This window comes from Dasypus novemcinctus, chromosome 10 (assembly GCF_030445035.2).
Source record: "Dasypus novemcinctus isolate mDasNov1 chromosome 10, mDasNov1.1.hap2, whole genome shotgun sequence".
Classification (NCBI taxonomy): Eukaryota; Metazoa; Chordata; class Mammalia; order Cingulata; family Dasypodidae; genus Dasypus; species Dasypus novemcinctus.
Genome location: NC_080682.1, coordinates 12,443,378 through 12,514,848, shown reverse-complemented (window position 1 = coordinate 12,514,848; position 71,471 = coordinate 12,443,378). Strand labels below are relative to the sequence as shown.

Below are 71,471 nucleotides of genomic sequence, written 5' to 3'. Positions count from 1 at the left end.
ATGGATGAGTGATTTTGTGTGGAGGATGGATCAAAGTCAAGTCAAGAAGGCTGGATACTAGTTGGGAGGCAACAGCCTTAATTCTCGGTGAGCAGAGACAGAAAGCAGATTTGAGAAACATGAGAAAACATGGACAGGATGAGGTGACTGATTGGACAACGTGGAGAGGGGCAAGAGAGGCTCCCGGAAACTGGGAGCACAGCAGGAAAGGCAGCTTTGGTGCAAGGCCGTTGGAGGTGGCCAGCTTTGTTTGGGGTTTGAGAACTTCCAGGCCATCCAGAGGGAGACAGGCAGCCTGAGGTTGGACTCCCAGGAGACAAGTCCTCCAGAAGCAGGATTCACAATTCAGTATTGGCTCCACGCTTGATTAAACACACAAGCCGCTACAGGGAGCCTCAGAGCAAAACGGGGGGGTGGGATGACTGTTTGTACTGTAGAAGGTCGCAAGAGAAGGCTGGGCTGGGAAGGATGGAAGGTAAGTCTTGTGTGTGTGTAGGCGCCCGTGCGGTCACTTGAACCTATTTGTCACCTGGAATGTGGACTTGGGGGAGGGGTGTCAGCATTGCCATCTCCAAGTCTCTAGATCCTTCCAAAGCTGAGCCTGGTCTTTGGACCTTTGTGGACTGGGAGCACACACCCCCGCCCCTCGGCTCCGCAGGACTTGGAGGAGGCGGGAGTTTGGCTGGCCTCCCAGCAGAGCCGCCTCGCAGGGCCAGGAGCGGGAGGGGCCGCGGGGGAGGAGAGAGGAGAACCAGCGGGTGGATTTCAGAGGAAGCGGGGCCCATCCAGGAACTGGAGGGGGCAGTGGTGGGGGTTTTGGTGGAAATTTGCTGCCCCACCATGACTCAGCACTCTACGGGTCCTGAGACTTGGGCTCCAAAAGTGCTTTGTCACCGAGGGGAGGGCAGAGGCCTGGGGGGCTGTGACTTCTCTCTGGTGAGAGGGAGGAAGAGCACCCTGCCGTTTCCTGCTGGGGCACTCTGGAGGCTGGGCGGGGGAGGAAAGGGATCGGGATGATCCAGCAGACCTCGGGCCATGCTTTGGGGGAAGGGAGATGTCTCTTTTCCCACCTCTTTCTTCCTTGGGGCCTTCCCCTCTTTCCTTCCTGGGATTGTTGCTTTGGGGCTCCAGTTTAGGCCTCCGGCTGGGAAATTCTAGCCACTCCTGGAGGTAACGGAGTAGGAGGAAGCCGAGGCCCACCGAAGGTAAACAAAGAACGTTACCGACAGAAACGAAAGCTGAAAACAAAAGGGACGTGGAAAATGGCGTGGTGGTTAAAAATGATGCCTTTGTTGCTGGAATGCCTATATGAAATCATGTCACATGAAAAAGCCAAGATAGGCCACGCAAGCTGATTACAGCAAGAAGAATCACAAGGCTGGAAATGTAAATAAGGATTGGGAAAGAATGGAGAGTGAAGCTTAAACTTAATAGCCAATATTTTAACTCTATGGGATTCCCCCTGAAGTTCAGTGTGCAGGAAAAATGCAGAAATTGGATTTGGGTACATTTCTGAATGATGCAATCATGATTTTGGAGAACTTGTCCTTGATGCATTTCTTTTCTGCTCTGTGTCTCCTTTTGTTGTGTCATCTTGCTGTGCCAGCTCTCTGCATGGGCCAGCACTCCTGCATGGGGCTGTACTCTGCATAGGCCAGCACTCCTTACAGGCCAGCACTCTGTGTGGGCCAGCTTGCCACACGGGCCCTGGGCATCAAACACTGGACCTCCTATGTAGTAAACGTGAGCCCAGTTGCTTGAGCCACATCTGCTTCTCTTGAAGTATTTCTTGAAAGCCCATGAGGCATTGTAGATGCAAAGGTTAGGCACCCAGGAGCCCTGACTTTCAGGTCAAGGTGTAGAGATAACCATGCCCTGGAATGTTGGCTGGTATACCCACTTCTGTAGGATAACTACGGCCACACTGCCTCTAGGAAGCCTTCCTAGATTCCCACAGAGCCCTGTACTCCCTGCCTCTACTGGAGACCACAATTCATGGCACCCTGACTGTTTGCTCTTCTGCCTTCCCACTGGGCTTTGAGCTCCCTTTGAACCACTGGGCTTTGAGCTCCCTGTGTCTCAAGACCCAAGCACAGCCTAGGGACATTTCCGTTCTAAGAGTTTGCAGCTCTGTAGCTCTCCTCTGGAATCATGCTCAGTGCAAGCTCTGGTTACTGCCTTCAGACTATGAGCCCCTGGAGGTCAAGGATCAGGTCTTCGATGGTCCCCTATTGGGTCTTTCCAGCAGAGTCTAGACCAATGTTCTGTACACATCAGATGCTCAGTTAAAGTACCCCAAGGGAACCGCTGGGTATCTGCCCACAACCTAGAAGTTTCCAAGAGTTCATCTGGCCTTTCTGAACGTTGGTAGCTGTATTTATTTACAGTACCTGGCAGAGCCAGTCTTCCCTATACCTCCATGGGTGCCCTGCCTTTGGATGCCCTCTTCACCGCAGTTCATGTTGCACCCATCACCTGGCATGCAGCCACCTGGCATGCCGACGTCCTCCAGTCCAGGCTCAGCAAAGGTGTGGGTAGGCAACAGCAGCCTGAGGGGTAAGGGGAGGAGAAGACTTGTGCTTTGTCAGGAGCTTCAAAGCCAGGGCCTTGGGCATCCTGGGACTGGCAGTGCTTCCTCAAGGGAATGAGGACTTGTGGTTTAGACAGTCACTTACTTTGGCTACCCCTGGGGAGGCCGTGCAAGCACTGTCCCTTATCTGCTTGGTGAAGGTTGAGGAGTTGAGGGAGAACACTTGAGCTAGGGTTCACGCTGCACTGGATCTGGGAGTGGAATCCCAGACTACCTTCCAGGGTCAAGCCAGAAGCTCTGTTAGTAATCTGAGATGGGGAGGTTGCCGGCAGGCAGGTGTGAAGGACAGCCTCAGGGACTGGCCAAGCAGGGAGTCAACACAACGAAGCAGCTGGAAGGAGCAACTAAATGACTATCCTGCTACCAATTAAGCCTGGGCCAAGACAGTTTGTCTGACTGGGCCACCAGACAGAGCATAAAGGTCAGCAAAGGAGAGTCCCGAGTGTCTTCTGAGAGGGCCCCAGCACTGGCGTGAAAGGGGCCTCTGCCAACCCCTGGCTGCTGCAGCGTCCCGCGCACCTTGGCTTCTGCCTGCACCACCACGGCAGCCTGGCCCCTCCCTAACTTTGCTCCCTCTCTGCCTGTCGCAGCTTCCTGCAGTTCTCTCCCAACTGCCTGGGGAGTAAAGAGGTTCCTAATGGATGCTGGTGAAGGTGGCACAGTGTTTATTGTGAATGTAATTAACATTCTGAGTTGTATACCTGAAAATGGTTGAAAGGGGGAATTTTAGGTTCTATATGTGCTGCCAAAATACAAAAAAAAAATTGTAACTTCTATGTGGCCCCCAAACCCTTCCCATCTGTTTGCCGCTCCCTCAGGTCCCGGGGCCTTCTCTCCAGCTCTTCCCATCACACCACGGGGCTGGGCACCGCTGGCCCCCTGCCCGATGCCTTCCCCTGGCCTTTTTGCCGGGAAGACTGCCCATCCTTCACCTCTCAGCTCAGATGTCCTCCCTGTGGCTTCCCTCGCTCCCCCACAGAGTTGGGAATTTCCATTCTGTGCCCTCCGCCTCTGGCTTTGACTTTCTCCAGCACCGAATGCTGTAATTACCTGGGGGTACCTGCCCTCCCGCTGGAAGGGAAGCTTCTGCCTTTCCCTTCCCCACCTCAGCAACCCCCAAGCGCCAGACTCTCAGGCTACCAGGTTTCACGTGGACCTAGCTCCTAGCCCACTCTGACTCACTTCTCCTGCTGTCAAGGGACAGCTCTCCCCACACCCCTTGTCGCCTCCTAGGTTTGTATTTTCCATCTCCCCTTGAGGAAGTCTAGCTCTTCCCACCTCCCGCATGGAGGGGTGCAGCGGATAAGCGAAGTCTTTCTGGGGTTTGAAGACTGATGAGAACTCAGCAAGGCGGTGGGGTCTGTGGGCAGTTGGGCCATGGGGATGGAGACGCCACGGTCGCGTGCCCCCTGCTCTGCAGACATGCCCTTGGCCTGCGTTTGTGGTCATGGAGTTTGTACAACTTTCATGGCTGTCACAAGGGGCCAGGGGAGGAAGTGTGGTGCAAGACTGTCTCGCCACCGAAATCACTGTGCTTCCTCATGACGAGACTAGAATATTCTGGACGTCGTCATCATTCCATAAACATAACTTGCCAGGCAGGATGCCAGAGGGGGGTTGTGGCTGGAGCTGAACACACCTCTGGGAAGTAGATAAGGCTGGCCACCTGAGCTGTAAGTGGAGCCTCCCTCTTACCAATGAGGAAACTAAAGGCCCAAGAGGTTAAGTGACTGCCCTGTCTAAAGTGACAGAACTGGTCAAAGGCAGGGCAGTCTGATTGTGGGGTGAATCTCAACACCTGGTGCCCTGATGCAACCGCTGCAATTCTGAAAATCAGCAGGTCTGATAGTAGATGACCGTTGACCACAAGGTGAAGAGGAAGACAATCCTGGCAACACCGATTGCCTGGGGACTTCTGAAACGTCCCTGGATGTGGGTGGACAGTTCCTGCAGACCCAAATCCCAAGTGGTGGCAAGTCCATACCCACCATTAACCAGCTTCAGGGTAGCTGACTTGGCAGCTGGCACTTTCAAAGTAGATCCTGTGATTCTACCTGCAGTGGTAACAGGTGAATTTCAAAATAAAGAAGTTGATTTCATCAGTGACTGGGGTCAGTTTGCTCGGTGAGGGCTTTGGGGTTCTTTGGAAGGCACTGTTGGGGACCGTGTGGCCAGGCTCAGGTATGGACGTGGTCCTCTCTCCCAAGCTTGGTGCTAGTGGCTGGTGGGCCTAGGTGATGGCCGGGAGGCAGAGCCCCTTGGCTGGTCAGTGGCATCCCTGAGCCAGGCGGGTCCAGGCCCATCTTGAGAACCAGGGGTACTTCTGGAGCACATTACTTACAGGGACCAAGGCTGGCTCCTCAGAGCTGCAGAGCGCCCATGGCCTGGAGGCCTCTCCTTAGACACAGATGGATGCTGTCTGGTTAGGAGCTGCAGGTCATGCCTCCCCTGAGGTTCAGTGCCCCGCATTTCCTGGGTGGGATCTGAGAGCCCTGCACAATCCCCAAAGGAGCTTCTGGGTCCCTGATGCGGAAGCTGACAACGCAGCAGGGAGCAGAGCATGACTTATCTCCCCAATGGGACAATACCAGCTCCTGGGCAAGCAAAGCCCACCCTTAGCTCTCTTAGCTGAAGACTCGCCCACCTTTCTGACAGCTTGTGGTCTTAGATAAATGCAGTGAGGCCTGCACCTGGAGTCAGAGCCTCGAGAGCTGTCCAAGGAAAGGGTGATTTATTTGCTATTTCCATTCCCATCTTTCTGGTTCTTTCTGCATGGTGAATTCTAACCCTCCAACCCCCCTTTCCAACATCCCTGCCTCTTATAATTCTCTGGAATCAGAATTAAGGACTTCTAATTGTGTGTGTGTATGTTTGCTCATTTGCCCAGCTATCCTTTCAATATTTTGCGTGTATATGTGGAGGTGGCGGAGGTGGGGGCAGGAAAACAAATATTTTGCTTTGTTCTGCAGTTGGGTATTACTCTGAGATCCACACCTATTGCCCAACATCTACCCTGCTTCTGGGTACTGGGTTACTGCATGCAGATTTTCTTCTGGGGAAGCTCTCCCCCTACCTCTTCCATGTGCTTTGGTTGGAGCTGCCCCCAACCCCAGGTCCAGGGATAAGCATGTCTTCTGTTACTTGCAACAAAATTTTCAACCAACTTACCTTTCAAATCATCTAAATGGCAACTGGTTGCTCCATAGGTCATAGAATTTTCAAGCGAGGAAGGAACCTTTGAAACTATCTAATCTGATACTTTCTCTCAGTCATTCAACTAACATTTTGAAATGCCAGCTCTCTACCAGGCCCTGGGCTAGACGAGGAAGGTGAGGCCCCGGGGGATGTGGCTGAGCTAAGGACCAGCACCCATTTTTTTCCTCTGCTTCGTGAGATTAAATTCTTCAGGGAGTGTAACATAGAGTTGTGTGAGCATGAAAAAGCATTAGAGACTACATGCCACACAGTTAACGTTGGTTTCCTGGGCAAGGCAGAACTGGTGAAGGTTGCAGAGAAAGGGAGAGAGGAAGAGAAAGGAAGGGCGAGCAAAAATAGTGCCAACAATGCGTGGAACTTTTCATGTGAAAATTAGATATATGTGATATTTGCCCAACTTCCTTTGCATGTGGAGAGAATGCCTTAGAAGGGAACACTTTACCAAACTATTCATTTAGCAAATATCTATCAAGTGACGACGGTGCTGAGCGCCAGGCCAGCCACAGTGGTGAGTAAGACAGTGTTCACCCTCAGGCGCGCAAAGCGTGTTGGAATGCACGTTCCCCGTAAATGTCAGTAATAACCATCTTGCCTGCCACGCCTGCCCCCTCCAAGAGTACTTTGGGTACTTCTGGCCCAGACATCCACCTTGCCTCATAGAGCCCAGAGTGGGCAAGCAGCAGGGTGGGCCTGCCTGAACACTGTCCCTAACTGATGGGAACACATGACAAAGGCCCTGCGGCTCTAACCAGGAGTCAGACCAAGGGAAAAGAGAGTTGGAAAGCCTCTCATTAGGGAACGCTCTTGGTGCTGCAAGCCTCACGGCTCAGCTCACCTCGGCTTTCAGGGCAGTTGCTACTCAGCAGCCGCTCCTGGGTGCCAGGCACCTTTGCCTGACAGGTGGCAAAGCAGGCCTGTGCTGCGTGCTCCCCCGTTCCTGGCGTCCCCCCCTCCCAGCTGGCCCCATTAGCCTCTGTTTCATCCACACCAGTCTCTGTAGTGTCCCACGGGTCCTCTGTGGTCTCACCTCTGTCCCTCTGCTTAATCTTCTGTCCCCAAAGCTGTCCCCCTTCTGTCTACTAGAGACATACCCACTCTCCAAACTGTAGTTGGAATGCTGCCTCTGCCACGGAGGCTTCCCTGATGGGGCATTAGCTTTCCTTGCATCAACAGTAGGTGCTTGTGCCATTGCATCATCCTCTCCCATGGCCACGAGGAGTTGGGGGCTCTGAGGACACCGGGACTTGTCTTCATCTCAGCTCCTAGTTCACAGGCCTTGGGCCCTGGCATGCAGCACGGCCTCTTTCAGACTCTGACTAAGTGTGACAGCTGTGGTGAAAGGAGGCGTCCTGGCCCAGAAGGGACCTTCGGTCCCTGAGCTACGTTGTTCTTTGCACTTACCCAAGGGTGAGGGGGGCCCCTCCTGTGGTTTCCTCTTAGGAGCTCTGAATGGGAACCTTGGGTCTCCAGTGTTTGTCTCAAAGGACTGCCAGCTCGGTCAGGCCTTTAACTGAAAACACCTGTATTTCTGGGTAAGTGGCTCATGGACCGAAGCTCTACCCAGCTGGATGGGTTACACTCAGTGCCTTTTCTTAAAATGAACACAATAATAATAATAACGTACTTATAAGAATGACTAATTCTTTTTTTTTTAATTAATTAATTTATTTCTCTCCCCCCCATCCACCCCGGTTGTCTGTTCTCTGTGTCTATTTTCTACATCTTCTTTGTCCGCTTCTGTTGTTGTCAGTGGCACAGGAATCTGTGTTTCTTTTTGTTGTGTCATCTTGTTGTGTCAGCTCTCCATGTGTGCGGCACCATTCCTGGACAGGCTGCACTTTCTTTGGCGCCGGGCGGCTCTCCTTACGGTGTGCACTCCTTGCGCGTGGGGCTTCCCTACGCGGGGGGCACCCCCGCGTGGCAGGGCACTCCTTGTGAGCATCAGCACTGTGCATGGGCCAGCTCCACATGGGTCAAGGAGGCCCAGGGTTTGAACTGCGGACCTCCCAAGTGGTAGACGGATGCCCTAACCACTGCGCCAAGTCTGCTTCCCACTAATTCTTAATAATAACAGCTAATACCTATTGAATCCTTACTATACATGCCAAAGATACTTACTATAGATGTCAAAGATGTGGAAACTGAGGCATGGATTTACAAAGTATCCAGGCCAAGGACACCAAGCTAGTAAGTGTCAGTGGCTGGTTCAGAATCCAGAGGGAGATACAGAGATGTTCTTCTACTACAAGGAATTAAAACGTATGGTGATACATGGGGGAAATACAGCTAATGTAGCTTATAGACTATAGTTAACAATATTGTAATATTTTTGTAACAAAAGCAAAGAAAGAAATAATGCTAAAGGTAAAAAAAAGAATAGGGGTTTAGTTTTATGATAGATGAATATGACTAAGCATTTTTTTTGCTTCCCCATTTTCTTCATTAACAAGGAGACCTTGATTATGTCATTTAACTAATCTGCATTCATCTGTGCATCTTTCACTGGAGGAACAATTGAGTTTGGTTTGAGGATTAGATGAGATAAAAATGCCTGGACAGAACTGTGTTGAAATAATGCTTCCATAATTTGTTAAGTTGCCTTTTGTCTGTTACTTCATTTTTTGAATTTGAAATAAAGTTTGAATAATAACAAAAAAAACTCAAGCCCACACTCTTAACCATTTTTCATCCCCACCGACAACCACCCATGTGGTGGGAAACTGGCTTACCTAGTCCCTATTTGTTGCACTTGTCCCCAGTTATTGTAAACGTTGCTGTGCTGATGAGGAACAGGTGCTTTGGAGTTCCTAATAAATACGATGTGGAAACTAGGGTTGAGGCTGTCAGTTCCAGAAGCTGTGAGTGCCCTGGTCCCATCTTTATTTCCTCTCTTGTGTCTCTCTCTCTGTCCTTTATTTTTGTAAGTTCTATGTTGCCTTCCTTTGAGCCAACCTTTCGCTGATCTGATCTCAGCAGCCGGCACCCACCGTGTAGCATGAAGGGAAGAAGGATCGCCTTGAGTGAAACTAAAGCAGAGTTCCGAGTGGTGTGCAAAGCCTTCAAAGACCCCGAGGGTTTGCTTGTATTTCCCCAGGAGACAGAAAATGTCCTGTGTGGGTATCAGCTCTTTGGATAAAGTCATACCACGAATGCCAAGAGACGACAAAAGTTCCTGTGGAACTCAGAACCTCTGGTCATGCAGATGGAGAAACGTGCAGCTGGAAACTGCACGGCTGGGTCTCATTCCAAAGCCTACAGTGGCTTTACTTCAAAGTGTCTAAACTACAGAGCTCGTTCAAGCATGGCATCATAAAGCAAGTATGACTTGGGGACAGAAAGAGATTAAGAAGGAAATTGAGAGGAGGAAAACTGGAAAAGAAATGTTGAATTATAAAAGGAAGCAATGAAGAAATTCTAGATTAGTAGATTTTGAACTGCTCTTGTGTTTGTTCAATGTCAGTGCATGTGAAAAAGAAAGAGAAAAGGGAGGAAAAAAAGAAAAAGGAAGGAAAAAAGAAAAAGAGGGACAGAAAAAGGAAGGAAAAAAGAAAAAGAGAGACAGATAAAGGAAGAAAGGAAGGAAAAAGAGAAGAAGGAAGGATAAAATAAAAGATGTAAAAGTTAAGTGAATATCGAAAAAGGTAAAAAGTTAGTGGGAATGCTAACTGAAATGTTATAAGGTGTATTTTTAAAATGGTTAATATGGAGATGTGCAGGATAGAACTAGTATGCATATAGCAAGTTGTAAAAGTATTGTGATAATATTCAGTAAGATAATGTGTTTTATATAAGTAAAACAAGCCTGAATGAATACAAAAAGTGCAAAAACTGTGAAAAGTTCAGCAATGGACTCTTGAGTTCTTCAAGGCTTTCTGCCCTGGCCTCATGGCAATGAATCTGGCTGCATAGAAGAAACCAGTGGCAGTGACCCTGCTAAGAAACATCAGAGACAATGGTATTTTAAGGGCCTGGAAAAGGCAAACAATTGGGGACAAGTGCAACAAATAGGGAATAGGTAAGCCAGTTTCCCAAAACACACCCAGACCAGAGGACCCTCTGCTCTAGCCTGTCCTTGGTGGATCACTCCATCGTTTGCCCAGGACCAGGCGTGGGGTCTCCCAAGCAGCGGGATGCGGGAATGGAGTTGGGGGATTCTGTCCAGGTTACTCCTAGGAGGGCACGGAAGGAATGAGAGGAAGAAACAAAACGCTGCATGCAGCGGCACTGTCTGGCTGGGGAATCGGTCCTCGGCAACTGCCCCCCCTTCCCAAGCTCAGCGTCCTACACACCCGCACTGCTCTTTGACACAGCCGAGGAGGGGGATGTTTTAGAAAAGTTCCCAGATTCCAGATCAGCTCTCATCACTGTCACCAGAAGATCAGGGAGCAGAGTGCAATGACCTCTAGGCCAGCCTCTATGAAGGTACTCTGGAGAAAAAGCCACGGTTTCAGAAGCTGGGCCCTGAGAATGAGGGATGGATGTGAGAGCTGGGAGGTCTCACACAGCCAGGATGACTTTGGCTTCAAGCACCAAAAAACAACTCACACTAGCTTAAGTAACAAAGGGGGTGTACTGGCCCGTGTAACTGAAAAGTCCAGAGCATGCAGCCTTCAGGCATGGTTCCATCAGGGCTCTGGCCCCATTTCTATAGGATTTTCTTTCTTCCCCCTCCACGGCTTCATCCTCAGACTATCTTCCATCGGCATGCAGGGTTGCGGCCTCCTCCTGCTTCCGGGGGTAGAGTTGAAGCCCCGCTCCCCACCCACCCCCACTCTCATCTCACAAGCATTGCCCAAAGGTTCTGAGCTTTGTCTAACTGGATCTCACTTGCACCATTGCTGCTCCTTTGGCTTCTCAGATTCTAAATGGCTGTTTGAGGAAACCAAGGAGGTAGAGTGGGTGAGCACTTCTAAATGGCATTTGAGCCCCAGGGCTCACTAGAGACAGTGAAACTTTCTGCCGGGTGCTCTCTGCTCTGACTTGCAGGTATGGGATTTTACTGAATAATCCAATTATCTCAGGGGCCAGGACACAGGAGCTGGGACACCAGCCCCGTGCCCTTCAGAGTTCAGTACTGCTTGTCAAGCACATCAAAACATGCCCACATCCCACATCCTATATAATCAGAAAAAACTGAGTTGAATAGGTGAGGAGGTCGGTTTGTGAACTTTCACTTTCATTGATTTTGCTGTTTTCTTTTCATACTTAGGAGTCAACACATTTCTTGGGCCCATGCAAAGCTCAGGGGCCCTGGGCCTGGGCCTGTCATACCTAAGGGAGTGACCAGCCTGTTTGAGGTCAGTGATAGAGATTAGTGCCTGTGCTCCCAATCCCAGCCCTTGAACTAGCCGAGTGACCTTGGGCAAGTTGCCAGCCTCTCTGGACCCTTGTCACCTGGAGGTAAGGATACCTGCTCTTCTTCCCAGCAGGCTAACTTCCCCGAAGGAGCATTCCTTCTGGCTGCTGAGAGTCTTGCTGTAGCTGAGTTTTGCTGGGGAGCCAAGTAAACCTGATTCCCTTGGGAGTCTGTTCAGCAGCGGTTTGTTGACCACCCACAAGCTGGAGGCAAGTTCTGAAGAGGCGGAGCTCGCTGAGACCCGGCTTCGGTATTCACAGTGGTCCAGGCCGAGGAACGTGTCATCCGCAGAGACGTGTGATCAGAGCCACAGTAGGCTTCAGGCGAGTGGGCTGAGGGCGCGAGAGGGCCTGGGAAGAGCTGCCCTTCCTTGGCGACGGAAGAGGAAATACCCACCCCCTTGTCAATTCAGCAGTGATTCGGGAAGAGGCCTGGGATGCAGAGGTGATGTAGGACCCTCTCTTAGTCCCAGTGAGGCAGGCCAATAAGGTAGGGAATTAATAGACGGATCTGGAACCTGACAGTCTGTGTGGACATCAGAAACCCCAAGATGGCTGCTGGAGACCCCCACCTCTGGGATTCTGCGATCCAGACCAAAGACGTCTTCCTGGGAACAAGGAAAAGCCCGGATGTTCTCTAGAAACTTGATCATTGGGTCCTCACCAAGGAATTGAGGGGTGGGGTAATCAATCCAAACAGCAAACTGCTGAAACCCCCTCCCCTGCCATTGACAAAGGTGTGGGCTAATTAGCAATTTAAAAGCAAACCCCAAGGTTTGAGTATGCTCTTCTCTCACCCTGCGTTCTCATCTCTGGACTGGTCCTCCCCTCTGCGCAATGCTGTTGCCATTTTTCCTCTGCCACGTAGTCACGCAAGTAACCCTGGGACTTAAAATCTATAATGGGGAATTGTAGCTTGTAAATTAGCCCTCCTCACCCCTTTTTTATCCCCTTCCTCAGTACCTGGGACCCCTGCTCTGTTCTTTTCTGTTCTTTTCTTCCATTTCTCTTCCCTCCCTACCTGAATAAATTACTGGCCTAACTCACCCAGCGTGCTCTTGAAATTCATTTCTGCAGCATAGCCAAGAACCTAGATAGAATCCGGTAACACCAGTGCGGGGACCTCCTGCTTTCTTGGCTTTGCCCATCACGGCTCTTCTGGTCCATCCAGGCGCCCAGTGTCTGGGCCTGGCCAGGGGCAGCACAGCACGGCTCTGCTGCTGCCAGAGGCTGGGTCCTTGTTGGAGCTAAATGAGCCCGGCTTCTTCCTCTCCAGCTGGTTAGCATGGGGGCAGTTGCTGTAAGATGCCCAAGGTTAGAGATCGGCCTCTCCAGAGCAAAACACCAGTGAAAATAACAAAACAAAACAAAAAATAACAAGCAACCTTTATTAGTGAAAATTTCCAATACTCGCCCCCAAAAAATAGTCTATTGAACTTCCATGTACCTGTCAGCCAGCTTGAACAAGGATCAACCCATGACTAACCTTCCTTCATCTGGATCCCCCATCCACTTCCCACCACCTTTGAAGCAAATCCCAGACATTATTTTATCATTTCATCTGTTAACATTTCAGTATGCATTTCTGAGAATCAGAGTCCCCTTTTAAAACTCAACCACAGAAAAATAATTCCTAGTATCACCAACTCTTTAGTCAATATTCATATTTCCCTATTGTCTTGCAAATGTCTTAGAAAAAACAAACAAAAATTTTTTTTTTTTGGTTTGAGTCAGGGTCCAAACAAGTTCTGCAATTATTTCATCTGTGCCTTTAGACTCTGTGTAGATTTTGCCTCCATCTCTGCATCTGTGTGGTATTATTCTATTCCTTACTATATTTGCAGGTCTCCTATTTTTTTTGGCAAAACCCCATTACATGTTGTGATGTGTTCTTGCCTCACAGGCACATCATGTCTCGTTGGCTTTCTGTTAGCAGCTGTTGATGATCTAAGGATTCATTAGGGTTTGCAAAATGTGATTTCATGTCTATTGTTCCTTTGTCAGTTCTCACGTGGAACATTTCTACAGAGAAACTTCCCCATACCAGCGATTTGGTTTCCCTAGGGAGGCAGGTTAGTAGAGGAGACAGGCAAGGAGGCGGGTCAGAACAGAGCCATCACTAGTCAAAGCTGAGACACAGCAAAGACCTTGGCCTTGAAACCAGGTCCAGCCCTGCCCCCAGGGAAGGCCACTGCTTGAAAATGAAGCTGCAACCCTCACAGCGGAAAAGCCTGCCAAAGCCTGGTCACGAGGTCCCGATCGAAACTCCCCAGCTCAAAAGAAGTCCCCGAGAACTCCAAACAGAAAGGCCTCCCTAGTGGGTCCCTGAAAGCTGGCAGGTGAAGGTAGAAAGAACAGTAAATAGTCGAATGCCTCCTCACTGTGGGGAGGGGGGAGGAGGAAAAGGCCGGCCTTAAAAGGGCCCCCAGCCCCAGCGCATCTCCCCCTGCAGCACGCCCACGCTCCAGTCTTGAGAGTGGACTTTTCCTTTTTCTCATTTCTCAATAAATCCTTTTACTTGCCTCATTAAACTGGCACAACTCTGAATTCTTTCTTGCGACATCGCCAAGAACTTAAGAAACTCCAGCCTCTGGCAACACTAGAGTACAGTTCTTAAGCAAAAGGCTGGGGAAAAAACTGCTTGTTTTTTTCCCCCCACCTTTATTTACCAGTTTGCCAAGTAATGAGTTTGTTCTATAGTATCCCCCGAAGAAGATTAATAAGAATTTGTGGGGGTTTTAAAACTCAGTATGAACTCGTAGATGTAAACATTGTAAACATATATGACGTGTTTCAATTCATTGTAATTGAGGGCTGGAAAATGTGCTTGTTAAAAATTTCTTAAACGGCTCTGAAAAACTCAAATACCTCCTCCAGATCTAGTTGCCCTGGTTTTATATTAACCTAATCTTGTTTATTTACTCTTTGTCCTTAGTCCCTAGAAGGAGAGTAACCAGACCTTCCCAATTCAATGCCCAGGAAAGTCAGGAATAAGGTAATGCGGCTGGGGCGGCTTGCACCCCGACGCTGACGGGGGGGTTTGGAGGGGTCAGCTGGCCGCAAAGGCGTCTGAGGCTGCGGCAGACAGCCTCAGAGGGGCTCTCAGGCGTGGAGGACGCGCGGCGAGGGGAGAAAGAATGCCGCGGAGACCAGGTCTGGTACGCAAGTCCGGTTTATTAAGGAAGTGCAGTGGGTTATATAGAGAATGAGGAGGGCGGGGTAGAGCAGGAGGAGTGAGGGCTACGGGGCGGCTGGGGATTGGCAGAAACTTGTGGGCGGACTTGTGGTTTTGTGCTGTTAGCTGTTGCTAGGGAAGTGGGCAGATTTCAGGTTATGATGCAACAAGGTAACATCTCAGCAAAATCACAGAATGGTGCCAGGAGCACCTTACAGCCCAGGAAACTGGCAACTTCCTTCAGGGACAAGAGGCCGTGAACTGGGACATCAAGCAGGAGTTTTGCGTTCAGGATATAGCACAGGATTAAGACATTTGCCCACATGCCCAGAGTCATCACCCCCATGGCAGGAATGCATCACGCAGTCACTTGCTCTTCAATCCCTATTTCCCCTATAAAAACCCAGCCCTGCTTCTCACTTTGAACTGGCTTTGGGAAGATTCCCCCCGTTCCTTGTGTACTTGCAATAAATCACCTTCTCACTGAGAGACATGTTTCTCCCTTGTAGCATTGGATTGGGTGGGACTTACTATTGGAACTAGTTCAATAGCCATGCTTATGGTAATGTAATTATTATCCTTACTGATTTTTTTTTAAGGAGGTACTGGGGGTTTGAACCCAGGACCTTGTATATAGGAAGCAGGTTCTCAACCATTGAGCTACATCTGCTCCCCAGTAAGAACTGTTTTTGTTTCCTAGGACCTAGTACATTGGAAGTTGGTGCTCAACCATTTGAGCTATAGCTGTTCCCACGACTGATTTTTTTAAAGATTTATTTATTTATTTCTCCCTACCTCGTTGTTGCATCATCTTGCTGTGTCAGCTTGCCATACCTGCCAATCATGCCAGCTTTCTGTCTTCTTTAGGAGGCACCAGGTTCCAAACCAGCGACCTCCCATGTGGTAGGTGGGTGCCCAGTCACCTGAGCCACATCTGCTTCCCCTGACTGATTTTTTTTTTAATTTACATTTTATGTTACAGGTTTTTTTTTTACAATTTTTATTGTCTTTTTTTAAAAAGATACATAGATGACAAATGTTTCATTAAACAATATAAGAGGTTCCCACATACCAATTGATTTTTAAATTGTCTCATTTGAGGGCCAAGAGAGCCTGTTCCCATTGGCTCCTGAGTCCTTTTTTTTTTTTTAAAGATTTATTTATTTCTCTCTCCTCCCCTGTTGTCTGCTCTCTGCATCCATTCACCGCACGTTCCTCTGTGTCTGCTTGCACTATCCAGCATTAGTGGGAAACTGCATCTCCTATCCGTTGTGCCTTCTTGCTGTATCACCGGGCTGCACTTTTTTCATACAGGGTGGCTCTCCTTACGGGGCATGCTCCTTGCACATCAGGCACACCTATGCAGGGGTGCCCCTGCGTGGCACAGCACTCCTTGCGCAGGGCAGCACTGCACGTGGACCAGCCCACCACACAGGTCAGGAGGCCCTGGGGAGCAAACCCTGGATCTCCTACATGGTAGGTGGATGCACTATCAATTGAGCCATGTCTGCTTCCCTTGAGTCCTTTCGATACAACCTTCCTTTTTTTTTTTCTTTAATATTTTATTTATTTATTTATTTCTCTCCCCTTCCCCACCCCCCACCACCCCAGTTGTCTGTTCTCTGTGTGTATTTGCTGCATATTCTTTGTCCGCTTCTGTTGTTGTCAGTGGCGTGGGAAGTTGTATTTCTTTTTGTTGTGTCATCTTGTTGTGTCAGCTCTCCATGTGTGTGGTGCCATTCCTGGGCAGGCTGCACTTTCTTTCATGCTGCGTGGCTCTTCTTACGGGGCGCACTCCTTGCACGTGGGGCTCCCCTATGCAGGGACACCCCTGCGTGGCAGGGCACTCCTTGGGCGCATCAGCACTGCGCATGGGCCAGCTCCACACGGGTCAAGGAGGCCCGGGGTTTGAACCGCAGACCTCCCATGTGGTAGACGGACGCCCTAACCACTGGGCCAAGTCTGCTTCCTGATACAACCTTCCTAATAGTAGTTCTGGATCTGTTCTTTGCTTCCTGGTACCACAAGCTATTCCAAACTCAGGTTCTCCTTGTGCTGTCGCTCCCCTAGCCTTGAACTCAGCCATTTCTCTGAGGACCCTTGGTTTCTTCGTTTGGACAATGGTATTTGGAGACACAATCTGGGTACTAGATATGTTCATTGTTCTGTTGGCCTTTTCAGAAAACAGATGGGAATTTTTTCTTTTAAAGAAGAAACTTGAGTTCAAACTGATACTTTCAATTCAAAGTCAGAACTCTGGGGTTTTTACCTCATTTTATTGATTTTACGTCTGAATTGCCTTTTTCCCATGTCCCAAATCCCAGTTCTCAAGGGCACCTCCGTAATAATTTAGTTGCATTTTTCTCTATCAAGTACACAACAGCTTTAGAATAACAATACCAATCCTACTAGCAAAAAAATCATTATTGAAAATAGTTTAATTTTTTGTTTTTGTAGTTGTTTCTCTTCTTAGGGTAAATCCCACTAGGAATGTATGGTCAAATGACTGTGTTTTTTAAAAAATTTTTAACCTCTGCCCCCCCCAGGATGTCCCCTTGTTTCTTTGCTTGTTGGATTTTTTTTGCTCATTATTTTGTTGTTGTTGTTTTTTACTGTAGGAGGCACAGGAAACTGAACCCAGGACTTCCCATGTGGGAGGCAGGCACTTAACTGCTTGAACCACATCCACTCCCCAAGTGCCTGTGTTTTAAAGTCACTTGGAATAGTTCCTTCTTTTGCGTCTATGCCACTACTCAATACAGTTAGGCACATTTGCTTAATTCTGCTTTCAATTTTTAGGACTTGTTTTTTAAAGATTTAATTTGAACCCAGGACCTCATATATAGGAAGCAAGTGCCAAACCACTGCAAGTTTCAAACCTCCTGTTGCAGAGAGATGACAAGTTTCATTTTATCTTGGGTAGGGGCAGATAGCACACATAGTGGTCACCCCAATTACCAGGTGAATTTAGGGTAAACTCTATCTGGCAAATGGTGCTGCCAAGTCCTTATGTAATAATGGGTCGTATCAGCTAGATCTAGGCTGTATGAAAGGACGAGCTTTCTTTCTGTCTTTAAGATCTCTTTCGCAGATTGCCTGTGATGCATCATATTCTGGTTTCATGCTTATTTGATAATAAAATTGTTTTTCTTTCTCTTGTACTTTTGTGGAGGGGTTTTCTGGGTTGGAAGATTTTGTTTTAATTATGTTTCCCCAGCACTTCAGGATAGATTTCTAAACGTGGGATTGCAAATGTAGGAAATGTAGGGAAAAGGCAAATGTAGGAAGAGGAGGTGGCTCAAGTGATTGAGTAGCTCTCTCCCATATGGGAGGTCCCGGATTTGTTTCCTGGTGTCTCCTAAAGAGCAGATGAGCAGACACAGCACACAGCAAATGGACACAGAGAGCAGAAATTGAGCACAAACAACTGGGGCAGGGGAAGGGGAGGGAATAAATAAATAAAAAATATATTTTTAAAAAGGCAAATGCATTGTATGGTATGTGAAAATCTCTCAATAAAATTGCTTTAAGAAAAAAAGGCAAATGCACATCGTTTTGTTGGATATTGCCAAATTCCCTTCCATGGTGCTGGTATTTCACATTCTCTCCAGCCATGTGTGAGAATGTGTTTGCTTGCAGCCTGGACAAGAGAGTATTTTGTTAAACTTTTGGATTTTGGCCAATTTGATCAGTCATAAATTGTTCCTCAGGGCAATTTGCATTTCTCTTGTTATCAATGAGGTTGAATGTCTTTTCATATAGCTTTGAGACATTTGCCTTTTTCTGTAAACTGCTCATATTTTCCATGCATTTTTCTATCAGAGTTTTGGCCCTTTTAATCGGTATTTCCAGAAGCTCTTTCTATACTGATACTGAGCAAAATTGGGGTTCTTTTCTGCCTGATGCACTTCAAAAACCAATTCCTGAGATCCTGGGGTTTCAAAGAGAGAAAGAGTTTTATTTGCTAGTGCATAGTTAAGGAGCTCAGAAGGCCAGCCGAATGGCCTAAAGTCTGTCCTCCCAAACTGCAGCAATTCTGATAGTTGTATAGTCTACAGGTTTAGCAGGTGTATGCTAATGAGTAACTGAGGTGGGGCTGGCTCAGGTTCCTTCATTAATAAACATTAAGGGGCTGTCTAGTGATCAAAGGACTTAAAGTTGCAAAACAGGATGGGGGCGAATACCAAACGGGTCAGTCGCGAGGTCTTTACAAGCACAAGATAGAAAGTTATATAGTTTGCAATTCTACGAACATTACCCCTTTGTCTGTAATGTAGGTTGTGATTTTTTTTTTCTTTTCACCAATCTGTCAGTTGCCTTTTTAATTTTGCTTATTGAGTGATAGATTGATTTTATTCTTGGCCATGCAATAAACTTAGTAATCTTTTCCCTTATTGCTTCTGGATTTGAGTAAGAGTTAGGAAAAATTTCTCCACTGCCAAATTATAGGAGAATTTATCTGTGTTTTCTTTTAATACTTGTATGGGTTCAAGTATTAAGTTTAAATCTCCAATCCCTTTGGACTGGAGGAGTGCTTCCAGTGTTTCCATTTCTACTCTCCGGTTATCCTGACACTAACCACTAAATCACACTTTCTTTCCCCACAATTCCTGATGTTGCCTTATCATATACCAGGTTTCTATAAGCAGCAGGGGCTATTTCTGGATTTTCTCCTCTGTTCCCTAAAGGAATCACTTCTTTTCAGTTAGTGAAAAGCCCAGCTCTCAGGCTCAGGGCCCGTCTGGCTAAGGTGATCCCTCTGGGATAATCTGGCCTCGGGCAGAGCATCGGTTGGAAGAGGTGAAGGGCTGGTTTCGGGGCTGGGGAAAGCTCCTACCTTTCTGCAAGGCCCTTTATTCCAGGTGCAGAGCAAAAGCTTTGGAGGTGAATGCTCTTGAGAGCGAGAGCTGCAGGATCCAGATTCCACTGATCCACCCTGGGCAGGTAGACAGGTGTTTCCGAGTGTCACCTTGGCAGGTGGAGGCCTCCATTCTGTCCCGGGAATGGGAATGGGTGCGACTGAACAGTCTATGTTCACAACCGGTGTGAGTGCAGGGGTGTGGCTGTGGGTGGAAGTAATCGTGCCCGGCCCTTGAAGGATCATTGCTTCCTAAGAAAGAGAACAACCATCCACCCACCCCCCACCTACCTCCAGTCTACCCACCCATCCAAACGTCTATCTTGTAAATGTTTACTGAACATCTACCCCATGGCAGACACCACGCTCCGTGCGGGGGGAGACGACTCCAGGCACCCACTGCCTGGCTCAGGTGTGTGCTGAAGGCATCGCAAAAGGGGGGCGTGGGGCTTGTTTTCTGAGCAAGGGTCCACGAATCTACTAGTAAATGAAAAGTCTCATGGTTAAATGCCACTGGCTTCAAAACACAAGTTGAGGGAGGAGGCCAGGACCAGTAGGATAAAATGACTGGGAAAAACCTTAATGGTTTGCTGAATTATTTTATTTTTTTAAGATTTATTATTTATTCCCCACCCCCCCATCTTCTCTCTGTGCCCATTCGCTGTGTGTTCTTCTGTGTCTTCTTGCATTCTCTGTGGCACCAGGAGCCTGTGTCTCTTGTTGCGTCATCTTGCTGCATCAGTTCTCTGTGTGTGCGGCACCACTCTGGGTGGGCTGCGCTTCTTTTTGTGTGGGCGGCTCAGTGTGGGGCGCACTTGTGTGTTGGGCTCCCCTACGTGGAGGACACCCCTGCATGGCATGGCACTCCTTGTGCGCGGCAATGCCGGGCGTGGGCCAGCTCCCCAGACGGGCCAGGAGGCCCTGGGTTGGAACCCTGGACCTCCCATATGGTAGGCGGATGTTCAATCAGTTGAGCCATGTCTGCTTCCCAATATTCTTATTTTTAAAATAAATATATTTTATAGGAGAATTTATCTGTGTTATAAAATAAAAATATTCTTATTTTTAAAATAAACAAAGAAACAAAAACTGCTTTCCAGAAGACAGGCTTGCGGGCTAGAGAGGAAGAAGTAATTTACAGCCCGGTGGCACTAGGGTGAATTGGTTGAATTGATTAGCAGCAAATCAATTTGGGGTGGGTTGGCTTTTGTCAGGTGGCTTTTCAATGAATTGGTCTGTCCCCAGCATCCTAAAGGCAGGCCCTTAGGGCCACAGGAAGCAGAGGCCTGCCTTGCTCGTCTCCCTGGAGGGTGTTGATAGCTTGGAATCCTTCCTCTCCAGCCCCTCAGGATCCCAGGTGAAGACCTGAAGACACTAACCTGTCAAGAGCCCCCCCAGTATTAACATGACTCATTTGGCCTAGATTTTACAGCCATCCCTAGCACAGTGGCTCTGAGCCCTTCACCTCCCTCCGGCCTCCCTCAGGATCTCTGAGCTCCATTTCATGGAATCCAACATGGTTTAAGAGTTAAAGTGACCTTGGAAGTCATCGTGTCTCACGATCCTCAGGGTGGGGTGGAGACTCACATTCAGAGGAAGCAGGGGATGCTAAGAGAGCGCGTCCTGCCCATCAGGTGTAAGTGGAGGGAAGCGTCACTGAGGTTACCTGGTCTAGTCCAGCCTGCCATCAAGGGCAGGTCTCACCCACATCCAGTGCCAGTTACAGAGCTCTCAGACCCGGAGAACCGGGGGCAGGGGACTGAGTGGGGCCAGGTGGGGCTGGGTGGGTCTCTGCCACCTGAGGTGGCCCCTGCCTGCTCCTCTGACTCACTGCTCCTAGTTCTGTCCTTGGGAGCCACACCCACGTCACCTGGGCACCCTCCCACTGACATCCCAGCTTCAGGTGAGCACACCTTCCGCTTCACCTTGGCCCGCCTTTCCAGTCTCCTCCCTGTCCTGGTCTTTCTCACCAGCTTCACTCTCCTGCCTGTCAGGGAGGTCCCCGGTGTGGAGAACAGATGCGGGCAGCAGGGTCTGAGCCTCTCTGTCACCTGCCTTGGCTGGCCAAGAAGGGCCATCCCAACAGATTCTTTTTAACAAATCAATTTCATTAATACATATTAATAAAGCATACAGTTCATCCAAAGTGTACACTCAATGGTTGTAGCAGTTAGATGTGGTTATGAATTCCAAAAATAGATATTGGATTATGCTTGTAATCTCACCTGTACCTGGGCATGATTGAGTTATGAGTAGGGCGTTGAGTCCCCACCCTTGGTGGGTAGGGCTCACAGATAAACGGCATGGCAAAGGACAGAGTTGAGGGCTTTCAATGTTGGAATTTTGATGTTGGCGTTTGATGCTGAAGACTTAAGCTGGAACCCCGGGAAGTCAGCACACAGAGAAAAGAGAAGCAGGCCCCAGGAAGAAAGGAACCCTGAACCCAGAGAAAAGCAAGTCCCAGGAACATAGGAACCCAGGAAGCCTGAACCCTCACAGACGTCAGCAGCCATCTTGCTCCAAATAGACTTTGGTGAGGGAAGTAACTTGTGCTTTATGGCCTGGTATCTGTAAGCTCCTACCCCAAATAAATACCCTTTATAAAAACCAACCAATTTCTGGTATTTTGCATCAGCACCCCTTTGGCTGCCTAATACAATGGTATTTGATACAATCACATAGTTGTACATTCATCACTTCAATCATTGCCCAGCAGATTTTGAAGGACCCTCAAGAGCAACGATCACAAAAATCCACAAACCGATGAAACCAAATTGGTACATTCAGGGCAGAGATGCCCAGCCTGGGGCCTGGGAGGTTGAGGCTATGTTTGAATGATTCTCCTCCCCGCTTCATGCAATTATCATAATTCTGCTAGAGAATGCCAAGCCTGTTGGAGCGAATCTCACAGCCCCAGTGTCTGGAGTTAACTCAGGGAGGTCAGCTGGAGGAATGAGAGGGGTGACACGGGGCTCAGAGTTCCTAAGCTCATCTTTACCTGCCATCAGATCCCTGAGCAGCTTTTTGATGAATTAAGTGAAATAAGCTGTGCTGAGCTAGGCAGCCTCATGTGGATCAGAGACCAGTGGTAGAAGGAAGCCTGGCTCTGGGGCTGCTCCGAGCATTAAGGAAAGAGGTTCGGGGGGAGGCCTTGGCGTGGAAGCCAGCGGGGAGGTTAGCCCCTACCTCGTGGGCTCCGGTCTGCTAGATCAAGGCCACTGTCCCCTCTGCTCTAAGTGGTGCTTTGGGCCTCCCCTGCGCAAAAGGACTGTTTTGATTAGCAAGTTTTCAATATACCTGTGTGTTCAAAGAGAAGTAAATTGAAACAATTTCACACAGCAAGGAAGTTTTCATCATCCTCATCCTTGGCCCCCAGGGTCAGGCAGCCTGTACAACCAGCAACGAGGACATTTGGCTCCATAAGGCATTGAATAAAATACAGAGGGCTGGTCTCCGCCCTTCCAGGAGCTTTGGGTGTCTGTTGAAAACCTAGTTCGCCATCTGGAAGAGGAGACTGAACCCCTAGCAAAGAGCTCTGCTTCGTCAAAATGACACCCAACATAAATGTGCATAAACTTCATGCAAATATGTGCGATTCCATGCACAAATCGTCAGGAACCAGATAAAAGGGAAAATGAACCCAAGAGATTCCCCTGGGACCTCCTAGAGCTCCTGGTTCTGGCATATAGGGGACCTCCGTATTTTCTGTTCCCTCTGTCTGGATGTTCCTGCCCCAAATCTCTGGTGAACTGGCCCTTTTGTAACTGGATTTTGTCTAGGTTCTTGTCTATACCACGGAAATGAATTTTAAGAGCATGTCAGGTTAGTTAGGCCAGTAATTTTTTAAGGTAGGGAGGGAAGAGAAATGGGAGAAAATAACAGATCATGGGTCCCAGGTAGAGAGGAAAGGGCTGAAAAGTGATAAAGCAGGCTGATTTACAGACTACAATTTCCCATTATAGATCTAAATCCCCAGGTTTGCTTGTGTGTTGATCCACTTGGAACACAGCAAAGAAGGCAAGAACAGGTCAAAAGATGAGAGAGAGTTCAGGCTTTGCACTTGCCTTTTAAACCATTAATTATTCCACCCCTTTGCTAATGGCAGGGGAGGAGTCCCAACTGTTTGCTGTTTTGATTGATTACCCCCACCCACCAATCCCTCATGAAGGCCCAATAATAAGGCCCCTGGAGAATATCCGGGGCTTCTCCTGGCTTCTGGAGGAAATCTTGTTCTGAACTGGATTTCTCGCGAGAGTCTTCCAGCAGCCATCTTGGGGTCGTTGATGTCCACATGGACTTCTTGCCAGGTTCTAGAGCCATCTATTGATTTCCCATTTTACCAGCCTGCTTCACTTCCTCAACCTTTAGATTTAGCTCAAGTGTCAGCTCCTTAGAGCATTCCCCGACCTATAACCATAGTGGTCCCTCACCCCAAGTCTTTGTCTAAACCATGACTCTTTAAAATCTATACTGAAGACAGAGAAGGGTTGGATTCCTCTAGGTGTTTGGCTATGTTGTCTAAAAGAATTTAAGAACACGCCAGTTTAGTTAGGCTGTTGTGGCATCAGAGAGAAGTTGGTCATGTATTGAAGGCTAGGATGCAGAAATTCTCCGAGAAGGTAGATTTAACTGGCCGGGCCCAACAGACTCCTGTCCAAAAAGCCCAGGCTCGAGTAGGGCCTTTAGGTTCTTTTTATACAAGAGATACATGGGGTGGGGCCAGGAGAGGTTTAGGGGTCAAAAAGACGGTCTTTGTTAGTTTTCTAGGGTTTAGGGGTTTGTTTGAATACCATCTAAGCTTGAATTAACATATTGCCCACATTCCAGGTAAGCTTGAATGAACATATCACCCACATTCTGTCTGATGTAACTTTGAATACACATTCAGTCTATATCCTTTCTGAATATTCAAAGCCTATAGGGCCTATATCACTTAACTGGCTTTCTAGAAACTAGGCACACTTGGATACAGAATTAGATAAGTTTGAATTCATGCACAGGTTGTATTAAGGCCAGTAAAAAGAATGTATCGGGAAATGGGAGGAAAAAACAGAGTTTGTTGAGAAATGGGAGAGAAGGACAGAAATACACACTGAGATTTGGTGCAGGTTCCTCTACACAGAGAGGTTACTTGTGTGGCTACTTTTTTTTTTTTAAGATTTATTTATTTATTTGTTTATTCCCCCTCCCTCCATTGTCTGCTCTCTGTGTCCATTTGCTGTGTGTTCTTCTGTGTCTATTTGTATTCTCATTAGGCAGCTCCGGGACCTTCCGGAGTGGGAGAGAGGCAATCATTCTCTTCTGCCACCTCAGCTCCCTGATCTGCTGCATCTCTTATTATTTCTCCTCTGTGTCTCCTTTTGTTGTGCCATCTTGCTGCGTGAGTTCTCTGCGTGGGCCAGCACTCCTGCACGGGGCAGCACTCCTGCATGGCGCAGCACTCCACATGGACCAGCTTGCCACACAGGCCAACTTGCCTTCACCAGGAGGCCCTGAGGATCGAACCCTGGACCTCCTATATGGTAGACAGGAGCCCAACTGCTTGAGCCACATCTTCTTGCCTGTGGTTACCTTTTAACCTGTTAATTATTCCTCCTCATTGCTAATGCTAAGGGAAAGGCCCCAGCTGTTCCTGGCTACCCCACCAATGATGGGGCCAATGGTAAGGCTTGTTTGGAATATCCGGGGCCAAGAGGAGGTCCTAGAAAGAGAAACTGGGTTAAACTCGAGGTCTCAGCCAAGTTTTCTTGTCAATTTTGTTGTCTGTTGGCCACGTTGTGGTTTGTCATCTCATTTCCCTGGCTAACCTGCCGCAATACCATTGAGGCAGGCTAGTAATTAGGGAATCAATAGACGATCTGGAACCTGGCAAGAAACCCTTGTGGCCACAAGTACCTGCAAGATGGCTGCTTGAAATGGACAGAGAGAGCAAACAGGTCAGGGGGAGAGGAGAGAGAAATAAAATAAATCTTAAAAAAAAAAAAGATGGCTGCTGGAAGAACCTGAGAGAACCTACATTCAGAATGAGATTTCCTCTGGAAGAAAGGAGAAAAGAAGCCCTGGATATTCTCCAGGGGCCTTATCATTGGGCCCTCCCTGGTGACTGAGGGGTGGGGTAATCATTCAAAATGGCAAACAACTGGGACTCCTCCCCTGACGTTAGCAAAGGGGCAGAATAATGAATGGTTTAAAAAGCAAGCACAAAAGGCGAACCTCCCCCTGCCAGGATCAGCACGCAAGTAAACCTGGGCATTTGTAATCTGTAATGAGGACTAGTAGTCTGTAACTCAGCCCTCTTTCCAGCCCCTTCCTCTCTACCTGGGGCCCATGATCTCTTATTCTCTCCCATTTCTCTCCTCTCAGTTCCATAATAAATTACTGGCCTAACTAAACTGGCTTGCTCTAAAAATTTATTTTTTGTGGCTTAGCCAAGAATTTAGAGAAAATCTAGCAACACTATTTCTGTCTGGTGTAGTTACTGCCTTTTTCCATCCTCCCCTGGCCAGGATGTGAGCTGCATGAGGTGCTGAATAGAAAACAGAAGGCTCATAGTCCTTGCTGTGGCCTTGCTGTGGAATATTCCAGTACCTGGCTTATATGCAGTTGGTATCTGTTGAATTGGTGGATGGCACTTGGATTAGGATGGGGAAAGGAAGACTATGGCAGGCAGCAGGTGGCCTTGCTCCCCACAGTTGCCTCCTGGGGGGCTGACCGACATCCAGCCCGCTCACCTGCCTCCGTGCCTCTAAGCATGCCTACCTTTGGGCATGCTTTCAGGGGCATTCTTCCCGTAGTCCCTGCCGTCTGGGGTGCACAGGGGTCTGGCAGATGGAGCATCCCTCAACAGCGGTGTTTCTGGGACAGCAGGACTCACCCCTGACACGATTCTTTATCTAAGTCTATTGGAAGCTCTTTGTGTGAGGCTGGAACCCAGCGAACCCCAGGCTGGAAAAGACGGGGATGGGCCCACTTGCTGAGTTTTTTGTGTCACAGGTGGAAACAGTTTTCCTTATACATGGTCTGCTCCTTCTAGTTATTCCTGCATCTACATTCCCTTTATATTGCCTTGTGCTGTCTCTAAACGGTTGAGTTCCTTAGGGGACTCCATCATGGGCTGCCCGTGGGGTGTGTTATGACCCAGCTGACTCCTTTAAGCCAAGGCAATTTTCCAGGGAAGGGTGCAGCTCTGAGAAGGAGGCAGCTGCTGGGGAAGGATGTGTCTGCCGGTGGTAGGGGTGGCGGGGTAGACATCACCTCCAGCCTTACCTTTTTTTTTTTTTTAAAGATTTATTTATTTATTTCTCTCCCCTCAGAGGCACGGGAATCTGTGTTTCTTTTTGTTGCATCATCTTGTTGTGTCAGCCCTCCGTGTGTGCGGCGCCATTCTTAGGCAGGCTGCACTTCCTTTTGCGCTGGACGGCTCTCCTTACGGGGTGCACTCCTTGTGCTTGGGGCTCCCCTACATGGGGGACACCCCTGCGTGGCAGGGCACTCCTTGCGCGCATCAGCACTGCACATGGGCCAGCTCCACATGAGTCAAGGAGGCCCGGGGTTTGAACCGCGGACCTCCCATGTGGTAGATGGACGCCCTAACCACTGGGCCAAGTCTGCCACCCCCTCCAGCCTTACCTTTTACTGCCCCCTAATGAACCACGCCTCTCCCTGGAGGAGCCTCTGCGTCTGGCCTTTTCCCTGCCCCCAAGGTCGTCCCCTTCCTACTCTGCTGGAAGTTCTCCCCATCTCCTACCCCTGCTCTTTGCATCTGACGGGGCGTGCTGATCCCAGTGATGCTGAGGCAGGTCAGGATAGGGAACTGGGAAAGGAGAAATGGGGGCAGTGAGCACAACATCTGGGGGCTGCCGCAGCACTGTGGACAGCCAAGCCTGAGCTATTGTGTGCCAAACTCAGGGACAACATTAAACATCTTGCCCAGAATAAATGATACACCAAGTAATTGCGTCTTGCTCTGCCCAATCTGTGGGAACCAAACAAACTGGCCCTAACCCCTTCCCTGCCAACTGAAGCCACAAGGCAAGAAGCCCCTCCTGTTTCATCTCTCCTTAAATCCCAGCTCCAAGTCGCTGGCCCGCCTCCTGGCCTCCTTGGAGGGCAAGAAGCATCCCCATCTTTCCCTCTGTACCTCTAAGGGGCCTCACCCAGAGCTGGGCACCTCCAAGGTGACTCAGAGGGGACTCAACTAAATTCCGAGGCTGCTAAGCTCAGGAGGCCGTGACCCAGAGGGCCCAGGACTTGCCCAAGGTCTCCCAGCTGTCGCAGAGCTGGGACTAGAACCGGTGATGCCACTTGAATCCTCCCCTGTTGCCAAATCCAGATTAGAGGGCAGGTTTTCTAACTCACCTGGTTTCTGTGTGTTTTGTGTTTCTGGGTGTGAACCTGGTCGGGATTATAATCTTTGTGTTGCTAGATAGAGAACTTTAAGTGTAAACGCTCTGAAGTGGATCCACTGCTCAGGAACCCGGTGGAGCCAACCCCCCAGGGGAGTTAGGATACTCAGATTGCAGTAGCCTCAGAGATCAAGAGCATGGGATTTCCAGAGGAAGTGAAAGTTGCACTTCAGCACAAGCTGGAAACCCACGCTGCTGGCCACAGCCCTGCCCCATGGCTGGCTTTGTTCTGTTGCCTGGAACAAGCCTATCTTCCTAGAGCCAAAGTTCATGAGCACTTCAGCATGCTACAGAACTGGGTGGGCCACCTGCCAGAGCCACTGCCGTGGTGTGCTCCTAGGGTTTGGGGGGGCCCTAGAGAGGCCTTGCCCATGACCGTGCACTTAGAAACCAAAGAAGGTCCATCTCTCTCTTTCTCTCTCTCTCTCTCTCTCTCTCTCTCTCAGTTGCCCTAGGACCCGTCCTAATGACAGCCAGGTGGGATGGACAGAAAAGACAGGACAAACGCTAGGTCAACCTCCCAGGACATCTGGGAGCCAGTGTCCTCTCTGTTTCCTACCAGTGCTGAGAAAGGAGGGGCCCATGGGTAAGAACCTCAACAACAAGGCCCAGGGCAGCAGCTGGGCTCTGCCCCCAGACCAATCCGGAGGAAGAAGCAAGTACAAAGAACGATGCTATTCAGGGCCACAAACAGCCTCCCTCTCTGCTCCACTCCCCCCTCTCTGAAATTCTTCTCCCCATGCACAGGCAACAGCTTTTTCTGCCTCATGATTGGGGCGGGGAGGGGAGCGGAGAGAACAGTCGTCCCACTCTGCCGGGCCAGCTGGCTGCAAACTGCAGGTCTTGGAGGACACGGGGGTCCAGGCTCAGAGCGATGCTCTCCAGTCCCTATTTGTTGGCTTTTGAGTCTCTTCCCTTGGCTACTGCCAAGAGATTCAAGGGTTTTTCTCTTTCTCAGACCGTGCAATTGGACTCAGAGCCTTTTCTTTTAGGAGGGCTTAGGAGGGCTTAGGAGGGTTGATAGGAAGGGCCCCTGATCAGATACAGGGGCTATGAGTTTCCTCAGGGAAAAAAGTGACTTCCAGGTCCAGACCTTGTAGAGTCCGTTTGTGTTAATCTCTCTTGGGCAGTTGTTTGGGATGAAAAAGGAGAAGCAGTTTTCAGCATGTGTGTGGCAGCCTCCCCCAGAAGAGTTTCTCCTTTGCGAATAAAATAGAAATCTAAACCTTACCAGTGTTCAAGGCTCAGATAGGATGTTCTGGCTCAAAATTGGCTACAAATCTGATAAATTCTGCCCAGCTTAGCCCAGTCCAGTGGGAAGGGTGTTCTGCTTCATTAAATCAATCTCTTTAAGGAATTGACCCTGTGCTCATTTGCCTCCTTCTCCTGTGCTTAAAAGCTAATATATAGCAGAGCTGGTGTAGTTCAGTGAGTGCATGTTTCGCATGTACGAGGTCTCGGGTTCAATCCCTGGTACCTTCTTAAAAAAAATAAAAAGTTAATGAGAGTCCAGAAATAAACTCACATGTTTGTAATCAATTGATATTTGACAAGGGTGTCTCTTGAGATCATTCAATGGAAAAAGGAATAGTCTCTTCAACGAATGGTGCTAAGACAACTGGATATCTACATTCAAAAGAAATGAAGTTGGACTTTATCTCACACCACATACAAAATTAACTCAAAATGGATCAAAGCCCTAAATGTGAGAATTACAACTATAAAACTCTTAGGAAAAAACATAGGAATCAAGTTTTACAATCTTGGATTTGACAATGGATTTTTTTAGCTATGACACCAAAAGCACAAGCAACAAAAGAAAAAACAGATAATAGGATGTCATCAAAATTAATAACTCTTGGGAAACGGACTTTGGCCCAGTGGTTAGGGCGTCCGTCTACCATATGGAAGGTCCGCGGTTCAAACCCCGGGCTTCCTTGACCCGTGTGGAGCTGGCCATGCGCAGTGCTGATGCGCGCAAGGAGTGCCGTGCCACGCAAGGGTGTCCCCCGCGTTGGGGAGCCCCATGCGCAAGGAGTGCGCCTGTGAGGAAAGCCGCCCAGCGTGAAAAGAAAGTGCAGCCTGCCCAGGAATGGCGCCGCCCACACTTCCGTTCCGCTGACGACAACAGAAGCGGACAAAGAAACAAGACGCAGCAAATAGACACCAAGAACAGACAACCAGGGGAGGGGGGGAAATTAATTAAATAAATAAATCTTTAAAAAAAAAATTAATAACTCTTGTCCATTAAAGGGCACTATCAAGAAAGTGAGGAAAGCAGATTTGGCTCAACTGATAGAGCACCCACCTACCATATGGGAGGTCCAGGATTCAAACCCAGGGCCTCCTGACCCGTTTGGTGAGCTGGCCCATGTGCAGTGCTGATGCGTGCAATACTGTGCCATATAGGGGTGTCCCCCATGTAGGGGAGCCCTACATGCAAGGAGTGCGCCCTGCAAGGAGAGCTGCCCTGCATGAAAAAAGCACAGTCTGCCCAGGAGTGGCACCGCACACATGGAGAGCTGATGCAGCAAGATGACGTAACAAAAAGAGACAGATTCCCAGTGCCACTGAAAAGAATGCAAGTAGATACAGAAGAACACACAGCAAATGGACAGAGAAAGCAGACAGAAAGCAGGGGGTGGGGGGAGGGGAGATAAATAAAAATAAAAATAAAAGTGAAAAGAAAGACAATCCAAAAATGGGAGGAAATATTTGCAAATCATCATCCAAGGACCTAGTATCCAGAATATATAACAAACTCTTAAAACTCAACAACAGAATGACAAAAATTAAATTAAACATGAGCAAAGGACATAGATGTTTCTCCAAAGAAGATAAATAATCAATGAGCACCTGAAAAGATGATCAAATCATTAGTCATTAATGAAATGCAGATCCAAACCACAATGAGATACCACTTCATACTCACTAGGATAGCTGTGATTTTAAAAAATCAGCAATTTGATTACAATATATTCATATACCATGTAATCCATTCAAAGTGTACATTCAATGGGTTTTGGTGTAATTACAGAGTTATTAAAAAAGGAAAATAACAAGTGCTGGTGAGGTTGTAAAGAAATAAAAACACTCATATATTGCTGATGGGAATGTAAAATGGTACAGCTGATTTAAAAAGCAGTTTCATGGTTCCTCAAAAATTTAAAAATATAATTCCATATGACCCACCTCTGTGGGGTAATGCCTCTTGCATGATATGAGTGGGAATTAATCACACAATGGATAAGATGCTGGCTTGGAGAGAACACCTGTGGAAGTCTGGTTCTCTACTAATGGAGAAAAACTGTTAGGGGGTTGGGGTGGTTACGCCTAGTTATAGACCAGAACAAGGGTTGGATTTCTATCTATCTCCTCAAGATGGTTCTTGGAGTCTGAACCCATTTCTCTGGTTCTCCCCTAGAATTGGGAGCCAGGTAGTTGAGTGGAGACGTGAGCATTGAGTCTACTGGAAGATATCCCCATCCTGAGGGAAAGATGTTTGAACAAGTTGAGCCCCCTGTCCAGGGCCAGGGGTGGGGAAAATGGGGGATTGGGAGATAAAGGACATTTTTCACTTTCTTCTTATTTATGTGTCCAACAAATTGACTTCTTTTCATATTTTGAGTTTCTGGAGTTAAAGAATGCTTCGTTTGATTGAACCATACAGGTGAGCAAGGGACAACTGATATGTTGCCTGCAAATTGTAGAAGGTGTTCCATAGAATTGCAGTAGATTGAATTATGTACCCCAGGAAAAAAAATTTCTTAATCTTAATCCCATTCCTTTAGGTATGAACCCAATGTAAACAGGACATTTTGAAGATGTTATTTTCAGTTAAAGTCTAGCCAACTGAATCAGGATGGGTCTTATAAAAAAGACCACAGGGAAAAGCTGGACGTTCTGGAAGCTAGAAGAGAAAGGAGAGGACATGGCCACGTGATGGGAAAGCTAAGGAACTCAAGGGTTATCAGCCAGCAAGAACCCCAGGAAGAAGCACACCTTCTAGCTTCTGAAACCAGAATAGAGAAATTTCTGCTGTTAAGACAACCCATTGTGTAGTATTTGTCTCAGCAGCCTGGAAACTAAAACAGAAGTCAATGGGCCTGGAGAGCTCTACTGGGAGGAAGTCAGTGCAGTTCAGGTACTGAGTATTCTAAGAAGGGGAAACACCAGGTTCAGAGACTTGAAGTTGAAAAGGTGTGTAGCAGTTTGATATAGTCATGAATTCCAAAAATAGATATTGGATTATATTTGTAAACTTGTCTGTACTTGGGCATGATTAAATTATGGTTAGGGCTTTGATTGGACCATGTCAGTAGGGCACTGAGTCCCCACCCCTTGGTGGGTGGGCACTCATAGATAAAAGGCATGGCAAAGGGCAGATTTGGAGGGTTTTTAATGTTGGAGTTTGATGCTGAAGTCTTAAGCTGGAGCCCCAGAAAGTAAGCCCGCAGAGGAAAGAGAAGCAAACCCTGGGAAGAGAGGAACCCTGAGCCCAGAGAGAAGCAAGACCTGGGAAGAGAGGAGCCCAGGAAGCCTGAACCCTGGCAGACGTCGGCAGCCATCTTGCTCCAACATATGGAAATAGACTTTGGTGAGGGAAGTAACCTATGCTTTATGGCCTGGAGTCTGTAAGCTCCTACTCCAAATAAATACCCTTTATGAAAGCCAACAGGCTTCTGGTATTTTGCATCAGCACCCCTTTGGCTGACTAATACGAGGTGCATCACACATTTAGCACACTGAAGGTTTCAGTATATTTCAGTACAGCTGGAGTGTCAAGTTCAAGGGAGGGAGGAGAGAGCTGAGCTTGGAAGTGGTCAGGGACTAGATCATGAAGGGATTCTTCTGTTGGTATAAGAACTTTTTCCTGAGGGCCGTGGGCAGGCAGAGGGGTTACACCGAGAAAGATTACTCAAGACCAACCAGAGGGAGCCGGTAACACTGATCCAGGTGTGAAAGGAGGGGCCTGGAGTCTGGCAGAGACAGGAGGAATAAGAGGACAGTGTAGCAGTTTGATGTGGTCATGAATTCCAAAAATAGATATTGGATTATGTTTGTAATCTGGTCTGCATCTGGGCATGATTAAATTATGATTAGGGCTTTGATTGGGCCACATGATTAGGGCATTGAGTCCCCACCCCTTGGTAGGTAGGAACTCACAGATAAAAGACATGGCAAAGGACAGAGTTGAGGGTTTTTGATGTCAGAGTTTTGATGTTGGAGTTTGATGCTGAAGTCTTAAACTGGAGCCCTGGGAAGAGAGGAACCCTGAACCCAGAGAGAAGCAAGACCCTGGAAGGGAGGAAGCCAGGAAGCCTGAACCCTCACAGACGTCAGCAGCCATCTTGCTCCAACACATGGAAATAGACATTGGTGAGGGAAGTAACTTATGCTTTATGGCCCGATATCTGTAAGCTCCTACCCCAAATAAATACCCTTTATAAAAACCAACCAATTTCTGGTATTTTGCATCAGCACCCCTTTGGCTGACTAATACAGACAATTTCAAGAGATATTCAGGAGGCAGGATCAACAGGCCGTGGAGATGATTTGGAGCGGAAGGGCGGGGGCGGGGCATTCACTCAAGGACGACTCATGACGAGGCTCTTCCTGGGGATGAAGAGCACAGAAAGAAGAGGTGAGGTTGGAGCGTTGGACCCAGAGTTTGGTGTTGGAAACACTCTACTTTAGGTGCTCATGGGGCATCTGACTGAAGTCCTGTTGGGAGTTAGGTTCTCTGTTCTGGTAGATTCTCTGTTAGTAGCTCAGGAGAGAGTTAACCTGATGATACTGGCTTGGAGGTCATCAGCATAGAAATGAGAACAAAAGGAGTGGATGTGACTCAAGTGGTTAAGTGCCTGCTTCCCACATAAGAGGTCTTTGTTCTTCCTAGGGCCTCCTAAGAACAAAAACAAAAAACAAGCAAACAAATGAGAAAACCACCTCAAGGGAGCTGATGTGGCTCAGTTGTTGAGCTCCGGCTTCCCACACATGAGGTCTTGGGTTCAATCCCCAGCCCTGGTATCTCAAAAATGAATAAAAATAAATAAATAAATAAAACAAACAAATAAATAAATACATAAATAAGAATAAGAAGGCTTGGGAACTGACCCAGGAAGTAGAGCAAGACAGGAAGATGGCCGAAGGTGGAACCCCAAGCACCCAGTATTTAACTTTAGTCATTTATAAACTACCCTTACTACATTTGCCATACTGGTATACTATCTTTTATTATGTTCTATTTAATTTTTTTTTTTACACTGTCTCATTTTCTTTTTTTAAAGATTTATTATTTATTTATTTCTCTTTCCCCTCCCCACCAGTCGTCTGCTCTCTGTGTCCATTCGCTGTGTGTTCTTCTGTGTCTGCTTGCATTCTTGTCAGCGGCACTGGGAATCTGTGTCTCTTTTTGTTGCATCATCTTGCTGCGTCAGCGCTCTGTGTGTGTGGTGCCACTCCCAGGCAGGCTGCGCTTTTCTTGCATGGGTGGCTCTCCATGCAGGGTGTACTCCTTGCGCATGGGGCCAGATCACCACACAGGTCAGGAGGCCCTGGGTTTGAACCCTGGACCTCCCATGTGGTAGGCGGACGCTCTATCAGTTGAGCCAAATCTGCCTCCCTGTCTCATCCTCAGTGAAATGAATTTATTTAAAAAAATATCTACATAATAACTGAAAAATCAGTGCCATTGCCATGAACAGACACAGACATCAAAGATAAATACAGCAAAAAACAAACAATGTTACTCAAGCCTGGCTGGACACTGTCGTCTCCTTTCTTTGTTCAAAAGTAGATCAGCAAATGTTAGGGTGCATTAACGTCACACCAGCACCCAATTGAGACTAGCTCCTGGAAGAAATCAGGATTGGGAGAGAATTGAAAAGGGAGTCATTTTCTTGTTGCCACCTGTGGTATAATGAAAAATCTGGCAGGGCTTTGTCAGGGAAGCAGCCCCTGAATCTTGGGAATTTCCTGGGATAGGAGTGACCTTGGTTCTTTTGCCCAGGGTGGGGCCAGTCACACCTGCTGGTCACACCAGGAAGACCATCATGATATTAGGGGTTTTGGCCTTGAGCCATGTCAGCTCACGTCAGCCCACGTCAGCCCACGTCAGCCCACGTCAGCCCATGTCAGCCCATGTCAGCCCACTGCCCCGACCTCTGGGAGGGAGGGGGCTGGAGAAGGCGCTCAACCACGTGGACACTGATGTCATCAATCTTACCTGTGTAATGAAACCCCATGAAAACGCTGGGCACTAGACACTCCAGAGGGCTTCTGTGGTGGAGAAAATACCTCTCTGTCCCGAGAGAGAGATTGGGTTCTCACTCCATGTGGAGAGGACGCGGAAGCTTGCCTTTGAGACTCTCCCAGACCATGCCTTCTGAGCCTCTTTTTGACCTCTGCGTCTTTGTATCCTTTTACTACAGTAAAATTATAATCGTGAGTATTATGTTTTTGGTGAGTCATTAGAGCAAATTATTGAACCTGAGGAGGTGGGTGGGAATCTCTAAATTTATAGCCAGTTGGTCAGAAGTCTGGGTGGCTAGGTCCCCAAACTAGCAACTGGTGCCTGAAGGGCAGTCTTGTAGGGGATCGCCCGTAACCTGTGGGGCCTGCTGTGGCTCCAGACAGAGTCAGAATCCTACTGGATTGAGTTCTGCAGTCTTTGCAGGTGGTGTCAGAAGCTGGAAGAGGCTTTTGCAAAAATTTACAACCACCTAAAATCAGCTCACTTGCCGCCAGTGGTGTCCTTTGTTTAAAGCAGGAGTCCTCAACTTCTGTAAAGGCCCACATAGTAAATGCTTTAGGCTTTGAGGACTAGCTGGTCTCTGTGGTATATGCTCCTCCTCCTCCTCTCACAATCCTTTAAAACCATTCTTAGTTCTATAGAAACAGCCCAACATTTCAGCAGTGACACCTCCGTTTGGACTCTCCAAGTTCCTTTGCTTCTGTTACTCCTTGTTACCTGTTACTTTCTTCCTTTCAGGGCCTCCCTGTGCTGCAGTCCCAGGCTTCATAGTTCCTCTCTCCCGCACTGAAGATTGGCCCAGACGTGCCCACATCAAGAGCTCCCAATGGCCCACAGGTCACTGACAGAATCCAACCACCATCAAGTCCTTCCCTCCCTCATATCAAGAGCTGGAGTCCAGTTTCTCCTTCCCCTGCCTTGCATCTGAGTGGGCTTCCATCCGAGGTGGAATGACGTTCTGGGTCTCCAGGACAAGGTCATAAGAAGCCTTACGGGATACTTTCAGAGTAAAGCCAGCCACCCTGAAAGAAGATTCCCCAGCTTGCCATGCTGTGAGGAAGCCCAAGCTAGCCAGGTGGAGAGAGCAAATGGAAAGAGAGATGCTGGATGTCCTCCTGCCCTTCTAGCTCTCCAGGAGCCAGAGATTTAATCAAACAAACCTTCACATGACCCCAATTCCTGCTGCCTTCTGACTACAACCTCATGAGACCCCAGGTGAGAACTGTTCCACTGAGTCCAGTTACTTCCCACACCATGAAAGAATAATAAATTGTGGATTTAAGCCACTACCTCTTTTGGGTGTTTTGTTACACAGCAATAGATAACTGAAAGTGATGTCTCATCAGGAGGTTTTCTGTCACACTCAGGTATAGGGTTTAAGCTCTCCTTCAACTAAAACCAGAAGATTTCTTTTTTCTGCTCAGCTTTGCAGGCCTATTTCTGGTCCCTTCACTAGAAAATAGTGTGATTGTGTGTGTGTATGGGGGGGGCAGAAACAACTGAGGCTTTATTTTGGAAAAGACAGTTGACTTTTAGCTGGGGTCATAGGCAAGAGGGGGTACCCAGGTATCCTGTTCCATATGCTCCCCTGCATAGCTCCTTGCCCCCAGGTTCTGGGGCAGCCATGGGAAGGGATGGGGTGGGAGGTCACTTGGGCAGGACATCAGGTGATTCAGATGCCAGCTGCTCATCACAGGTCTCGATCACCTTGCAACCACAGCCTTGGTGGAGCTAGTGCAGCTGAAGTAGTTGGAGCCCCTGCCAGAATCCAAGCAGGACTGGAAGGAGCTCAGGCTGTAGTTGAGACTGGAGCTTCTGAAGCCCCCACAGGCTGAGCTCAGCCCCCCAGAGGAATCTCTGGTGGTCTTTGTGACACTTGTGTTCTGCACCCAGACGCCAACCAGCTCTTCTTGTCTCCTGCAACTTACACCAGGTGGCAATCCTGATGCCCAGGGCCAGCTTGACATCCCTCAGCTCCTGGTCCTCATGCAGCTGCTGCACCACGTCCTGCTTGGCCTCCAGCTGGGTAAGCTTGAGGTTGGCGTCCTCAGTTGCCTACTCCCCACCTGCACAACATCCATAATAGCAGCCTCTAGGGGAACCCTCTGGCCTTTCAGCTCCTCCATCTCAGCCTGGAGTTGGCTCATGCCCCAGTTCATCTTGGAGATCTCCATTTCATGCAGCAGAGGTCACCCATGTGCTTCTCAGCCAGCATCTGTAGCTCCTCATGCTTGATCTGATACACACTAATGGCCTCAACCTGGCTATGGTTGGTGACTTCTTTGTAGGGGTACTGATGCCATCCATGTCCTAGGAGCCGCTGTTGTCCATGTACAGTGCCAAGGACACATCCAAGATCTGGGAGAGCAGCCCACAGATCTACTCTTCACACAGCTGCCTGAGGAAGTTACTCTTGGCTGTCAGTCCTGCCAGTGGAACTCCAGCTTTACCTTGTTCTTGTAAGTGTCACCCACATGCTTCCTGATGAGGACAAATTCATTCTCCATCTCTTTTTGCTTGTTGATCTCATCCTTGGACTTATTCTCAAATCCCCCTAGTCCTTGCATATTGCCAAGCTCTGTCTCCAGCTTTGGCTTCTCCTGGCCCAGGGCTCAGCTGCTGCTGAAGGTTGTTGCTCTCAAACTCATTGTCCATGAGCTGTCTTCTGCTGCTGTAGGAGGCCTCACTTGGTCTCCAGCATCTTGTTCTATTGCTCTGGAATCTCTCCTTGTTAATGAAGGAGGCATCCATGTCCTGGGAGCTGCTTTTGAAGGTCTTGATTTGCCTCTGTGCCAGCATGCACAAAGCCTGAATGTTGGGGTCCACCTTCAGCTTAAGGGGATGCAGCAGGCTCAGGTTCACCATGATGGTTGTGACTCCCCCTACACTCCCTCCTCTGCCACAGCCCCACGTGGTGCCCATGTGGAAGCTTCTGCTGCTGCTGCCCACCCAAGAGAAGGCTGATGCGCTGATGTGGGTGCTAGGCCCACACATGTTCAAGTGGTGCTGAAGGCCTGGGGGTCAGAGATGGACTTGTAGGACTTCTGGGTCACCCTGATGGACAAAGGTGGGTGGGTCTGACCGGACAGATTCAAGAAGGAGCCAAGAAGCTGCTTCTAGGTTTAGAAGTATGAATTTTGTGCCCATCTAGTTGCTCAAAACCAGAATTCATTGCGGCAGGTACTTTTGGTTTACTAATGCAAAGTCATTCCCCAAGCCTTTCTTTCTGTCCTCTGCTCTCTGTAAAGCCTGGGATATACTCTTTCTAGCTTTGCCAGGGAAGACTTTGCAATCCATTTCTTGCTAATGCTCTGAGGCCAGTTGTTGGGTTCTTGGAAATGGTCTTTCCTTACTGATAAGGAAGAAACTGGGCTGAGAAGCTCTGTGTGATATCACCTCTGCTTCCTGCTTCTGAAGGTGGTGTGAGGAGGCGATATACGGGGTTACAGCAGCCATCTTGAGATCATAGGGGAGAGCTAAGAGAAAGACCACAGCCCAGAGGTCTGTCATCTTCTAATATGAGAAGAATAAACTCCTCTTCGTTTAAGACTGTTGCCAGCTCTCTCCACCTTGCTTCCTGCTGCTGGAGCAATGTGGCTGGGGCTTAGGCCTCGCTGTGGGAGAGATGGCAGAAAGCTGGGGTGCCTGCTTTCTCTTCCTTGCAAATGAAATCATTCCTGTAACATTAATTATGCCCACTTTAGAGACCAAAAAAGTCCTATTTTTCCTAAAATTGGGGTAGGCTTTGAAGAGCTCCCTGCTGCCAGTAGCGGGGAGTTCGGGTGGAGGGAAGAGGAAGGTGGGCCTGCCTGGGGCTTGAGCCGGGGTGCAGGGGTGGGGGGGTGGGAGTTTCTGGTGCTGAAGTCTCTGGGTAAGGCAGAACGTCCCTCCCCTGAAAGCACGGGGAGCTCCCAGGACAGTCCCAGGTCCCAGCTCTGTCGTTAACAACCATGTGTCCTCGGCCTCCACTGACTCCCCAGGGGCATGTCCTCTGAGCCCTCATCTATGAATAGGACACTGTCTGGCCTCAGGGATCCTGCTGTCCCCAGCCCCCTGGCCTCTTCTTGGAAACATGACTAATCCTGGTAGGTGGGGGCCCCAGGGCGTGAAGAGCCTTGCCCCACATCCAGCAGTCAGCTAGCGCCCTTCCACCAGCTTCTTTTAACAGGAGGGAATCCTTCACAGCCCTGGAAATGAAACCTGAGCCTCTGGAGGGTGGAGCAGCCCAGAGCCACGTGATTTCCTGAGCTCAAGGTCAAGATGGCAGCGAGGGGCCGGGTGAGAGGTAAAGATGAATCAGAGAAAGATCCCGGCCCTGAGGGACTCAGAGAAAGGGAAGGAGTCACGACCCTACGAGGCTGCCAGCTCCCTGCACTTGCTTCCTGTGTGGAAGCAAGTGTGGAAGGGCCCAGGGAGAGATGAGGAAAGCTGGGAGCGTCTGGCTCTGCCTCCCAAAGGCAATGAGCCGATGTTTTCTGTGGCTCCCCAGGAGGCTCAGCTGCTGGGAAGTTGCCACCACCCAGGGTGCTGCCTGCTTTCCTGAACCTTCTGTAGAGTCAGCTGCCCACAGGCCCCGGGGGCTACAAACCTTCTGTCCTCCCAACACCCAGGGATGAACCAGGAAGAAATTGGCTGCTTCCCCCCTGGGTGAACGCCTTCGATTCCAGTAATGAGACACAGCCACGCCGTGGCCATTCCGTGGCTGCTTTTAGAGTTGGGCAATTTTGGCAAACATTGTCTCATCTAGTTCCCCAAGAAGTCTGAAAATAGTGTGTGGATTTGAAAGATAAGGAAGCAGGATCGAAGAGGCCGGGCAGGGAACCCACTAGCGAGAAGAGGCCAGGGCAGAATTCCCACTCGGGCTCCTGGCCCTCGTGCCCCGCTTCGGCTGACGGCCCAGGCACCATCAGCGCAAAACCCAGACTCTGAGGCGTGACTCCCAGGACCGGGCCGGGATCCCCTCAGGCCTCGTGTCTTTCCAGAGCTTCAGCCAGGCCTTTGCATGTGCTGTTCCCTCTGCCTGGAAAGCCCGCCCACACCCCTGCCCCCATTCTTGGGTCATTCCAATCAGTCCTCAAAGCTCAGTTCTCTCCCGTGGGTTGGCAAGCTAAGTGAGGGTCAAGTTCCAAGGTCGGGGTGGAAGGAGGAAACTTGGCCTTGGGGGCCGTGGGACTATTCCCCAAAGGCGCTGACTCAGCCGCATTTCCTCCAGCCTTGCGGCCACCTGCCCTGTCTTCCACGGAGCGCCAGGTGAGGGGGCTGCCTTGCATTTAGGTGCCACGGTATATATTAGAATTATTGTCGGCATGGCAACCACGCGTTCCCTGAGGAGATGGCAGATCAGGCCGCCCCCCTCACGCCCACTCTGGGATGATGCTCTCTGAGTGGGATGCGTCTGGATTGGAGGGGTGGGGCCGAGGGAGCTTCCTGGAGGTGACGACAGCAGTATCCACTTACGTAACTTATTAAACTTCAACGACTTATGCTTAGCAAAAAAAGAAGACTCGAGAACGTTGGATTTAATCTAAATCCAGGGTGGCTCCTTCCCTCTGCGTACCCCTCAGTACTCTGTTCACACTCCAGCATCTATTCACAGATTGGGTGAAGAGGGATTGGACAGAGGAGCAAATGAGGGAGGCAAGGGAGAAGGCGAAGGAGTTTAGAGACAGGGAAAGGAGGAGGCAATGGATGTTGGGGGGGATAAGGAGGGGAAATTAGCATCATTAGGTCTTCTCTCTCCCCCTCCCTTCTCCCTGTCAAAAGGAAATGTTCTACAAAGGAAGATGCTGAAAAGACAGCCTTTCATAGTCCCCAAAGCATTGGTATAAACATCATTTTAATGAATCGCCTCAGTAGCGCTATGAAGGCTCATCAAATCTAAACAACTTGTCCACAGCCGCAGAAGCGACCTTGTCTGGACTGCAGGCCTGGCGTTTTGCTTCCAAGTTCTTGCTTACTCACCACTGGCCCTTGATTTCAAAGGAGATTTGGGTGTGAAATACTGACACCATGTGATACTGATCAAGTAGGATGAGAGGGATTTAAGCAGGGGAGTGACATTATTCAGTTTTGCAATTGTGAAAGATGACAAAAAGTTCGTAGGGGACAGGGGTGGGAGCAGGGGCCTGCGTAGGAGGCTGGTGGTGGTGGAGGTGGAGAGAAATGGTTGTGTCCACGATATATTTTGAAGGTGGAGACAAATGGATTCGTTGAAGGACTGGACAAATTTTTGGCATGAGCACCTGGATGAAAGGAGATGCCTTTTATTGGTTTGGAAAAGATTGGAGGAAGATCAGGCTTTGGGGTATGAAACCAGGAGTTGGGGATGAACATTTCTGTAGAGTTCTCAGGTAAGTGGGTTCCAGTCCAATCAGGCTTAGGAGAGAGACTGCAGCTGGAAACACATCTGTGGGGGCATCAGCATGCGTATGACGGTTAAAGCCATGGAATGGGATGATGGGACCCAGCACAGGGGCAATGACTTGCCAAGGTCATACAGCTGGGCAGTGCCAGCACGAGGCCCAGGTCCACCCATTCAGCCCGTAGCTCTTAAAGCAGTACTGTGTAAGATTCAAAAGTAAGTCAGAACTAAGCTTTTGCCCTCAAGGAGCTTATTCTACAAAATACTGTATTTTCAGCTGGAATACAGGCTTCTCCTCATCCAGAAGATGAAGTGCCCAAGGCCCTCTCCTGAGAAGGGCACACCTCTGCTAGGTATATTGCCTACACAAACTCTCCCCAATATACAGAGACAGGTGAGTCCATCAAGTAAACTGTGATGTATTAAAACCATGAGATTCAATAAAGCAGTTAAAATGAATGAACTAGAGCACCGAGAATCAACAAGAGTAAATCTGAAAAATGATGTTGAGTGAATAAAGCAAACTCTAGGAGAATATATAGACTATTAAACTATTAAAGGAAGCTTTTAAACATGCAAAACAACACTGTATTATTTGACAAAAATATCAAACCATGCACGGGAATGATTGTGCTAAATTTAAGAGAATACTTGAATTCTCTTGAAGGGAGAAAAAGATAATGTTTATGTTAATATTTTATGTCTTAAAATAAGAAGCAAATCTGGTGTAACGTGATTGGATAAAGCAGGATGGCAGGTACACAGGTGTCTGTTAGATTATTGTCCACACTCTTCTGTACTCTTGAAATATTGCATAATTAAAACAGTTGGCCATGCATGTCCTTCCATGGGGCAACATGGTAAACTGAAGAACGCCTCCCAAAGATGCCCAGATACGAATCTCTGGAACCTGTGACTATGTGACCTTCCCTGATAAAAGGGACTTTGCAGAGGTGATTAAGTTCAGGATCTTGAGATGGGGAGGTTATCCTGTATTGGCTGGGCAGGCCTGATGCCATCAAAGTGTCCCTATAAAAGGGTGGCAGGAAGGTCAGAGTCAGGAGAATGATGTTTGGGGCAGAGGTTGGAGTGATGCAACTATGAGTCAAAGAATGTGGCAGCTTCTAGAAGCTGGTAAAGACAAGGAATGGGTACTCCCCTAGAGCCTTCCAGAAGGAGCAAGCCCGTCGACACCTTGATTTTAGCCCCTCTAAGTCAGAATTCTGACCTCCCAAACTATAACATAATATGTTTGTGTTGTTTTAAGCCACACGATTTGTGGCTATTTCTTACAGTCCAATAGGAAACTAATACAGGCATGGTTAGCAGCTATGCTGGTTGGTGGTCATGGGATTTTTTGATGCAGGGAAGGGAAGCCCAGGGAGGTCACCCCCCCAACCCAAGTTGGCATACTTGGCATGGCTGAGCTCTGAATCCCCAGACCTGCCCTTCAACTAGAGTCCAGCCAGCTCCTCTGAACTTGAGCAGGAAAGCAAGGATGCAGTAAGGTCATGGGACAAGTACAGTCAACATCAGCACCCTCTGACAGCCTCATAAACCTAACTCCTCTGGGATTCCCAAGATACAAACAGCCCTGGTCTGGGGTTTGGCTGTCTAGGCCTCCTCTTCTGGGTCCTGCAAATGGAAAGACTGATTTTCCCACGTGTTTCTAATCCCTCACCCCATTCTCCTCAGTTCCTTGTTCTCCTGCTGCCTAAAGGTTCCTGGACAGAGAACTGTGTTCTCCGACCTCAAAGCCAATCCAGCGGCTCTTTTCTAAGGACCCACACTACAGCTTTGCTGGGGAGATGGGACAAGGTCCTTTCAGAGATGCTGTGCCCACTCACCTTAGGAGCTGATGGGCAAGTGGGGGAAATCGCAATGCGGTATGTGATTGCAGCAGGAGGGAGGGATCTGAGGTTTCATCCTCACCCATTTACTTACCTGTTGAGGCTCCAAACTCATTTCCCATCAGTCTACCTAGACTCTAAACTCTGAAAACCCAGAGCACGGTGTCTTGCTGGGGAGACAAAAACACAGGGAAATAAATTCCCTAATGATACAGGTAGTGTATTAGTCAGGGTTCTCTAGGGAAACAGAATCAACAAGAGACACCTGTCAATATTATGCGATTCTATGAGTTTCTCACACAACCGTGGGGATGTGCAAGTCCAGGTTCCACAGGCAGGCTGCAACCAGGGGCTACAATGAAAGCCCAGTGAAGGTTCTTGATGAGTTCTGGGAGATGTTGGCTGTCCAAAGATGAGTTGGGAAATTCTCTCTCAATGCTGGAATCACGTCCCCTTTTAAGGCATTAAACTGATTGGATTAAGCATCACTCACTGCTGATGGCGATCTCCCTGACTGATGTAATTATAACCAGCTATCTATGATTTACCACTGCAGTAAAGTCAATGGTGACTAAAGTCCATAAATGCCCTTGTATTACAGTTAGCCCAGTGCTTGCTTGACCAAACAACTGGGCACAATTACCTGGCCGAGTTGATGCAATAGCCTAACCATCACAGGTAGCCTCGGTAACCACCCACGCGTGGCATTGACAGCTATGGGGAGGCAGAGAAGCAGGGGGAGCTTTTCAGAGGAGGTGGGACTCAAGGTGGGTCCTGGAGGACCCCCAGGCATCCTCAGCCTGGGGGAGGGGGTGTGGCTGGAGATCTGAGGACAGAACGAGCACAGGCTTGAAGATGCTGACCTCAAAGTCACCCATGGCTGCAAGAGGTGAAGAGTGGCTGGAGCTGGCTGTTGGAAGAGGTCAGCTTTTGTGTTGGGACATGACTGTGTATGTTAAATTAAACCCATGCCAGCCCTTGGTGTGCCTTTAATGGCGGATCAGTGTCCCTGCAGTTCTTGTTCAATTTTCAATGGTAAGTTGCTCAGAAAAATAGGAGGCAGGACCACAGGTATTCCAGAGCATCTGACAGTGGCAGGGCCACCAAATAAAAATGTGGAGGGAACATCTGATAGCGTGGGGCAGCTTTGAAATGCCATGTGCTCAAAGGCTTGGAGGCGAGGGAGCAGAAAGACTTTAACTGGAGGTCAAACAGGACAGGCTGAAGTGGTAAGAGAAGAGCTGACAAAGGCATTTGTCCCCAGGAAATGAAAGAGGCACCAACCAGGATTCATGCCCAGTCACCTTCCGTGAAGAAGAGACATTGCTGGGAACTTCAAGAAGCAGCCAGAACCACTGTGTTGCTCACATTCAAATGTGATCAAAGGACAACTCAGTAAGTGCACTCTAATCTGTATTTTATCCCTCCATCCTGTGGACCCTGGGATAGTGATGTCCACTCCACCTCTATTTCGAAAGGGGGCTTAGATCCCACATGGATGATGGATGTGATTCTCCTGCTTGGAGTTGTAGGTACTCTCGGTTCCCTGGTTGACCATCTTCACCTCCCTGTTAGCTGACCTGGGTAAGTCCAATGAACCAGAGAGTAGGAGTTGCAACTCTGCTGAGGCTCAGGGCCCAGCTAGCACATGGTCGATCCAGAGATTCAAGACAGAACTATTGTGACTGGTAATGGAAGAAATTGTAGCATGGATGTGGAGAAAGTGGCCACAGTAGATGCTGAGGGCAGGGAGAGGGAAGAAAAGATGTGATATGGGGGCATTTTTGGGACTTAGAGTTGTCCTAAATGATATCACAGGGACAGATGCAGGACATTATATATCCTGCTATAACCCACTGAATGGACTGGGGGAGAGTGTAAACTACAATGTAAACTATAATCCATGCAGTGCAGCAGTGCTCCAAAACATATTTACCAAATGCAATGACTGTGCCACACTGATGAAAGAGGTTATTGATGTGGGAGGAGTGGGTGGGTGGGGTGTGGAGTATATGGGAACCTCATATTTTTTAATGTAACATTTTTGTGATCTATGTATCTTCAAAAAAAACCAAAAAAATTTAAAAAATTTAAAAAAAGGACAACTCAGAGCCACCGTCCCAACCAGAGGAGGCTGCCCTCCTCTCTTGGCTCGCCATGCCTTTGGCAGGTCCAGGAGGTAGGAGGTAGGGTGCTGGAGGGGCGAGCAGTGCCGAGGCAGCAGGAGGCTCCAAGGGAGGGAGAGGGAGATGGCGATGGGCAGGGAGGGAGATGAAGTTACATGGCGGCTCCAATACGAGAGAAAAAAACAAGGTTGAAGAAAGGACAGGTGGGTAAGATGTCATTCAATCACGAGAGAGGAAGGGCAGAGAGGGGGAGCGGTCAGCATGGGAGACGAGGGAGAAGGGCGAGGGAGGACGCAAAGATACTGAACAGCAAACAAGATGGGTAACAACTCGATGACAGAGCAGAAAGAAGAGGACCGGGGAACAGTGGGTCACAGGAGAGAAGAACAATGAGCCAGGGGAGAGAAGAGCAGTGGGTCCCGGGTGAGGCGCAGGCTCCCGGCAGCTGCACTCACAGCCGTCTCCAGGGTTTGGTTACACAGACGCAGTCCCAAGCCCTCCGCTGTCTGGCTGAGCTGAGATTGACATACCTCAAGGCTTCGTGACTGGGGTGGGCTGCGGGGGGAGAAGGCGCTCAGGGCCTTGGGTCCAGCAGGGATGTGAGTTAGCTGTGCCCCTGAGCCAGTCTCCCTCCAGGTGGACCTGGGTGCTGGACTGGCACCTGGCAGAGCCTGTCATGACGACGATCAAAACAAAGCGGTCGAGCCTGGTGTGGTTCCTTGTATTTTGTAATTTGCCATAATGTTTCCTGATCTGGGCTGATGGTATATCATAGTGGTTCCAGCGCACGCTCTGGGCTGCATGGCCCTGCTCTGCTCCTTACTAGTCGTGAGAAACTACAGCAGGTTTAACCTCTCTGGCCTCGACTTTCCAATCTGTAGAATGGGGATGATGACAGTACCCGCCTTGCGGGGCTGTGACGGCTGAATTAGCTAGGCCACGTACAGTGCTTCAAACAGGGCCTGGTGCCTGGACAGTGCCCACTCCGCGTTGATAATTATCATTTATTACGACTCATAAGCATGGAATTTAGGACAGGAAGTAGAAAGAGGCCCTAAGCTGATGAAGCAGAAGCTGCTTCTCTTTTCAGTGGGCTGTGCGTGTGGCTGAGGGTGGAGTGGTCAGAGGTGGGAGGGGCTTCCTACCCAAGATGGGGGCAGGGTGGCCCTTCTTTCTGGGGCTTGCTGGCGTTTCCGGCTGAACTAAGAAGTGACCCAAGAGCTTCATGCATTCACCAGGCAGTTCACAATCGCCCAGGCCGAGGGAATCTGTGTTTTGGGCCCTGGATTTTCTTGCTGCTGTCCTGGTCATCTGTATACAGTCTGGCTCTTTTGTATTTGAACTTCTGTCACTTGCTAGTATTTTGGCCTTCTTGGCCCTTGGTTTCCTCCTCTATGAGTTGTTAAGAAGATTCAGGGTGAAACAAGCAAAGACCACAAAACTGGTTCCTGACGAACACTATATGAAAAACTAGAGTTGAATGGATCAAAGGCCTGTGAGACAAACTATTAAGTTGCTGGAGAGATTACCTATAAGACAATATCTTTATGAATGGGGGGTGAGAAGGACTTCTTTAACAAATTCAAAAGCACAATCGTCAGGCACAAAGATGATGAATTCAATCCCCCCAAATATAGGATTTCTGTGAAACAAAGGACACGGTTGTGAAAGGTAACAAACAGATAACAGATTGGGAGAAGACATTTGCAATTTTCTAAAACCAAAAAGGAACTAATGCCCAGACATACAAGAACTACCACATGTGACCAAGAAAGAATTTGGAAAATCTGCAAAGGGTGTGAAGAGACAATTTGCAGAACAAGAAACCTAAACGGCTGAACAAGTATGCGAAGAGATGCTCACTGGTTGCAAGGTTAGGGGAGGACAAATTACACCAACCATGAGAGATGAGATACTATTAATACTTCCAGCCTATGGCAGAAATTAAAAAGCTGGACAATGGCAAGTCGTGGGCACGTGGGGGACAGGCTCTGTCTCTTCCTGGTGGCAGAGGGTAGGTGGTGCAGCTGCTCTGCAAAGCCATCGGGCTTGCTCAGCCAGATGGTCTATGTGTATGTCACGTAACTGATAGTTCTCTCCTGGGAATATACAGATCCTGAAGCCCCTCGCTCAGGAGCCCAAGGACGCTGCATGAGGATGTTCATCCCAGCACAGCGGAGTTTGTGGGGCAGGAAACTGGAGGGAGTCTGGGCGTCCATCATGGGTGGCGTGACATGAGAGAGGTGCACACCGGCACCCCGAGTGGATCTGACAAATACGGAGCTGGGAGAGGAAAGTGCACGTATTCTAATTTACATAATTATATCCAACATAAAGATAAGTAAGAATACATGCCAAGTAAGGACAACCTGGAATTCCAAGAACAACGATGTACACTGAACACCTTAGGGTGGTTCTGGGAGTGAAAGGAATGGGATTTGGGATAAAAGACAAAATAGCTCCTCGAGCCAACGGCTTAGCACAGCACCTTATAACACTAGGCTAAGTTTCAATACCTAACATGCAGAAAGCACTCCCTGTTAGCTATTATTAACTAATAACTGAAAGAAACAGTCCAAAGGCAGTGAATGCTTTCCCCCAAGCGCACATCTTGGTTACCCCTATGAAGAGGCTCGGCCGTGTGTGTCTCCCACAGCCATTTCCCAGGCACCTGGACAGTTTCCAGCATGTGGCCGGTGTGCAGTCTGTGTGTTTTGAATGACTGAACAAAAGCTAGTGGCAGAGTCACCCAGAGCTGAGCGTTTAACTCTATTGTACAACAGGGAGAAACATTCTGTTTTCTAAATTACTTTTTTTTCTCTCTCTCAATCTCTTTTTGAGCTGATAAACCCTGCCCTCTCCTTGAAGATTAGATATATATCTCTTTCCTCGAAGCCCAGAAATATCATCTAGCTGTCACTATACCCCCACCACCACCGCCACCAATAGGCAGAGAGTCAAAAGCACAATGCAAGCCCCTTGCTACGAAGTCTGATCATTTCCCCCCTCCTCACTAAACGCCGGAGAGGGTGGTACCCACAGGTTTGCTGATTCAGGAAGTAGCAGAGCTGGGCAAAAGCAAAAGGAAGTGATTCAAAACAGAAGGGACTGCAGACTTCACCGCAGGAAGAGACACAGCTGACAGCTTTATTACGACACCAACACCCAGGAAGCTGAAGTCAGCTGGCACCTTGGCAGTCAGCAGACCCTCACAAGATGTGACCGGGTTTGTTTTGACCACACCCCTCTGAACACTTCCAGGGCCAGCCCAAGGGGATAACCCAGACACCGTGACTGGCAGAAAAGTGACCGCTTCCACATTACAAAACCATCTCCAAGCGCGCAAGGCAGGGCCTTCGCGTCCCTGTGTGTGCAGGAACCAGACTGGTTTCTGGTTCATGACTTCTAACCACCAGAGACAGCAGGGAACTCTCGGGCCCATGATCCTCCCTGTGAAATCATCACTCCTGTGGGGCTGGGCGTCCTTAGCTTTTAAAAATCGACCCCTGTTCCAGCTTGCACTTTGCTCGTGGAGGGCAGGGTCTTTTTTTGTTGTTGTTCTCAAATGTTTAGGATATATATATACACACACATATGTGTGTGTGTCTAGTCTTTCATTTATTTACTTTTTCATATATTTTTTATTTTTTTAAAGATACTTAGATTACATAAATGCTACATAAAAAATATAGGGATTCCCATATGCCCCGCTCCCCATACCTTCCACATTTTCCACATGAGCAACATCTTTCATTAGTGTTGTACATTCTAATTGCATTGCCACTGAGCATGGATTATAGTTTACATTTGTATTAGTTAGCCAAAGGGGTGCTGATGCAAAATACCAGAAATCTGTTGGCTTTTATAAAGGGTATTTATTTGGGGTAGAAGCTTAGTTGCCAGACCATAAAACATATGTTACTTCCCTCACCAAAGTCTTTTGCCACATGTTAGAGCAAGATGGCTGCCGACGTCTGCCAGTGTTCAGGCTTCCTGGGTTCCTCTCTTCCTGGAGTTCATTTCTTTCTGGGCTCAGCGTCTCCAGTCTCCATAAGGTCAGCTGCAGACTATCAGGTGACTGGCTCTGTCTCTCTCCCTGGGGTTTCTGCCACGTCTAAGAAGCCATCTGTGTGTTTACTTCCTGGGCTCCAGGATCAAAGCTCCAACATCAAGACTCCAACATAAAAACTCTAGCATCAAATCTCTGTCCTTTGCTGACATGGCCCAATCAAAGTCCTAATCATAATTTAATCATGCCCAGATACAGACCAGTTTACAAATATAATCTAATGTCTATTTTTGGAACTCATAACTATTTCAAACTGCAACATTGTAGTTCATACTCTCTCCCACACAATTCTGTAGGTTATTGGAAGATATATGATGGCCTATATCTGTTGTTGCAATGTCAATCAGGATGATTCCTAAGTCCTGAAAATGCCCCCATATTACACCTATTTTTCCCTCCCCTTGCCCTCAGAGCCTCCAGTGGCCACTGCCTCCACATCAATGTTGTAATTTCTTTCATTGCTAACATCACAATAAGTTTCTATAGTAGAATACCAATCAGTCCACTGTAGTCCATAGTTCATTCCCCATTCCTGAGGATTCTGGGATGGTGATGTCCACTACATCTCTAATTGAAAGGAGGCTTTAATCTCATACAACCAATGGATGGGACTCTCTTGCTTGCAGTTGTAGACTCTCTGGGCTCCTTGGTGTAGTAGTTGTCCATCCTCACCTTCTTGTTAGTTTGTCCTGGCTGAGTCCAATGGGCTGGAGAGTAGGTGCTGCAACTCCGCTGATGCTTAGAGCCCAGCTGGCACATGGACAGCCCAAAGATTTAAGTCTCTTGGATGTACACCTAGCAACTCCAGCACCAATTATAGGTTCAAATAGAAGGGACAGAAGAGCCATGTGTAGGGAAGCCATAGCTGAGTCCAATTCTGTCAGTCTCAGGAGCACAAACTCCAAAGTAGGGCCAACTGAAAAGGCACCAAACTCTGGAGCTATTTGCCCAGACCATAGGACCTGGGTATCTCCAAAGCCCTCAGGAGCCCCACTATTTGGGGTAGTATCTACTTTGGCAGTCTATGAGATGCTGCTGAGATGTGCATAAGCGTTACCTCTGGGATGACCTATTGACTCACTTCAAAGTCTCTTAGCCATACCTTTTCCGCCTTTTATTAGAGGTGTTTTTCCAGTTGCATTGCTAGTTGGTACTTGGTAGTAATCCCTTGTGTCAGGGAGGCTCATCCCTAGAAGTCATGTCTTATTCTGGGAGGAAGGTAGTACATTTATATGCTGAGTTTGGCTGAGAGGCCACATTTGAGCAACAAGGAGACTCTCAAAGGTAACTCTTAGGCACCCTATAACACTAGGCTAAGTTTCCATTTCAAGAGCAAAGGTTCATAAGCATAGTCATCAATATCAAGGACCCATTAATGGACCATCCTCCTTCACTAGTCATTGCCCGTGTACTTGGGAGATGGTTGGTATTCCATTAGAGAATGTGGCAGCGCTCTCCAGGATGGGAATTCAATATTTCTTCAGTTATTGTGTGAATCTCCACCCACTGTGACAGTGCCCCATAAACTTGAATACGTTTATATGCCTTATATGAATGTCTAGGTGAACTTCCTCCCACGTATCCCCCATCACTGACACCCCACACCAATGATCCTCCCCTGCCCCAGGTGTAACCCTTCTGTGATCCAAAGCATCTTCAAAAATGAAGAAGGGCATAGTCTTTATATGTGAACTATAAGAGGAGCAGGACACAATCTTGGTAGAATTACCAAGAGAATTTTTAAAAACCCGGATATCCAGGTCAAAGTCAGACCAATTTGATCAGAATCTCTCAAGCATTTTGTTAAGCTCCCCAAGGCTATTCCACTGTGCAGCCAACGTTGAGGAGCACTGTGTTAGAGTCAAACTATAGGATGTATTCAGTAAAGACTGGTTAAGAAAAGCATGAAAGTGAAGACCAGTGATAGTGTCCTCCCCCTGCTGGCCCTCACCTCCATGGCACCCAGGGGGAAACTGCTTTGATGAGGGTGTAAATGGGGCCCAAGGACTTTCAAACTCACCAGTGACCTGAGCTTTAGCAAGGCTTCTCCAGATCTGCCATTCACCTGCTATTATCTGAGGGAGTCCCACAAGAACCCACTTCTTCAGCTGGCCATCAGGTCTCCAGCTTCCAGGGAGCCTTTATTTTCCACCATAGTAGCAGATGGGGTTAAGACGGCGAGAAACAGCATCCCAGCAAATTATGAGAGGCTGCACTACCTAAAGCTTTCATTCTTCTTTTCCCTCAGCTTTCCTTGAGTCCAAAGCTGTCAAGTCTTGTTTGCTCCATAGTTCTCCTGGAGTACAACAAAAATAGCACTGGAATTGATTAAAGGGGAAAGAGATAATTGAGAAGGTGCAAGAGGTGAGTAAAATTTGAGCTCTCTCTGCCAGTGCTATGGGGCAGATTGTAATGGTCAGTTCTGTTTGGGCTTTCCTCTCTAGAGAAACTGCTAGAGAGCTGAGACCACAGATAACAGTAGCTAATACCTTTTGAGTACTTTCTAAGACTTTCATTGCATTAACTCATTTCATCCTCACAGTGACCCTGTGAATTAGGTTCTATTAGCACTGTCATTTTTCAGATGAGGAAACTGAGGCACTGAGAGGTTAAATAACCTGCCTGGAGCACCCAGCTAGCAAATGATGGAGCCAAGATTCAAAGTCTGTTAGTGCCAGAGCCCATCCTATTAACTGCAGGGTTCACTGTGCCCAGTGTCTAGGGCCAGAGTCAAGTCCAGGTCTATTAGAGCTGGAAAAGATCATGACTCTCACATGTCCAGTGTGTTCATTTTATGGATAAGGAAACTGAGGGCCTAAGTTAAATGACTTGTAATATGGTGACTGTAGGGTGACTTCAAAATCAAGACATGTGATTTGATAGATTTTTAAAAGTAGTTCTTGGTAAAAAAAAAAAAAAAAAAAAAAAGTTCAGCTGGGACATATAGTTTGAATGGGATCCAAAGTATCAGGGAAACTGTTTCTCTTGAGGGTATATGATGGGGTCACCTAGACTAAACATTTGAAATCTGGACTGTTTAGAAGAATTGAGGCCTGGCGTGTGAGTCTTCATCAAGAGATGAACCAAACTTGGTGGAATGAGCCTTGGCAGTGACACCTCATGGACAGAGCGAATCTCATAAAGAAGACAGGGCAGATCACAATTCCTGCACAACTCCTTCCAGTCCAGGTGGGCAAGGTGGGCCAAGAGCTTTGCTCCCTGCCTGCTCACAGCCCGAACCCTCAGCCCAGATCAGCTTTCTTAGGAGTATCCGCCCTTGCTCAGGAGGAGACCAGGCAGGAGAGGGGAAGTTCAATCACCCCACCCCAAAGCACATGTCCTGTAGCCAACGGTCTTGTTTTCTAGTGGGAAGGACACCACCGTACTGGCTCCATGCTGGAGAGGACACAGAAGAGCTAGTTCAAAAGATTCCTTGGTCAAACTTCCTGACTTCAAATTTTACCCAGCTTCACAGTTTACAGAGCGCTTCCATCTCCTTTGCAACAGCTCCCCAGTAATTCTGCCTTGGTATTCTGATAGCCAAAACATTTTTCACTACCAGTTATCTTTGAAAATGTGAATTTGAGCATGTCACTTCCCTTCAAAAACCCACAGCAGCTCCCTGTTGCCTATAGAGGTTAAGCACAAATCTACCTGGCATTGGTTTTCCAAGAGTGAGCCCCAAATTTCTCACCTCATCCTCCACCTACTCCCTCCTAGCCCCAAAACTCTAGACATACCACGTCACCACAACTCTAGACCTTTCCTCATCGGTTCCTGTAGCAGTTTGGCATTGTTTATGAATTCCAAAAATAGATATTGGATTGTGTTTGTAAACTGGTCTGTTCATCTGGGCATATTAGATTGTATTGGATTCAAAGGTTTCACTTTTACTTGATTAAATAATGATTAAGTGTTTGGTTGGGCCATGTCAGTAGGATGCTGAGTCCCTGGCCACAGAGAAAACAACATGGCAGAGGAGTTAGTTGGAGTTTTTTGGTGCCGGAGCCCCAGGAAGTAAATATACAAGAGAAGAACACAGAGGAATAGAGATGGCTCCATAGACACAACAGAGGCCCCGGGAAGAGAGAGAGCCTGGGAATCTGCAGCTGACCTTCTTGAGTGAGCAGAACAGCTGAGCCCGGACACAGACAAGCCCCGGGAGAGAGACAAGACTTATCCCAACCTACAGCTGAGATTAGAAGAAGCTGGCACCGTGGAGCCCTAAGAGGAAGAAGGCTGAACCCTTGCTGATGTCAGCCCCCATCTTGCTCCAATACGTGGCGCAGACTTTGGTGAGGGAAGTAACAATACGGTGTGGCCTGGTAACTTTAAGCTTCGACCCCGAATAAATACCATTTTATAAAAGTCAATAGATTTCTGGTATTTTGCATCAGCACCCATTTGGCTGACTAATACAGTTTTCTAGCCCAACCCACACCTAAAATGCTTCCTCCTTTTAAAATCTGCCCCCTCCCTGGTCCCTGCAGTCTGAGTCAGTAGCTCCTTCCTCAATGCCATCAGGGCAAGTAACGAGAGTCTACTCAGCCCTTCGGTCACCCTGCCTAGGATTATCATGATGTTTACAATTGTGTCACCATAGACAATACGTTCCTGAAGGGCACTGACCACGAATTCACCTCTGGGTGAGGCAGATACCCAAGCTCTTCTACTTAAGGCAAAGTGGCGTTCTCTTGGGGTAAAGCATCTTTTACAGTCACCACATTTCTGACTTTTTAAAAAAATAACAATGCTTCTTAAGAGGGAATTGGATGAACGAGATGTCCATCAACAGTCACCCTGTGGTGACCACAAGGTGAGGTCTAGAGTGAAGAAATGGTCAAGAACCACTGCTTGATAGCCATGCTGCTTGAAAGAACAGCCCCATGTTGCCTTTCGCCACCTCGACCCATTGCAAATGAGATTTGATCCCAATGAAGCCACCAGAATTCCTTTCTCAAAGGTGCTCTCCCATGAGCAAATGCCCAACACACTTGTGCCTTCTATTCTTTGTGTCTTGTTCAGCTCCCAGATGCTTTCATCCCTTACACTCTCTCCCTTTACCTCTCTGACTGTCCCATCTAAATCTTCTCCATGGGGTCTGTATTAGTCAGCCAAAGGGGTGCTGATGCAAAATACCAGAAATTCCTCATATTTTTTGAATGTAATATCTTAAAAAAAAAAGAATTAAAAATAAATAAATAAATAAATGAAATTTAAAAATACCAGAAATTGGTTGGTTTTTATTAAGTTTTATTTATTTGGGGTAGGAGCGTAGAGATTCCAGGCCATAAAGTGTAAGTTACTTCCCTCACCAAAGTCTATTTGGAGCAAGATGGCTGCTGACATCTGAGAGGGTTTAGGTTTCCCGGGTTCCTACATTCCTGGGGCTTGCTTTACTCTGGTTTCAAGGTTCCTTCCTTTTTGGTGCTGGCTTCTCTTTCCTCTGGGTGCTGACTTCCCGGGTCTTCAGCATCAAACTCTAACATCAGGAATCTCCCACTCTGTTCTTCACCATGCTTTTTATCTGTGAGTTCCCCACCCACCAAGCAGTGGGGACGCAACGCCCTAATCATAACTCAGTCATGCCCAGGTACAAATCAGATTACAAGCATAATCCAATATTTCTGTTTGGAATTCATCAATTATATCAAACTGCTACAGGGTCATCTTCCTGGGCCCAACCCATGTTGGTGATGCTCTTGCTTCATCTGTGTCCACTGTTCCTGGCCAACTCACAGGTTGTCCCCTACATATGCATGGCCCAAACCATGGTCTCCATTCTAGATCTTTCTGAGCTCCAGACCTGGATTTCAGACTACCTAACTAGGCATTTTCACCCAGATGCCCCCAAGAAACCTCCATTTCCCCCATAATGTTTTTATTGTGAGACAAATAATTGCACTATTGGTTCGAATTCTTCAACCCTCCCTGTACCCATGTCTTTGTTGTGCTTCCCTGCAGGTGGTGTGTGCTCCACCACCCCTTTATTTGGGGCTTGGTAATGAAACTTGTTTTAGCCGATGATATCAGTGGAAGCAACAGTATGTCATAGTCAAGTCTCTGGCCTTGTTATAAGAAGACCTTCCCCCAGGTATCTACTACCTGCTGAGTCTAGGTCCCAGAATGAAAACACATAATCAGAGCTGCCCTGGTCAACCTTTAGACCTAAAGCAAGAAACAGAGCAGGCCCCACCCCTGCAATCAGATCAGAGCCACCAGCCCAGGTGACCCCCAGAATTTTAAGAAAAAAGAATTGTGGTTTTAAGCTACTGAATGGTGGGGTAGTTTGTTACACAGCATTATTGCAGCAATAGCTAACCAATACAATCTTACATGGAGATGAATGCATAAAGCATAGATATACCAATTAAAGTAAGTTATGCAGGGAAAACCCATATGACCACCACCAAAATCAGGAAATAAAATATTGCTCAGCACCCCAGAAGTTCTCATGTACCCCCTCTGGATCATCACCTCCTCCTTCACTCTTAGAAGTAATCATAGTTTTGACTTTTTGATAATCTCAAACTTTTCTTCATAGTTTATCATCCATATATGCATCCCTCAATTAGATAGTTTATTTTTTATTATTTTTGATCTTAATATAAATGGACTCCTTTTTAAAAAATCTCTCTTCCTCCCCCAATTTTTTGTGCTCGCTGTCTGCTCTTTGTGTCTGTCCGTTGTCTCCTCATCTTTTTTAGGAAGCACTGGAAACCAAATCTGGGACCTGCCATGTGGGAGGGAGGCACCCAATGACTTGAGCCACCTCTGTTCCTGCTTGTTGTGTCTCTAATTGTGTTTTCTTGTTGTGTATCTTTGTTGGGTCATCTCGTTGCATCAGCTCGCTGTCTTGCTCGTCTTCTTTAGGAGGCACCAGGAATTGAACCTGGGACCTCCCATGTGGTAGGTGGGTGTCCAACTGCTTGAGCCACATCTGCTTCCCTGAATGGAATCTAATACTTTCTACTTTTTGTTTAGTGGGGTTTTTTTTGTTTTTGTGTTTTCAAAGATGCTGGGGGTTGAACCTGGGACCTCACACATCGGAAGCAGGTACTCAAACCACTGAGCTGCACCCACTTCCCTATATTTTTTGTATATGTACTGTTTAATTTGCTCAATATTGTGTTTGTGAGAACCATCCAAGTTGTTACAAGTAGCTAGAGTTTGTTCATTTCCATTGCTCTATAATATTCATTATATGAACAAACCACAATTTATTTATTTATTCTACTCTTAATAGGACACTTGGGATGTTTCCACTTTTTAAATTTCAAATAATACCATGTGAACATTCCTATATGTCAGTAGCTAGCAGATATTTTTCTTAGAGGGCCAGATGGTAAACATTTTAGGCTTTGCGGCCTCATCTGGTCTCAGTTGCATATTCTTTTTAATTTTTAAAATAAATGTAAACTATGTAAAAATGTGAAGACCATTTTAAAAATGGAAAAACTGCCCTTTGCTCGCAGGCTGTGACAGCAGGCTGGGGGCCAGATGTGCCTGCGAGCTGTAGTTTGCTGACCTCTGCTAACCATGCATCCTGGTGCACACGCCAAACTGTTTCTCCAGAGGTGGAATGGCTGGGTCAAAGGGGTCACAGGTCTTGAGGGTTACTAGATAATGCCCAATCCTAAACCCATTTCCCCACCTTAAATTCAGCACGTGGAAAAGTGAAATTTCACTTTCTCAAGGAAACAAGTCTGTGGGCATCTTCTTCATGGGAAAAGGGATCTGTCTGTCAGTCCCAATGGGACCTGAGCCCCCTGCCACAGCAACCTCTCCTCCTCTTCCCTTCCAGATCCTAGCAAATGGCTGTGTCAAGCTGGTTGTCCATCAGAGGGAGCAGGGGAGGATGGTACTGGAAAGGTACCACACAGGGCACTGGGACTAGGATGGGGAGTTTGGATTTTATTCTATCTGCAAGAGAAAACCAGTGGAGGGGGTTAAGCAGGGCAGTGACAAGTCCAAGTTCAGTTTTAAAAGGATTGCCCTTTTTGCTAAGTGTGGGTTCCAGAGGGACAAGAACAGAGGTAGGGAGAGCAGGTAGATGGCTACCGTTGGAGTCAGATGAGAGTGAGAGGCTTGGCCCACGCCTCTGGAGCCTGTGTCGGCCGCCTTTTCCAGTGTCGTCTACTTCTCTCCTTCCAGCACCCACAGCTTCAGGCACCCTGTCCTTGAGCCAGCCTCCGAGCCAGCCTCTGAGCCATGCCTGCTCTCACCTTCTTCTCTACTCTCGCTCTCATCTAGTGAACCCCTTTTCATCTACAGAACCCAGTTCAAGTATCCTGTCCACTGTGAATATGCCCTTGACTGCCCTGTGCCCCCCACTGCATCCCCAGCAGACAATTAGGTGGCCCACTTTATGACTGAATGATAAAATGGGCTGCATGCCCTGACCTGTTTCCTCACTGAAATGGAAATACCTCCAAGGTCTTCTCTGTAATTCTGCCTTCCACAGGCCGCTGAGTGGGCATGAACGTTCGCACGTGGACCTGAATCCGTTATCTGGCAACCCTCGCTGGAGGTAGACAGGGTAGATGCAGCCTGTGTGCTGATCAGGAAACTAAGGGTCACACTCCTGGAGCCACAGCCTGGGTGGCTGGGAAAACCCCAGGTCAGCTAAGTGACGGAGCCAGGTGTGGGGGGATGGAGTGGCTTCAGGAATAGCGGCACCCGCGCCGTCCCTCAGGGAGGGAAGCGCCCAAGTTTGGAACCTCCCTAAGACAGCGGCTGGGAGCACGCCTTCCTGTACTCAAAAAAGAATAAGCCTCTCTTATCTCTCCTCTTCCAACGTGCCCACTCCCATTTGCTCTCGAGTTCTCGGCTCTGCTCTCACCTGCCTCTTCTCCTGGAGACACGTCAACTCATAAGAAAAAAAGGGCAAGTCACCCAGTGAGATCTCGATTGGAATTCTGGGGAAAGAAAATGAGGGGATAGAGGGAGGTGAAGAGGAAGAGGGAAGTGAGTGGAACTAGGGGAAAAGAGGAAATGAGGTCTTCCCGTGTATCTTCAAATTCAGGAAAGATATGGCCAGAAGCCCGCAACATTCCGGGCACTTACGGTTTCCTGTTTTCCTACAGGTATAAATAGCTGTGAGCTGAACTCTCAGGAGCAGGTGGTGCTGGCTGGTGCCCTCAACCACCCTCCTCTTCCTCTCTCAGGCCCCAACGGCAGCACTTTCCAGCCCATGTAAGTTTTGGGCAGAGGTTCTTTGCAACATGAATATTACTCCCTTCTCTTCCACTTCCCTCCCCTCCCTTCCCCATCTCTCTTTTTTCTCTTCTCCTTCTCCCCCTCTTCCTTCATATATCCACAGGCCAGTTTCTATGAAGTCCACTGACTAGCAGTGATACCTTATATTCTGCTATAATGCACTGTTTCCTAAAATGTCACAGCAGGTCGACAAGTTGATTTTATTATTTATTTTATTTTATTGGGTACAAGTTGATTTTAGATGGTATAATAATAAACTTCTATTTTAATGAGATTTGGGGGAAAAAATATGAGTACTCCAAACCCCATTTCACAGATATTATTGCTTAAGATGAAGGAGATGGTAAGGTGAGGCTTGAGACCACTTAGAGAAGATCACTGAGTATGTAAGAGTAGAGATGGAGGAGCAGGTGCGGTCAAAATGGTGCAAGTGGTATGCAGAACTGCCCCTGTCTAGGAGTCACAGAGACTGACTCTTATTACCCTTCTTCCACTCTCAAGAGGAAAGAAAGCATTGGAAGGGAGTAAGGTACCCTGTTTCAAATTTAGCACGGTCATTAACCAGCTATGCAACCATGGGCTATTAGGATTCTCCAGAGAAACAGAACCAGCAGAATATATATATATGTAAATATTCAGAGATTTATTGCAGGAATTGGCTCACACAGCTGTGGAGCTTGGCGAGTATGAATTCCATAGGGCAGGCTGCAAATTGGAAATTCCAATGAAGGTGAGGGTGAATTACCCAGGAGAAGCTTGCTGGCTGCAACAGAAGCAGGAATTTTTCTTTCTGGCTTCTGACATCCTCAGTTCTGGCTCTAAGACCTCCAACTGATGAGAAGCTTTCCCTCATTGGTAAGGACAATCTCCTTTGTTGAATGTAGATGCAATCAACTGACTGTAAATGCAAATCCATCTACAAGTACCCTCATACTAGCCATCAGGTCACAGCTTGCTTAACCAAACAACTGTTCACCATAAGTTAGCCAAGTTGACTGCATGGAATTAAACAGCACAGCTATCAGGCCCCTTCTCTCACCTCCCACCCCCTTGACTTAGTTTAATTTGTTTGGGGAAAAAACAAAACAAAACACCACAGACTATTTACAGATGAAATAGTATGATGTTCAGAATTTGTTTCAAAGGAAATAAATAAAACAAGAGTAGCCATGAGTTGATAATTATACTGTTCTATTTTTTGTATGTTTGAATTGTTCATTGAAAAAAAAGAAATTGTGATAGTTTTTGTGTGTTTTTTTTGTATTTTTTATTTATTTTTAATTTTTTTGTCATTTTTTTTTAAATGATACATTCAAAAAACATGAGGTTCCCATATACCCCCCACCCCCCTCACCCCACTCCTCCCACGTCAACAGCCTCTTTCATCATCGTGAGACATTCATTGCATTTGGTGAATACATTTTGGAGCCCTGCTGCACCACATGGGTAATGGTCTACATTGTAGTTTACACTCTCCCCCAGTCCACCCAGTGGGCCATGGCAGGACACACAGTGTCTGGCATCTGTCCCTGCAGCACCACCCAGGACAACCGCAAGTTCTGAAAATGCCGCCACATCACATCTCTTTTTAAGGGTATTCTGCAGACTCCTAAGGCAGTGCCACTGGCCAAAGTGAAAGGGCTTTGGTGGGCATGGCTTTGGAGTCCTGTCCTCCATTTCAGCTCATTTTATTTACTGGGTTTTGTGTAAGGTTTTACTTGGGGGGGGGGGGGGAGAACTCTACTGCTTAAAAAATAGAGAAAAAATGAGTACTGGGCTAGGAGGTTGCCAAGATCGTTCTAGTTCTACAGCTCTGAGGGCCCAAATTGCTGCAACTCAAGCTCTAGATTCAGTGATGGGGTGAAGGGTCTAAGGCAGCCGGGCGTTCGTTTGCAGGGGTGCTGTGTCGGATTCAAAGGCCCTCCCTCCACGGCTTCCTCACTGATTCAACAACAAAGGCGCAGACCAACAGACATGGCCTGGAGGCAGAAACCGTCCAAACCACCACCTCGACCTCAGTGAGTTAACACCCAAGTGGATAACGAGATCCGAGAACACCTTTGCCTTTTGGATGATTGCGTGGTTGGATATTTTGGTCCTCTTGTTTCTTCTGGAAGCCAAAGAGCCCCATGTCCTGAAGCGAGATCCCCTGGCACTGGGAAAACCTCGTTATAGGCTACATCACTGGGAGGTTTGTGAAAACTACCCGGCACCAACATCTATACCAAGCCTTTTCAACTTCCTTGGAAGAACTGCTTATTTTCATAAAGAAAATAACAAAATTCTATTACTTCATATAAACACAACCCCAACGGAAAGGCTCATCAGACATAAGAATTGTTTGCTTAGTTGCAGCAAGCTAGGTCAGCTTGTGTCCTTGTTTTACTCTCAATCAGCTTTAATGATTGTACCAAATAGACCAGTAAAAAAGACTGTTAGTCTAATTAAATAAATAACTTTATTTATGATACTTCAGGTTTTATAAGTGCCAACAATATAGTAACCCAAAGTCTTAAAATTCTAGCTGAGGCATAGCCATCAATCAAGGCCCTTTCAAAAACCAAAGATGATTTAGTGTCAGGAGGGAGAAGTTTTGTTCTCCCAACAGAGGTTTAGTATATGAATTTACTTCCCTGATCCTTTAAGGTTCACATTGTAATATTAAAAAAATGAATTAAAAAAAAAATAAAACCTTTTTGAAGACAAAAAAAAAAGAAAAAGAAAAAAAAGGTTCACATTGAGAAAACTTAACTTTCTTTTAAGGGCATCCCCAATCAACCAGTTGATCAATCAACCCGTATTTAGAAAAATAAATGCCATAATTAAAAAAAATACATATATATATATATATCAACTACTGTTGTAGAATTTGAGAGAGGCTCAATATTTGTGTATAGAAAGGCCAGGACTCAGGAATGATTTTGAGAAGGAAAAATGGTTTATTGACGGCCGGCCGGACTCGGGAGCTTTCTGTTTCAAACCCGAGCCCCCGAACAAGAATTTTGAGTTCCTTTTTATGCAGAGAGGAAAGGCCAAATGGTCCTTTTGTTTCAGTTCTCAATAGGCTTGAATTAGCACATATCTTTCACATCCTAGGTAAGCTTTTAGCATGGACTTCATACATTCTAGATAAGCTTTTAGCACATTTGGTTTGCATTTTCCCTGAATATTTAAAGTTTATAGAGTTTGCATTGATAAACTGTTTACTGGGACTGGAGTTGTTGCCATGGCTACCAAGGGCAGGGCTGCAGCCTCTCACCATCCCACACCCACAAGTCAGGACAGACAGCTTAGGTTAAGGTTATCTCCTATCTCCGAAGAGACAAAGAGCCTCCCACCCATAGCCCACATCAATACCCAGAATGTAATAAAACTTCAACATGACCTTGGCGTTCTCTGTATTGCATTGTCTACCATCAGCCTGTATATCAAGTTCATCTGAACAACAGCAACTACACACTAGGATGTAGTTAAGAACTACATGCTAATATCCTTTTATTCCCTGTGGCAGTTGGAAACCTAAACTCTACCTAATAAGTTCCAGTGGGGAAGAGCAGCCTTCTTTCTTGGTGAGAAGTGTAGATGATGGAAGTCTTCAAATTATTTGTGGTAGTGATGTGGGCTATGGGTGGCAGGCTCTTTGTCTCTTCAGAAATAACCTAAACTGTGACTTGTGGGTGTGAGATGATGAAAGGTTGCAGTCCTGCCCTTGGTGAGCAAGAGACAGTTTAACAATGCAAGGTCTATAAACTTTAAGTATTCAAGGGAAATGCAAAGCAAATATGCTAAAAGCTTATCGAATGCCTGAGGTCCATGCTAAAAGCTTACTAAGATGTGGAAATATATGCTAATTCAAGCCTATTGAGAACTGAAACAAAAGGACCATTTGGCCTTTCCTCTCTGTATAAAAGGGACTAAAAAATCTTGTTCAGGGCTCGGGATTCAAACAGAAAGTTCCCTAGTCCAGCCGGCCGTCAATAAACCATTTTTCCTTCTCAAAATCATTCCTGAGTCCTGGCCTCTCTATACTCAAGTAATTGAACCTCTCTCAAATTCTACAACAGTAGTTCACTTAGACAAGACAGATAATGAATTCACAGAAACTGAGGATATGGCTAAACTCAAAAAGAATTCTGGTGGCTGATTTAAAATTTGGGCATTCTCCAGGGATGGTAATGGAAGATAGATGCAGATGGAAACACCCTGTCAAACATGCACCTTCCACAGTGAAACCATTCTCTGGATGTCTGGAAAAGCTTAGCAAGTTTGGAATAAACAGGTTTTCATAGAACACAGACTTCCTAGTACATCAGGCAGTAGTTCTCAAACTTTTATCCCTAAATTGTGACATGTTTATAAATGGAATTATCTGGATGGTGACCCCTCCATGTCTTTGTGCATGTGGCTTATTGAATAGATTTCTTTGAAAACTGAACAGTCTCCTCATTCAGTATCAGTGTTAATCCCAACTTAATGAGGAATAGTTTGGGGGCATTGACAGACATTATATATTAGTTTCTTTTGACATGGTGGAACTGATAGCTAGTTTTCTTTAAGTAGTATATAATAATCCAATGGAAGGAATAAAAAATAAAATGACGACTGCCTCTTTTAATAAAAAATCAATCATTCTTGATGGTTTTACAGCCATACAGTTAGCCCCAGTGTGTTCACATTACAGACCTCAGTCATACTATGGTTGACCTGCCAGCATCTCAAAGAAACTGTGAAAAATACAATGTTCCTTGAGTTGTGGACATGGAGTAGAAATCTATAGCACTGATTATCAGGAACTGATTTAGGGTTTCTTGTCATTTCTTATCTTGAGTGGAAAATAAAAGGACAAGAGCTGATCCAGTGGCTGCAAGAAAAACAGCCTTTGGATACAGAGAAACCAGGTTTTCTGAAGAGTCCAGTTGTAAGACCTGGCTTTTTATCAGGCTTCAACACTGTCTCTGAAGCACATAATCTCTGTGTCTGATTGGTTTACTTACCTCCTAGGGAGAAAAAAGCAACTGAAACCTGAAAAAAACAAACAAAGAAACCAGGAGCAGATAGGCTCAAGTGGTTGAGTGCCAGCCTCTGACAGGGCAGGTCCCAGGTTCAGTTCATGGTGACTCCTGAGAAAACAAAAACAAACAACAAGGGAACCAGGATGTGGCCCAAGCAGCTGGGTGCCTACCTCCCACATGCAAGGTCCTGGGTTTGGTTCCCTGTGCCTCCTAAAGAGTACAAACAAACAACGAGAAGATAGAAAGCAAAAACGAAGAGCAAGACAATGAGCAGACAACGAGCAAAAAACAAGCAAATACAATGGGCAAAAGCAAGGACTAAACAGATGAAGGAGCTATCTCAGTGGGGGAGGGAGCAAAACAAAACAAAAAACAAACCAAAAAACCAACTCAGGGAAGCCGATGTGGCTCAGTGGTTGAGGGCCAGCTTCCCACATACAACGTCCTGGGTTCAATCCCTGGCCCCTGGTACCTAAAAAAAAGAACAAACAAAACAGGGAGAAATGTATTAGAAAAGATAGCACAGAAAATCTGTGGCTTCAGCTCAACCTGACCATGTCACAGATTCCATCACTAGGAGTCTTGGATCAATCTTGCTGGTCAATCTAATTATCAGGACACTCAACTTCTGCCTCTTTTTTCCTTATTCCAGATCAGGGCATGAAGGCTGTGGCTGTCAAGAGTCCCTGGAAATGCCCCATCAACAGAAGGTACACACTAGCAGTAGGACGATACAGAGACCAGTAACACTGCCCAGGATGAGCCAGTCTCGCAGCTTCCTAAGGCTGATCTGCTCAATCAGGCTGTTCACAGCAGGAAATCGATTGGCCAAAGTGTTCATTTTGCTCTGAATTGACTTGAACATTCCTGCCTGTGAAGTCACATTTTCTTTTGTTGCCATAGCAATGCTTACTGTCTCGAGCAGATAAAGTGAGTGTTGAAGGAGGCCATAGTCTTTCAAAAACAGTCCAGTTTTTCTATTGTTGACTCCAGACCCACTTTTATGAGACTCCATGTTCTTTCGTACTGATCCCGTGAGAGCCTCCCTTTCCGTATTGCCATGAAGCTTGCTTTGGTTTTATGGAATTCATGTGTATAATCCTGCAATGTTTCTATGTCGTCGTAGTGTATGCGTCAGTGCTGCATTCAAGGAGGGGCACCTGCACTGTTGCCATTTTGTCATTTATTCCTCTAAACCTTGCCAAAAGCTGTTCAATCTCAACCGCCACTGTTTCAAATATTCTGTTTTAGCTTGGTCCATTTAAAAGGGGCGTTGTATCTGAACTATACCTGTCGTGTCTTCCATCTGGGGCACTGCTGTGGCTGTATCTTGTACATAGTTTACTGCAGGAAATTGTTTCAGGTCATGTCGGTTCTCCAGCTGTTGAGCCTGTTGCCGGAGATCTTTGCAGCAGTTGCTGGTTCCTGCCACCATTTTTGTACCTGTATTATTTTTGAAAATAAAAAATTAAACATCAGACAGTGTTTTATCTTGACCAACTAGATTAAAACAAGGAATATGTTTTTCTCTTTCCAAGTTATTTTGGATATTTTAAGTCTTTAACATTTGCGTGTGAATTTTAGAATTGTCAGTGTCTACCAAAAAAAGCTGAGATTTTGATTGGAGTTGCATTAAATCTATAAATTAATTTGGGGAGAATTGAAATTTTAATTATTTTGAGTCTTTTGACCACTGAACATCTAATATCTCAATATTTATTTAGGTTGTTAATTTTTCTCAACAATGCTTTGTGGTTTTCAGTATACAGTTCTTATAAAACTTTCGTTGATTTATCATTAAATATTTCACATTTTTATGCTACTGTAAAATGTATTTTTAAATTTCAATTGTTCATTCCTTGTATACAGAAATATAATTGATTTTTGCATATTGATTTTATATCCTGCAATTTTGCTAAATTCACTTATTAGATCTAATAGTGTTTTGGAGATTCCATAGGATTGTCTGTGTTCATCTGTAAATAAAAACAATTTTATCTCTTTTATTCCAATCTGGATGCCTGTATTTCTTTTTCTTTCTTAGTGATATCGGGCAGAAACGCCACACATTCTTGAACATACAGAAAATTAAAATAACTGCTTTGATATTCTCATATGCTAATTCTGTATTTCTAAGTTAGTTTTGATGGGTTGATTTTACTCCTCATTTAGGTCGTGTTTTCCTGCTTTTTTTGTATTCCTAGTACTTTTTAACTAGACACCAGGCATTGTGAATTTTGCCTTGTGGAACGTAGGATATCTGTATCATCTGTATGTATGTAGGTATGTATACAAATTCTTAAAATCAAACTTCTGTCTGGGACATTTTTCAGTTGCTTGGAAATAGTTTGTTCCTTTTGGGTCTTACTATTAAGCTTTGTTAGGTGGTACCAGAGCAGCATTAAATCTAGGGTTAATTTTTCCCCAATGTTGACGCAGGTCCTCTCTGAGTACTCCACCCAATGCCCAGTACATTATGAGGTTTTCTACTCTGCCTGGTAGAAACAGAAGCTATTCTTGGCCCTGTTGGAGTCTCAGTGCCTCACGGCCTGTGATGGTCAATACCCGGGTGAAGATTCTAGAAGGCCCCTCTGCAGGTCTGGAGTTCTCCTTGGGCAGCCCTCTCCTCTCCAGTCTTCTGTCCTGTGGCCTCCCCAGATGTCCAGCTCCATCTCCTCAATGGGAAGACCTTCAGACTCCTCTTGTCCCCCCACCCCACCCCCTGAGTGGAGACCTGGAAACTTTCTCTGGACTGTAAAGCGCCTCGAGTCACTGTCCTTTGTTCCCTAATGTTCAATGTCTTGGAAACTGTTGTTTCATACATTACGCCTGACATCTTTAAAAATTTAATTTTTTAAGTCAGTCATAGGTACACAGAAATATCATGCGAAAAATATAGAATTCCCAAATACTGTCCCCACCCCACCACAGTTTTCCCTATTCTTAACATTTTGCATTAGTGCGGTACATTTGTTAAAAATGATAAACCGATTATCACTACAATCACATTATTAAAGTCCATAACTTGCACTAGAGTTCACTCTTTGCTTTTGCCTGGCTTTTAGTTACTTCAGTTATTGTTTTTTAGTCGTTTAGTTGTTTCAGCCTGAGGGTAAATCCAGCCCGTTACTACTCCATCTTGGCTGCAAGTAGAAATACCCCAACCAGCACCCTTCCCTTAACATATAGACATCAATGTTGACACTTTTGTATCCCTGTTTTACTTTTGAAATTAAACAAAAATGCCTTTGATTTGACTCGAACCACAGAAAAACAATGAATTAGAAGCTATCCAAGACATTGTAAATGAAGAGTCCTAGATTGAGTTCATCTGCGTATTAGAAAAATAGTTTAAATTGTATTTGAATTTGTAGCAAAATTCAGCACATTAGATAAAACAAAACACAGATAAAGTCTGTGATCAAGAGACATTACAAGAATTATATTCCCAGCAGTATATCCTAGTAAATGATCCCCCCAAAGGGATGAGGTTCTTTTTTTAAAGAACATTTCTTTTTCTCAGACAATATCATGTAAGAGAAGATAAAGAGAAAGGCACAAATTGTGTTGAGTAACAATATGCGGTTTGTCAAAAGTGGAACACTGTTAAAAAAAAAAAGTATTGGCATTGTGTGAGTGGATATTTCTAATAATCATGTGGTGTTCTCTAAAACTGTAGGCTTGGATTAGACAGTTTGCCAAAAAACTGTTGAGTAAATAAAAGTGAAGCTGCTGGTTTTGCCATTTATCTTTGGGATCACCCCAACTCCCTCAGCCCCTTCTCTGCACTTGCTGTAAGTGACTGAGGGACCTCTACAGCCAGTCTTCTCCACTGTCCTAGGATTTAAGCTACATCTTAATGTTTGCATTCAAAAATGGAAAATCTTTTCTCTCTTTTTTTCCCCTCTTCTACTTTTAGAGCATTTTAGGCCTTCAGAGTGTTCTATTACATAGTGTCTTAATTTGCCTGAACTGCCATCATAAATACCACACAGTGAGTTGGCTTAAACAACAAGCTTTTATGGGTTCACAGTCTCAGAGGCCAGAAGTCCAAGATGAAAATATTGGTGAGGGAGACAGATGTGGCACAAGCAGTTGGGCACCTGCCTACCACATGGGAGGTCCCTAGTTCCATTCCTGGTGGCTCCTAAAGAAGACAAGCAAGAGAGGGAGCTGATGTGATGAGATGATACGATGAGGAGACACAGCAAGGAAACACAATGAGAGACACAACAAGCAGAAGAGGCTCAAGCCATTGAGTGCCTCCCTCCCACATGGGAGGTTCTGGGTTCAGTTCCCCGTACATCCTAAAAAGAAGACAAGCAACAACTAGCAGGCAGGAAGTGCAAACTGTGACGGGGGGGGGGGGGGGGTGCTGTGGAAGAGGGGAAATAAAAATAAATCTTAAAAATATATATATATTGGGCAGGCTTGCTTTCTCCCTGGAAACTGGTATTCTGGTGCTGGCTGCTAGCGATTCTTGGGCTTCCTTGGCTTTCCTGTAGCATGGTGATTCCTCTTCTTTCTGGTTTTCTGATGATTTCTGGTTTCTTCTATTTATAAGGCCTCAAGGCTGGGGAAATTCAGGCTGACGCAGAAAGCAACAAAGCACTCATTTTAAAAATTGTCTTAAATAGTCATGAATAAAGTATAAGGCTTTGCTATAGATTAACCTGGTATTAAGGGGGGAGAAAATATTCCTCCCCTCCACCCCTTTTTCTTCCTTTCATAAAACTGACACCTAGTAAGGCATCCTTTTTCCAGGCCATAGAGCTAAACGTAGACAGTTACCGCCCCCTAGCGGACACATAGCACGAGGCTCATCTCTAAATTCAGAGATTACCTCGCCTCGGTACCAGGGGCGAGTGCAGAGAGGCCCTCCACCCGGGAAACCCGGCGCCGCCAGAAAGGAGGCCGCCCCCTCGCCCGACACGCACCGCACGTTCGTGGGGAACCTGGTGCGAACCCACTCTTAGACGACCTGCTTCGGGGTGGGGGTTTCGTACGTAGCAGAGCAGCTCCCTCGCTAGATCTATTCAAAGGATCTACTCAAAGGCTGACTTTGAATACAAACGAGGGTTTGTAAATAAACAATATAACTATAAAAATGAAAGAACCACAATAAATAAATTCAGAGATTAAACCACGTTTACCTAAGCCCTGAATGAATTTGCTTTTTTATAACTAGAGAAACCTTAGAAACCATCTGTTTCAACTCCTTCATTTTGCAGATGGAGAAACAAAAGTCACACTGGGGGACTCAAACCTTTTTGTTCCAAGTCCAGAACCCACCCTCTTACATCATACTGCAGCTTTATTAGGGAAATGCAAATCACTCTAGAACAAGATTCCATTATACACCTATAAGAAAGGCTAAAATTAAAAAATATGACTATTATCAAGTGCTGATGAAGATGTGGCACAACTGGAACTTTGATGCACCACAGGTGGCCACATAAAATGGTGCAACTACTTTGGGAAACTGTTCAGCAGTATCTTACTACGTTAAACAGACATTGGCTACCTGACCCAGGAATTCCATTCCCAGATACTTACCTAAGGTAAATAAAAACATATAACCACAAAAATATTTGTATATGAATGTCAATAGCAACTTTATTTATAATCCTCACACTAAAAACAACCCAAACAATGAAAAAATTGTCATATTTATACAGTATAATACAACTCAGCAATAAAAAGAAACTAAATACCAATACCCCAAACTGGATGGATCTCAAAAACATAATGCTGAGTGAAAGAAGCCAGACACAAAAAAGCACATTCTGCAAGATTCCATTTATATCAGAGGTTCTTAACCATTTTTTGTTCCACAGACTTCTTTGCCAGTCAGGTGAAAAACATGGACCCCTTCTCAGAATGTCATGGCAGATAGTTTTATGACACTCAACATTAGAGGCCAGAGAAAATAAAGATAGTAAGTTGACTTTTTTCAATTCATGCTCACGGACCCCCTGATATTGTTCCACGGACCCCTTGAGGGCCTGTGGACCCCTGGCCAGACCGTGTCCCTGGGGTATGGTGACTCATCAGACTTACTCCATGGGAGGTGTTGCTGGCTCCAGCACTCCGTCCTCTATTGATTTATTTTTTTCGCTTAGGTACCTGGGACGGGGGATTGAACCCTGGACCTTGAATGTGGGAAGCCGGAGCTCAACCACCAAGCCACAGCAGCTCCCCTGAGTTGGTTTTCTCATTGTTTGTTTGTTTTTTTGTTCTCAGGAGGCACTGGGACTGAACTTGGGAGCTCCCATGTAGGAAGCAGGTACCCAACCGCTGGAGTCACATCTCCCCAAAATACTTTTTTTTTTTTTTTTTTGAGGTACCCAGGAGAGGGTTTGAGCCTAGAACCTCCTAAGTGGATAGCTGACACTCAATCACTGAGCCACATTGGTTCCCTGAGTTGATTTTATCATGTTTTGCTTGTTTGTTTTTGTTTTTTCAGGAGGCACTAGGAACCAAACCAGGACCTCCTGTGTTGTAGGCAGACTCTCAACTGCTTGAGCCACTTCTGCTCCCTCTATTAATTTTCACACAGAAAGACTCTGGAACCTTCTTAGGAAACATAATAGAAGCCCAGGAGTCACAGTCTGTAGTTAGAATCTGCCTCCATCACTTACTAGCTTCATAATATGAGCAACTTATTTAACCTTTCTGAACATTCTACCCTCTCAAGGGCTCATCCACAAAAAAGGTATAATACTTTCTTTTAAAGAGCTGTTGAGAGGGTAAAAATGTTCATAGCAGCATTATTCATCATAGCAAAATCTGAAAACAACCCAAATCCCAAATGTTCAACAGTAGAATGAATAAAATGTGAAGCAATCATATGATGGACAATTAAACAGCAGCAATAAGAATAAAGGAACTATAAAATAAATAAAGGAACTATAGCCACATGTAACAGAATGGATAAACCTCACAAACATAATGTTGAGTGCAAGATGCAAGACACGACCAGAGTAGTCTGTATGATATATTTATGGATATATATGGCCAACTCTAATGTTTAGAGACACATGCTTGAGTGCTGAAACTATAAAAGCAATAAAATGATTATCATCAATTTTTTAAGGTACTTTGGAGGAAGAGGTGGTTGGGAGGGTGAAGGAGAGGCTTCTGGGAGGCTGGCGATGGTTTTTCAAGGGGTTTTGCGCACTTCCCTATGTATGTTACTTTTTACAATAACAACGGTTAAAAAGGAAGAATTAGAAAAAGAAAACCTCAATGGGTCTCAGTTGGAGGAAACCGAGAGAATCCAGGACCTGCTCGGGGTCCTCCCACCACCCGAAGCACGAGCCCCCTACCCGGGAGCCCGGCCTCCGCCGTCACGAGGTCGGCCAGCAAAGCCACCCCCGAAAAGCGACTGCCCCAGGCCCCACGTGCAGGGCGACGAGGCACGAACCCGTGGGGTTCAACCTGCCTGGGGCGTGCCCAATCAAGGGCCTCGGGTCGCCTGCGCCTGCGCGCAAGTGTCGGCGGGCGATCGGGCTGCGCACGCACTTTCTGCTGGGAAGGGGTTTGGTCCCTTACTGCGTGCTCCTGTGCTTTGGCTGGGGGCTTGGCGGGAAGCGGTACCGGCGGGCGTCCTTCTGGGCTCCGGCCTTCCTTCTAGGCTAGGGGCTTGGCGCAACTCCAGGGAAACAGTCTTCCTGACTGGCTTGACCTACCCCAACCCTGCCTCATAACCTTTGCCTCCATGTTGGACTGTTGTGCAGTAAAGAAGCTGGGCTGCAGGGATTTGGGGGTGCAACCACACCACTGCATGGGAAATGGGGTTTCCCCTCACCCCAAGGAAGTGGCAAAGTCAGTCATTCTGGAAAAGTATGATTCTGGTCAGAAAATGGAAATGCCTTCCTGTCTCTGGCTCTTTTGCTTTGGGGCCCGTTTGCATACCTGGGTATTTCTTTTCTAGTATACGTTTAGACCCTGATCATGCAATAGCAGGACAAGGTGATG

The 71,471-nt window shown here is 47.0% G+C and overlaps 1 long non-coding RNA gene and 1 pseudogene across 3 annotated transcripts; one reads left to right on the top strand and one right to left on the bottom strand.

Annotated features, from left to right (window-relative positions):
* The first annotated feature begins 34,896 nt into the window (after positions 1–34,896).
* On the top strand, positions 34,897–51,618 carry LOC131279993 (uncharacterized). 3 transcript variants are annotated; one of them, XR_009187534.2, is made up of 7 exons: positions 34,897–35,045; positions 35,593–36,069; positions 36,788–36,880; positions 37,169–37,313; positions 41,493–41,609; positions 44,330–44,460; positions 51,509–51,618. It is a non-coding gene; the product is annotated as an uncharacterized lncRNA (long non-coding RNA). The 3 variants fall into 3 exon arrangements; XR_009187535.2 differs by having other exon boundaries at positions 37,143–37,313; XR_009187536.1 differs by lacking the exon at positions 51,509–51,618 and adding an exon at positions 49,146–49,295.
* A 12,460-nt stretch (positions 51,619–64,078) lies between these two features.
* LOC101425572 (Golgi SNAP receptor complex member 1 pseudogene) lies at positions 64,079–64,926 on the bottom strand (annotated as a pseudogene).
* Positions 64,927–71,471: the final 6,545 nt, after the last annotated feature.